At 48.2% G+C, this 69,217-nt stretch overlaps 3 protein-coding genes and 1 long non-coding RNA gene across 8 annotated transcripts; all 4 read right to left on the bottom strand.

Moving 5' to 3' along the window:
- Positions 1–24,572: 24,572 nt before the first annotated feature.
- Positions 24,573–28,661, bottom strand: Zc3h10 (zinc finger CCCH-type containing 10). 2 transcript variants are annotated; one of them, XM_057757833.1, is made up of 3 exons: positions 28,578–28,661; positions 27,740–27,803; positions 24,573–26,487 (listed from the first exon to the last, which is right to left on the bottom strand). In XM_057757833.1, exon 3 carries the CDS (start codon positions 26,433–26,435, stop codon positions 25,128–25,130), a length of 1,308 nt encoding a protein of 435 aa, XP_057613816.1. In that variant the 5' UTR covers positions 26,436–26,487; positions 27,740–27,803; positions 28,578–28,661; the 3' UTR covers positions 24,573–25,127. The 2 variants fall into 2 exon arrangements, with proteins under 2 accessions (XP_057613816.1, XP_057613817.1); XM_057757834.1 differs by lacking the exon at positions 28,578–28,661 and adding an exon at positions 28,090–28,520.
- Positions 28,662–29,012: 351 nt separating this feature from the next.
- On the bottom strand, positions 29,013–30,068 carry LOC130866538 (uncharacterized). 3 transcript variants are annotated; one of them, XR_009056351.1, is made up of 4 exons: positions 29,918–30,068; positions 29,786–29,810; positions 29,508–29,530; positions 29,013–29,346 (listed from the first exon to the last, which is right to left on the bottom strand). It is a non-coding gene; the product is annotated as an uncharacterized LOC130866538 (long non-coding RNA). The 3 variants fall into 3 exon arrangements; XR_009056352.1 differs by having other exon boundaries at positions 29,786–29,845; positions 29,918–30,042; XR_009056350.1 differs by having other exon boundaries at positions 29,786–29,925.
- A 3,652-nt stretch (positions 30,069–33,720) lies between these two features.
- Pa2g4 (proliferation-associated 2G4) lies at positions 33,721–41,858 on the bottom strand. 2 transcript variants are annotated; one of them, XM_057758112.1, is made up of 14 exons: positions 41,621–41,858; positions 39,476–39,604; positions 39,143–39,248; positions 38,986–39,055; positions 38,690–38,782; positions 37,109–37,172; positions 36,852–36,930; positions 36,333–36,411; positions 36,118–36,251; positions 35,490–35,584; positions 35,261–35,388; positions 35,113–35,166; positions 34,930–34,996; positions 33,721–34,079 (listed from the first exon to the last, which is right to left on the bottom strand). In XM_057758112.1, exons 1-13 carry the CDS (start codon positions 41,706–41,708, stop codon positions 34,931–34,933), a joined length of 1,185 nt encoding a protein of 394 aa, XP_057614095.1. In that variant the 5' UTR covers positions 41,709–41,858; the 3' UTR covers positions 33,721–34,079; position 34,930. The 2 variants fall into 2 exon arrangements, with proteins under 2 accessions (XP_057614095.1, XP_057614094.1); XM_057758111.1 differs by having other exon boundaries at positions 33,721–34,996.
- Positions 41,859–43,261: 1,403 nt separating this feature from the next.
- Positions 43,262–64,833, bottom strand: Erbb3 (erb-b2 receptor tyrosine kinase 3). The gene is made up of 28 exons (XM_057757913.1): positions 64,613–64,833; positions 61,279–61,430; positions 60,427–60,613; positions 59,647–59,772; positions 58,958–59,023; positions 58,688–58,806; positions 58,172–58,313; positions 56,581–56,694; positions 56,386–56,506; positions 54,563–54,636; positions 54,331–54,421; positions 53,780–53,985; positions 53,457–53,589; positions 52,688–52,778; positions 52,361–52,515; positions 51,714–51,767; positions 49,709–49,844; positions 49,131–49,250; positions 48,515–48,613; positions 48,146–48,331; positions 47,837–47,992; positions 47,512–47,587; positions 47,175–47,321; positions 46,971–47,068; positions 46,708–46,896; positions 46,508–46,579; positions 46,018–46,318; positions 43,262–45,855 (listed from the first exon to the last, which is right to left on the bottom strand). The coding sequence occupies exons 1-28, from the start codon at positions 64,686–64,688 to the stop codon at positions 45,329–45,331; spliced, it is 4,014 nt and encodes a 1,337-aa protein (XP_057613896.1). The 5' UTR covers positions 64,689–64,833; the 3' UTR covers positions 43,262–45,328.
- Between the last annotated feature and the right edge of the window lie 4,384 nt (positions 64,834–69,217).

The following is a 69,217-nucleotide window of genomic DNA, read 5'->3' as shown; positions in this document are numbered from 1 at the left end:
AATTGTTTACATCGGCAGAGAGCCTCGTCTAAGAAATATCTTAGCAGTGGTCATATTATCTAATAACTTTTGTTTTGTTTTGTTTTTGTTTTTGTTTTTCGAGACAGGGTTTCTCTGTAGCTTTTTTGGTGCCTGTGCCGGAACTAGCTCTTCTAGACCAGGCTGGCCTCGAACTCCCAGAGATCGGCCTGCCTCTGCCTCCCGAGTGCTAGGATTAAAGGCGTGCGCCACCACCGCCCCACCATCTAATAACTTAACAACCCAATCTGTTTCAGGTATTACATTTTTATAGAATTTAACTATAAATTTTTAGAAAACAGGGCTGGAGAGATGGCTCAGAGGTTAAGAGCATTGCCTGCTCTTCCAAAGGTCCTGAGTTCAATTCCCAGCAACCACATGGTGGCTCACAACCATCTGTAATGAGGTCTGGTGCCCTCTTCTGGCCTGCAGGCATACACACAGACAGACTATTGTATACATAATAAATAAACAAATTAAAAAAAAAATTTAGAAAACAACTTAAAGACAGAGTCAAATTTTCCATAATGATAAACAGACAAGATAATACTCACTAATATAGTTTTAAATCATGAATTTTGTTCTTTTAGTTTATTTACTATGAAAATTAAACATTTATTTAAGTATTAATTAGATAATCAAGAGACCATCTCCAAAACAATGAATACCAATATCTCTGGAAATTTAGGCAGCAATTGACTTAATACTTTACGCCCTAACCTCAGTTGCTCTTACTAGAAGCTGGGGTTGTTTAAATCCTTCTTTCTGCCATGAAGGGAATCATTAATAATGAGTTATTCCCACTATTAGTGAAAAATAAAAACTATTTCCCACGAAGAGACCTTTACTTGCTGAGTTATTCCCACTCTGGGAGGGGGGGAAGCAACAAAATTTTAACCAAAGTGAAGCGAACACAACAAAATTCTAATTTCTGGGCTTGCAGAGCGCGCTCAGGCTGCAGCAGAGAGGCCGCCTGTCGGTATTCAGACGCAGCAGCCCTGGCTGGCCGCCCTCTGGAAGCCGACTGGCAGAGCGCAGCCAGGGAGAGCTCTGACTTTCAGCTATTCTCCATGTCTTAGATCAGAAAGAGCCTTCTTCTCCCTCTATATCTACTGGGAAGAGGCTTTTTCTTTCCTTTGTTTTTCTTTTACCGGGCTTTTTAATTTTTAGATCTTGAATCAATATTTTCTCCCTTTTACCACTAAAACCCTTATTTCTTGGTTAAACATTTTTCCCTTTTGTATCGGGAAATTTCCTTGTGTCTCCCTTCCTTCTCTCTTCTCTGCAGAGAAGGACCTTTCTCCTTTGGGATATTTCCTTTTATTTCCTTCCCTCTTCTCTACTGATAAAGGCCTTTCTCCTTTGGTAAATTTCCTTGTGTCTCCCTCCCTTCCCTCCTTCCCTCTTCTTTATCTGGAAATTTCCTTGTGTCTCCCTCCCTTCCCTCTGAGAAGGGCCTTTCTCCTTGATTTATTTTGCCTCAGGAGCCATTTTATTTCTTTCCTGAAAAATTGTGCAGTTCCACCTTTTCTTTTGACAAGCATTTTAGCGACTGTACATTTTGTTGTTCCTGAGATGGCGCATTTGAATTCCCCGTGACCATGAAGGTCCTGGAGTGCTCTTCCCCTGAGAGCACTTCTAGTTCTCAGAGTGGTCAGCTTCTAGAACTGCCCTTCTTCAGCTAATCCTTCGTCCTTCCTCAAGCGACATGTTGGGCACCAAAAAGTCACTGGTGACGTGGCACAGATGTGAGTTCACACGGGTCCATAAAATGAAGACTCAGAGACGCTTGACAATCAACTTGGCCTTTGCAGCCGCAGGGGTCTCCAGACTCAGTGGACTGAAGCACTTTCCCTTAGCCCAGGGCCTTTTTATTTCCCATATTTACATGTTAGCCAGTTGATTTCCATATGCTCAAAACAACCTGAATGAAGCTTCCAAAAATGCAATGCCAAGTGCAAATACCTGATTTAGGGGGTTTTCCGGGTTGCCCCCTAACCAAGGTTTCCATAGGCTTTGTATCCATGGGAAACTCTCAGACAAGATTCCTGTAGGGCAACAAAAGATACCTGGAACACAAAGGATGGGTTAGGGCTGGGTGCTGACTCCAGAGCTAGGCCAAAAGCACAAAACAAAAAAGACAACATAATTTCTAACTCTTTATATATCCACAATGTCCTCAAGGCCTTTCTTTTACCCTCTCAGATTGGCTTGTTTCATTGCAAGACACATCAGACTGAGCCCTCCATTCTCAGTAAAGGCAAATAGTAATGTCACCATGGCAGCCCATCAAGCTGTCCTTTCATCCCTAAGCAATCTACCCACTTCCCTCCAGGTCACCCTACTATATAACCCAGGTGACAGCATCCCTACCCATCTCCAACACAGGCCATCATTTGTTTACATCAACTTTTTCACTCTAATACTAAATGCCTTCTGTCCTTTCTCCACTCACCTGACTCTCGCCCCAGCAGATGAAATAAAAATACAATATATATAAAGTTTTATGTGCACTGGTGTCTTGCCTGTATGTTTGCCTAGGTGGGGGTATCAGCTCTTGGAGGGTATCAGTTGTGAATTGCCCTGTAGATGCTGGAAACTGAACCCAGGTTCTCTGGACAGTCAGTGACCTTAACCGCTGAGCCATCTCTCCAGCCCCCAGATAAGACTCTTTTACAAAGCCTAACCCACACCTACAATGTATGTCAGTGAACTAACCCCACCTCCCCACCTTCCCCACCCACCAATTATGAAAGTCTGAAGCCACAACGGTCTAAGAGAATGACAGTTATGAAGGTTGTGATGTTAAAGTTTGGTGGTGACAGCCTTGGGGACAGTGTGTACACGGGAGTTACAAAGGTCTGGGGTCTGAGGGTACAGGAGCTTAAGTAGGCTGTGAGGGTCTTAGAAAGTTATACAAGGTACAGGAAAAATTGTTACAGATGTCTTTCCTCATCTCTATGCTATTGTTTAGGTTCCCAAACTTTGACTACAACTCAAAGACATAAGTCTACTGCCCTTTCTGATGCTGTAGGGGCTAGCCACAATAAGCTAAATAGAAACAGACCACCCGAAGGAAGTTCTTCATTTCCAACCATCATCACCTGCCAGAGTAGGACTCAGCCATGATAAGTTTACTGAGGCCTGAGTCTTAGCTGTTTACCCTGAAGCAATACCTGGTTGCAGGAAGGACCACAAACTAAGATTACCTGAGCACCACCCAAGAAATCTGTGCCAACCGCTGTAGATAGGATCACCTGCCAGCATACTCACCAGGACACCCCTAGACAAATGTCAGCCAGTCAGGGGTGCTGAACCTCAGAAACCCCTCACCCCCACCTTTACAACTATAAAAACCCTACTCTAACTGAGCTCGGGGCTCTGCGTTTATTCCAATATGTTGGACATGTGGAGAGACCAAGTTTGCAAACTTGCATAAAATAAAGGCTCTTTGCTTTTACATACGGGACTCGGTCTCCTTGTTGGATTTTGGGGAACTTTGCGGATCTGGCCATAACATTTGGGGGATCGTCCCGGATCCCCCAAGCCCACTGGGACTACCACCCGTAGAGCCTTCAACTGGCCGGTAAGTTTTTTTGTGCTTTGTTTCAGGTCTCATGACTGACTGTGTCTCATGTCTTTCTGTAAGCGGCCCAGGAACTGTAAGAGCCTGTAGATGATCAAGGCAGACGGGGGAAAAGATCACAGGCGGGGTTCCCTGGAGGAGACGTCCCCAGGGCCCTTCTGCAGAGGGTAGTTCTCTATGGTGAGACATGTGGGTGGATAGCGGTCTCAGAGACACCCTCGTAATGGTCTCAGTTCTGTAGAGAGACACGCGGGATACGGTCTCGGTTCTGTATAGACACACGCGGGATGCGGTCTCGGTTCTGTATAGACACACGCGGGATGCGGTCTCGGTTCTGTATAGAGACACGCGGGATGCGGTCTCGGTTCTGTATAGAGACACGCGGGATGCGGTCTCGGTTCTGTATAGAGACACGCGGGATGCGGTCTCTGTTCTGTATAGAGACACGCGGGATGCGGTCTCGGTTCTGTATAGAGACACGCGGGATGCGGTCTCGGCTCTGTAGAGAGACACATGGGATGCGGTCTCAGCTCTGTAGACATGAGGGATGCTCCCAATGTCTCGGTTCTGTAGATAGACGGGCGGGTCGCACCTGCAAAACAACTTGAGGCTGTCGTCTTTGGTTTGGTTCGGTGTCAAGAGGATTTATCTGTTCATTGTCCTGTGTGTCTGTGTGTTGTTGTGTTTTTGTCTTTTCGTCCTGACTTAGTCTGTCGCTGACGATATGGGACAGACTCAAATCACGACTTCTTTGACTTTGATATTGGGATCACTTACAGGACTTTAGAGATAGGACCATATGTATAGGGGTATATTTTCCTTAAAGGGATAAGATAAATAACCTCGAGACCCGCCTAAAACATTTCATGAAAAGGAGTCAGGCTTGGCCTGTAGTGCAGGGGCAACACGGGCAGGTTTGTCATACAAGCAGGAGGCTGAGGGGCAGTACGCTTGTATGGATGGTGGCTGGGCTATACACCCTTGTTGTTACAATGTAGCAAGGCTGTCAGCCACAGCTGTAGGGGACGGATGTGCCCCAATAGGATTTCAAACACTGAACAGAGAATCTGGGGTTAATTGCTGTGACTGGAGAGGTTAGCAATCTTTCCCCCCATGCTGCATACCACCCTGCCCCCTCCCATGCTGGTGGTTGAGTTCCCTCCGCCTGCCCTGGGAGCTGCGTGCCTCAACTTCTGGTCAAACCTGACCAAGGTTTGGTTCTGCGGGTCAAGGACGCTCGCTGGCTACAGGTGTTGAGCTGCAATGGCCGTGTTGTGACACTGTAGCCAGACTTCCCTCCACCAGAGCTGCTTTGGTCATTCAGATCCAATGTGTTATAAACATCTGTCATCATTTATAGGGGTTGGTTACAAATTATTATTGGTTAATGTATGAAAAAAAACTACTGTTGGTCTCAAATGTTTCACGCTGGTGCAGGATTTTATATGATGTAAATTTAAAGTTATTTTTGTTATAGTATATGCATGTTTCTGTTCTTGTTTAAAATATTGTAGCCAGCCGGGCGGTGGTGGCGCACGCCTTTAATCCCAGCACTCGGGAGGCAGAGGCAGGCGGATCTCTGTGAGTTCGAGACCAGCCTGGTCTACAAGAGCTAGTTCCAGGACAGGCTCCAAAACCACAGAGAAACCCTGTCTCGAAAAACCAAAATAAATAAATAAATAAATAAATAAATAAATAAAATATTGTACCCATACAATATATTATACACCACTTAAAGAAATCACAAGAAAGACTTTGGTAAGAATTTTTATGTTGTCTGAGAAGCGAGAAAGACTTTGGTATGTTGTCTGGAAAGTAAGGGAGAGAGCAGGAGACTGAAAGAACGGAGAGAGGGAAAACAGATTGAAGGTTTATAAAAAGTTATAGACGGTCAGAAGGGGATCTGAACTATGTTTGCTGTGGTTTCTCATACCTGCAGATACTGAATGTGCTTGTTTTGTTGAAAAGGTTGTCTACCTAAGTTTTCTTGCAAGCATGGAGCTGAGACAGAAATGGTCTGGCTATTTTCGCTGTCTCTGCCGCTGGTCACTGCTGTGGCCACATTTATGGGCCTGACTTCAGAAATTTATCACTGAGCTCTGATTCCTGAATTTGGGTTAGCAGAAATTCAGATGATTTTTTGGTATAGATAATGTTAAAACTGTTATGTGCTGCTTTTTTTTATTATTATTGAAAAGCTGGCTCTAGAATTGGATTATGGCTCTTCCTTTGTTAGACCCATGTTTTATTTAAGTAAATAAAATTTAAATAAATAAATTTACTTAAATAAAACATGGGTAATTTAAAAAAAAACCATAAGGCATGATTCCATTTTAAATTTTGGATTGCCATTTTGCTAGAGTTAAAAAAAAAATGCCACATGAATACATGATTTCACCGCCATCTTGACTAAAGGTGACCATGTGGAGTGGACCTAACAAACCTCCAAGATAGTTTGGATTGGGATAGATTTGTGCATGATGACTCATGTCCCTTTCTAAAAACAAGGTTTAAAAAATATAGAGAGAAAGAATTTTTTTTTTTTTTCGAGACAGGGTTTCTCTGTGGTTTTGGAGCCTGTCCTGGAACTAGCTCTTGTAGACCAGGCTGGTCTCGAACTCACAGAGATCCGCCTGCCTCTGCCTCCCTAGTGCTGGGATTAAAGGCGTGCGCCACCACCGCCCGGCTAGAGAAAGAATTTAAACTATTAAAGCTGCACCTCAATGTTTATAAACTTAAAAATGTACCTAGCTCTGCCAGCTAGACTTGGTTAATTTAAGAGTCACCCAGGTGATAATGGTTATAAAGACACAAAGGGATCACAGGAAACAGCTGAGGTTTACAAATGTATGGCAGGACTAGAGTCCCAAAGAATGTGCAGTTGCAACAATGGACCTTAACGGTTTTAGGAATGCCAGTGCCTGGTGATCGTCAAAGAAGCACCAGCTACAGGGAAACGGAGCAGGCTGAGATCTAAAGAACAGGCCATGTATATGCTGTCGAGGCTGGGACCAAAGAAGTATGTTATTTTTGATATTGCAGGAAAACATTTAAGAGACTTTGTTTTTTTAAAAATTTAAATAGATGTATAAGGCTGTTGGACATCTTATAAAATGTTTTATGTTGGTAATATTTGAACTTAAAATAAAAGGTTAAAAATTAGGGTCAGAGCCATAAGCACCGAAAGTTAACCAGAAATGGAAATGTTCATTCCTTGTGATGCAGAAGACAGTGATCTAAGCAATTTGATAGAGGGCTTGGAACAGCATTCAATCCTGTGGATCTCAATCTTTTGGGGGTTGTACAGGGGTAGTCTGGGACCACCTGCATGTCAGATGTTTGGATTGAGATTCACGATATAGGCAAAACTGCAGTTGTAAAAAAACAACGGGAAAAAATTTGTAATGGGGGGATCACTATAACATGGAATACTATATTAAAAGGTCAAAGCATTAAAAATAATTAACTAACGGTTTAAAAATTTATTTCCTTGTTCAAGGTCTATTCAGACTTAACAATGTATGTTTAGCCTCCTTGTCTTGCTAATTTTGTTAGGATTTAAGCTATTTGGATAGACTGAGTCATAAATTTTTGTATTGATACTAAGAGCCTCTCATAAATTTCTGTATTGATCCTAAGGACCTCCTCTTCTGGAGAAAGAATGTTATTTCTATGTCAACCACTCCGGGGTCATTAGAGATCCGATGGCCTTGTTGGTGATAGAGAACAGAACGCTCACAGGGAAGCTGGAAGAAAACCTGTTCGACTGGTCTCCTCGGTTAACAACCTTGCTTCCAGCTCTAATGGGCCCCAATGGTCTTGCTTCTTATCAACAGACTGATGGCTTTTGTTTAAGAACGGGTCAATACTGTTTGATTGATGGTATTGAGGTTCCAGTATCAACCCCTTGAGCCCCTGGGCAGACAGGATCCATGATTGAGTCCTGTCATCTGTACTTGTGAAGGGGGAAAAATGTAGGGCCCAGGGCAGCTTTCCCAGGGCAACTTGGTATACACCTGCCAAGATGGGTTCTCTAGATCAGCAGGAAGGTAGACGTGAGTCTCAGTTTGCCCTAGAGCAATGCTAACCCTTAGATTCCCTGCTGTTTCCAGTTCACCCTGGGACCTGGTCCTTGTCTTTGTAGGAGACAGAAGTAACAGCTAGATATAAACTTGTTCTGTGTTCACCCTCGGAATGACTAATTCAGTTTCTTTATTAGTTTCAACTCAAAATCATTACAGAGTGTGGATTTCTAGTCTTGTGAAAGCTGCTAACTTATCATAGACCGTCAGGAAGTACAAGTTAGTCAGTCATCTTTAAGGTACAGATATAATTAATTAAGGAATAAGCTTTATTTAGGTCCCTGTATATCTGTATATGTTTTCTTTTCTTTCTTTCTTTTTTTTTTTTTTTTTTTGGTTTTTCAAGACAGGGTTTCTCTGTGGTTTTTGGAGCCTGTCCTGGAACTCGCTCTTGTAGACCAGGCTGGTCTCGGACTCACAGAGATCCGCCTGCCTCTGCCTCCCGAGTGCTAGGATAAAAGGCGTGCGCCACCACTGCCTGGCCCTGTATATGTTTTCAAAATCAAACTTAAAACAAGAAATGAGAAACAAAGTTTGTCTAATCAGACATACCTAGGCAGCTCTCATACTTCAGAGATCTGTAGAAAATGACATTTAAAATAATGATTAAAAAGCTTATTGTATTAGACAGAGACTCCGATATCCTAGCAGTAACCCAAGTCTCCAAAGAAAATTATGGACACCAGATGTCTCCTCCTGGATTGCGATGACGCTAACCACTGGGCGAGATGCCCCAGTGCAACACCAGCTGCCAGGACCAGGTCCAGACTGTGGACAAACAGCAGGACCTTGGAAAATTGATTGTACCAATTTTGTCTAGACAAAGTAAGGTCAGTCTTTTCCATGTCTCTCTTCCACAGGAAAAATATTCACTTTATGGGCCTGGCTTAGACAGTAAGACTGCTGTTCTAGATATTTCTGCCTCCAATGCTATGGAGACCTGGGTATGACTGTATACCCATAACTGTATATGGACTCTGGTCCCTGTCAGTTTTAATAGATTCGGAAACCACTTGGTCTGTACTCAGATATACTTTATTTATCCTTTCAGGATCTCTGATAGTATTGATGGCTAGGGCAGTTGTAATGTCAGTTTAATAGCAAAAGGTATCCAGATCCTTCCACAAAGCTATAACCAGCTTGTTAGCTCATTCTAAAGCTACTTGGTCTCTTAAAAAATGTTTTAAGGTCTGAGGATATAAAAGTTCATAAGCTTTGAGGGTCTGAAAAAAATGAGATGTAAATACAGGTTAAGAGATGGAAAATGTTTCTGATTTCTTCCCCCTCTGTTGGGGTTCTAATAAGCTGATAGAGCAATGACTACTTACTGTTTGGGTCACAAGCTCAAGATTTTAGATTTATTCTAGTTGCCATTTAAATATGAACTAAACGGTGTTTCTCATTGGACCAAAGGCATCTTTGTCCAAACCATACGTGGTTCTCTCGATAGCAAAACAAATAAATAAATAAACATGCTTCTAACTAAAATCTATAGTTTTTGCTAGGACTCAAAGGTCTGAGTCTATTCCTTCTGTTTACAGATACCTGTTATCTGCTCTTTATCTAGAACATGATTTTTCTTTTTTTTTTTTTTGGTTTTTCGAGACAGGGTTTCTCTGTAGTTTTGGAGCCTGTCCTGGAACTCCCTTTGTAGATCAGACTGGCCTCGAACTCACAGAGATCCGCCTGCCTCTGCCTCCCGAGTGCTGGGATTAAAGGCGTGCGCCACCACCGCCCGGCTCTATGATTTTTCTTTAAGTATATAAAATTTAACTTCTGTTCCCAGTTTAAACTTATCCCAATCGGCTTCCACTTGGCTGGCAGACGCATCTAAGCATTAGCTGCTGACTGCAACCTGCTCTGAATGGCGGTGAGCCCCGGACTTCCTGAGAGCTGATGTGGACCAGTCCAGCTGATATGAACACACCCTGTTCTTCAACGAAGTCTGATGAGTGCCCCATTGCCTAATTTCCCTCCCTGTCTTTGGCTAGCCTTTCAGCCTGCTTGGGCCCCGATAGCCATACCCCATTGTTAGCTTGAAGTAGTTGTGGAAAGCAACAACAAGCAGTCCCATGTCCCCTGCATAGGATAGGTTGAAAGGCTGAGACAAGGGGGAACTCCTGGCATGCGGGACAAGATAAATACCTATACTGTCTGTTAATATACTAAAAAAATAGGCCCAAATTTGTCAGTGAATGGATTTACTAACTTAAGTCATTCTTTGGTCCCAATAATACCTCCTTAAAACCATGGGCAGGCAGGACCCAAGACTTTGTCCTGTCATTGGTGTTTGTGAAGGGGGAAATGTAGGAGCCAACCATGATAAGCTAAATAGAAACAGACCACCCGAGGAAGTTCTTTATGTCCAACCATTATCACCTGCCAGAGTAGGACTCAGCCATGATAAGTTTACCCTGAAGCAATACCTGGTTGCAGGAAGAACCACAAACTGAGATTACCCAAGAACCACCCAACCGCTGTAGATAGGATCACCTGTCAGCACACTCACCAGGACACCCCTAGACAAATGTCAGTCCATCAGGGGTCCTAAATCTTAGAAACCCCTCACCCCTACCTTTACTACTATAAAAATTCAACTCTAACTGAGCTCGGGGCTCTCCATTTATTCCAATACGTTGGACATGCGGGGAGATCGAGTTTGCAAACTTGCATAAAATAAAGGCTCTTTGCTTTTACATATGGGACTCGGTCTCCTTGTTGGTTTTTGGGGGACTTCGCGGATCTGGGCATAAGAGTGCCAATATGGATTTCAGTATAGATTACAAACAATGGTAATACGAACATACCTAAAACTTTTATCTCTTTTACAAACTTAAATCATGTAAGCTTCAGGAACTCACAGGTCAAATGGTCAAAAAATACTTCCATCAACCAACAGCCTAACTTTCCCCATCTGCATACTATCTGTTCCTGAAGGTGGAATCTCTCCTCCTTTCCCTGGTCTTGGAACTCTCCACCCCCAACTACCAAGACCATGGGCCTAAAAGTATCTTTTCTTTCTTTATTTTTTCTTTTTTTTCAAGACAGGGTTTCTCTGTACCTTTGGAGCCTGTGCTAGAACTAGCTCTTGTAGACCAGGCTGGCCTCAAACTCCCACAGATCCGCCTGTCTCTGCCTCATGAGTTCTGGGATTAAAGGCGTGCGCTACCACTGCCCACCTTAACCTAAAAGTTTCAAATGTATATCCAAGATAAAGTGTTCCCCCTATTCTGTCCCTTGTCTACCTGTCCCAGGAGATTTCAGACCAACCCGTGATTGCTCCAGCAGCTCAGCAGCCCCAGGTGTTCCCTTGGAATCTGAATCCTAGATCGCTCCCAAGCGACTATTCCCAGATGGTCCGGCCTCACAAGCTGTTCCAGTGCTGCCTACTCTCTCCTGCCTCCAGGTAGTCCTGCAGAGCCTGGGCAGCGCCTGGCACAGCTCACTCTTCCCAACCTTGACTGACCGACATTCTGGTTTCCTTGGGTCCCTAACAAAGATGCCCATACCCCAGTATCAGATGGGGGGGGCCTTATGCATAAAATTAAATTTTCGTTTGTTTTTTGAGACAGGGTTTCTCTGTGTAGCCCTGGCTATCTTGGAACTTGCTCTGCAGAGTAGGCTGACCTTGAACTTACTGAGATCCATTTACTTCTGCTTCTCAAGTGCTGGGAATAAAGGAGTGAGCGCCCACAGTGTGTGCTGGGATGAAAGCCAGGGGACAACTCGCAAGGCTTGATTCTCTTTCCACCATGTGGGTTCCTCGGGTTGTCAAGCTTGACACTAAACCATCTCATGGGCCCTGACTTTTTATTTTTGGCCTTTTAGGTTTAGTTTTTTGTTTGTTTGTTTGTTTGTTTGTTTTAATTTCTGCATTTCCCCGTGACTGGGTCTGCAAGGTGGCATCATTGAGGAATTGCTCTGAGACTGAGAAATGTGGGCTGGTGCTAATGGGCACTGCTGATCTGTCCTGGAATCAGACCCATAAGGGCTTGAGCTACATCTTAAGATTTAGAGCTTAAAATGGCTCAGTGGTTAAGAGCACTGGCTGCTCTTCCAGGGGTGATGGAGGTGGGTCTTGTATTAATCTGTTGCTTTCATTGGTTAATTAATAAAGAAACTGCCTAGGCCCATTTGCTAGGCCAACCCTTAGGTGGGTGGAGTAAACAGAACAGAATGCCGGGAGAAAGAAGCCGAGTCAGTGAGTCGCCATGATTCTCTCACTCCAGACAGACGCAGGTTAAGATCTTTCCTGGTAAGCCAGCTCGTGGTGCAACACAGAATATTAGAAATGGGTTAGATCAATATGTAAGAGTTAGCCAGTAAGAGGCTGGAGTTAATGGGCCAAGCAGTGTTTAAAAGAATACGGTTTCCGTGTAATTATTTCGGGGCATAAGCTAGCCATGCGGGTGGCTGGGTGCCGGGGACGCAGCCCTGCCGCTCATATTACAACAGAGTGGCACCCAACGTGCTAATGAACTCCACGTAAAACCTGAGAGGGCTTGAAAAGGAAAGAGAGAGAGAATTTAAGACAGCTTTTTGCTGTTTGTGGGTTGCGTGCCGCAAAGAAATTGTCCTGACTCAGCAGCAGGAAAAAACTGGCTGTTTTAAAATGCCGGCTTTCTGGGCTGTGCCGCCATCACGATCTCTGTCTGGCTCCTGCGGGAGACAGAGCTTTTGAATGGAGCATTTGGAGTAAAGTGCTATGGCTTGCTTGATGGCAATGTGGGCTGCTATGTGTCTAGAACTGCGTGTGGCTCAGGGGCACCAAATGGCTCAGCTCCGCCATGCTGAACTGTGCTGGTCTCAGGCAGGAACTACCATAATTACCATAATAACAGCGCAGTTAAGGTTTGGACTGAGCAGGACACAGGCGGTACCTTATTATCTGTACGTGGTGCAACTTAAGTTTTTAAGAAGTGCTTAACATTTTAAGAAATGCTCCTGGATAGTAAAAAAATTACAGATTCACAATAGAACTGATTCAGACACTGTTGGATGAATGTACGTAGGCTTGAGAGAGAGAAAAAAAAATATATAAAGTATAAAGTTAATGTCTTAAAAAAGGGTAAAGTCTTTAAAGAGACAGAGTACAGATAGTTATAGATTAAAAGAAATAAAGAAAAATAAGCCACGTAAAAATGGAAAATTTACAGAGAGTCTGGATTATGTACATTGTGTTTTCTTTAAAATTTTTGACTATAAAGGAGCTAAGTACAGAGAGACATTTCATTATGTGGTCTGCCAAACTACATGTATGTTCTAAAGGTATCATGACTTCAGAATTTGCGTCTAAGGATATGATGCTTTGGAGAGGGTCTTCTTTTGTTTTCACAGAAGATGAGACTCTGTGGATTGCATCTATCCCAATATGGTATGATAGACCACGCCCTCCTGAAAGGTTACTGTGAACACCCTCAAAAAATTACTTCACTCAACTGCCAACTGAGATGACCCTGGCACACAGGTTATACCATGAAAGACCTAATTAACGACGCCCCCATTCAGCAGGAAGCAGTTTGGAGAGAATAAACTGCGTCCATGTTCCCAAATATTGTTTATAAATGTTCTTTTACATTTAAAGGGGGATATGATATAGATATGAATAATTTACATTGGTATGGATTTTAAGGTCAATTTTGTTATATGTATATGCATATTTCTAATCTTGATTAAGGTATTGTGATTGTATAGTTCATTTAAAAATGTAATGTATATAGGTTGTTAATGGATAATCATCGATAATTGTCAAGCTTTTAGTCATGTTAGTTAGATTTTCTAGATGTGCATAGATATATTTCAGCTAGATAGGCATTCTTCATATCTTTCAAAGACTGCAGAATATGGCATTTAATGTTTTAATAACTTAGGGCTTTTCATGACAATGAGACACGTCTGCTCCTGGCAGCACCAATCTACTTCAAGAGGATGATGGGCATCGAAGAGGCTCCTTATGGAGTTTGATAGCCATTTGGGCATGAAACTGCTCATGCCTGGACTGTTGCATAAACTGGACACAAAGAACCCGCAGAAAAAGAACTGCTGAACTTGCCTAAAGGTGAGATGGTCTTTCGGGGTTCCTGATTCATGAAAGAGTCTACGAGACATTCTGTAGGACACAGCAGAAAGTGACTAAACTGTCTTTGGAATTTTCCTGCTTCATGGAAATGTCTGCTGAAAACTATGGGCCTGTAGGCTGAAGATGGATGCCCCAACGGTACAGAGGAACTTTGGGTGACTGTCCAGGCAGCAAGATGTCTCTGTCATTTCTAGAGTTTTCTTATTTGTTGTTTACTAAGGTAATATTATATCCTTCTGGAGTCTTTGATGGAGTTGAAGAATAAATAGATAGTTATAATTTTCCTTAGTTATGATAAGAGATAAAATAGATAGAAATATTATAACTGTAATTCTTGCTTGATAACTGTTTTGCTATATATAATCTTACTATGTTAAAATGAAAGCCTTTCTTTTTTTTTAAACAGAAAAAGGGGAAATGATGGAGGTGGGTCTTGTATTAATCTGTTGCTTTCATTGGTTAATTAATAAAGAAACTGCCTAGGCCCATTTGCTAGGCCAACCCTTAGGTGGGTGGAGTAAACAGAACAGAATGCTGGGAGAAAGAAGCCGAGTCAGTGAGTCGCCATGATTCTCTCACTCCAGACAGACGCAGGTTAAGATCTTTCCTGGTAAGCCAGCTCGTGGTGCTACACAGAATATTAGAAATGGGTTAGATCAATATGTAAGAGCTAGTCAATAAGAGGCTGGAGCTAATGGGCCAGGCAGTGATTAAAAGAATACAGTTTCCGGCCAGGCGGTGGTGGCGCACGCCTTTAATCCCAGCACTTGGGAGGCAGAGGCAGGCGGATCTCTGTGAGTTCGAGACCAGCCTGGTCTACAAGAGCTAGTTCCAGGACAGGTTCCAAAACCACAGAGAAACCCTGTCTCGAAAAACCAAAAAAAAAAAAAAAAATACAGTTTCCGTGTAATTATTTTGGGGCATAAGCTAGCCATGCGGGCGGCTGGGTGCCGGGGACGCAGCCCTGCCGCTCATATTACAACAGAGTGGAGTTTGATAGCCATTTGGGCAAGAAACTGCTCTTGCCTGGACTGTTGCATAAACTGGACACAGAGAACCCACAGAAAGAGGACTGCTGAACTTGCCTAAAGGTGAGGTGGTTTTTCGGGGTTCCTGACTCATGAAAGAGTCTGTGAGACATTCTGCAGGACACAGCAAAAAGTGACTGAACTGTCTTTGGAATTTCCTGCTTGATGAAAATGTCTGCTGGATACTATGGGCCTGAAGGCTGAAGATGGATGCCCCAACAGTACAAAAGAACTTTGGGTGACTGTCTAGGCAGTGAGATGTCTCTGTCATTTCTAGAGTTTTGGATCTCTTGTTTGCTTAGGTAATATTATATCCTTCTGGAGTCTTTGATGGAGTTGAATAATGGTTAGTTAAGTTATAGTTTTCCTTAGTTATGATAAAAGATAAAATAGATATAAATATTGTAACTGTAATTCTTGCTTGATAACTGTTTTATGTAATTTTACTATGTTAAAATGAAAGCCTTCCTTTTTTGTTTAAACAGAAAAAGGGGAAATGATGGAGGTGGGTCATCTTTCTATCTGTTGCTTTCATTGGTTAATTAATAAACTGCTTGGCTTCTGATAGGGTAGAATTAAGATAGGCGGAGTAAACAGAACAGAAGGCTGAGAGAAAGAAGCTGAGTCAGGGAGTCGCCATGATTCTCCCACTCCAGACAGACACAGGTTAAGATCTTTCCTGGTAAGCCAGCTCATGGTGCTACACAGAATATTAGAAATGGGTTAGATCAATATGTAAGAGCTAGTCAATAAGAGGCTGGAACGAATGGGCTAGGCAGTGTTCAAAAGAATACAGTTTCCGTGTAATTATTTCGGGGCATAAGCTAGCCATGCGGGCAGCCGGGTGCCGGGGACGCAAGCCCCGCCGCTCCTAATACTACACAGGGGTCCTGGGTTCAATTCCTAGCACCCACATGGCGGCTCACAACCATCTCTAATGCGACCTGATACCCTCTCCTGGAGTGTGGCACACAGGCAAGTAGGGCACTCATACATATAAAATACATAATAAATAAATCTCCTTAGAAAAAGCCTTAAGGTTAACGTGGGCGGGGAGTGGTGATCACATGGCGAGACGCAGGCACCCTTTGCTTGGAGTTTAACGAGTGTGCTGGTGGCAATGGCGGCGCCCTCTGAGCTAATACCGTCTTCCACCTGTGAGCTAGCGCTGGGACCTGGCAGTGGTAGCGGGATTTATGGGGTGCGTGAGGAGTAAACCTCCTGGTTGTTGATTTTGTCACCTGAGAGCAGTGGAAGGCCCTCCAAGGTAGCTATTTCATGGAATGACTGTCTTTGCTGGTCTTGAAGAGCATTGGCCCCCAACTAAACAGGTCAGGATGAGAACCCCAGCTGGAGGTTGGTAGAATGTTATTTTGTAACATCATTGTTTTACTTACCTTTCCCTTGGGTGTTTAAGACCATGTAAGTGACCAAAAAACAAACACATGTTTTATTCTGGTGAAAATCAGTTGAGGTCCTCAGGGGTTACTTTTAGGAACCGGAAGAAGCAAGTTAGCTACTTTAGTTTTGTTTTTTGTTTTTTTTAAACCAGTAGTGGGATCTGCTGGAATAGGTCAGGGACTTGCTGAACATGTGGCTTCCCTTGCAGGCAGCGAAGACATTCCCTTTGTGGTGACCCTCCCTTCTGCCGAACATACGCTGGTTGGAGTCCAACCTCTGGTGGGCTCATGGCTCCTCTGATCAAGTTGACAGGTAAGGGTTGAGATACAGCTCAGTTGGCTGGGTGCTTGCCTAGTGTACTGGCCGGTTTTATGTCAACTTGACACAAGCTAGAGTCATCAGAGAGGAAGGAGTCTCAGTTGAGAAAATGCCTCTATGAGATCTGGCTATAAGAAGAGGCGGCAGTGGCACATATCTTTAATTCCAGCACTTGGGAGGCAGAGGCAGGCAGATCTCTGAGTTGGAGGCCAGCCTGGTCTACAGAGTGAGTTAGTTCCAGGACAGCCAGGGCTACACAGAGAAAAACTGCCTCAAAAACAAAACAAGACAAAAAAAGATCTGGCTACGTGGTATTTTCTTAATCAGTGATTGATGTTGGACGGCCAACCCACTGTGGGTGCTTCCTTCCCTGGCTGATGGTTCTGGGTTCTATAAGAAAGCAGGTTGAGCGAGCCATGATAAGTAGGCCAGCAAGCAGCACCCGTCCATGGCCTCTGCATCAGCTCCTGCCTCCAGGTTCCTGCCCTGACTTCTCAGTGATGGAATAAGATATGGAAGTGTAAGCCAAATGAACCCTTTCCTCCCCAACTTGCTTTTTGGTAGTGGTGTTTCATCACAGCAATAGAAACCCAAACAAGGCCAGGCGATGGTGGCGCACGCCTTTAATCCCAGCACTCGGGAGGCAGAGGCAGGCGAATCTCTGTGAGTTCGAGACCAGCCTGGTCTACAGAGCTAGTTCCAGGACAGGCTCCAAAGCCACAGAGAAACCCTGTCTCGAAAAACCAAAAAAAAAAAGAAAAAGAAAAAAAAGAAAAGAAAAAAGAAACCCAAACAAACTAAGACACCTAGCTTACATGAAGCCCCTGGGTTCCATCTCCGGCACCATATAAAACCACATATGGTGGCACGCACCTGTAATCTCGGCACTCAAGAGGTGGAGGCAGGGGGATTATAACATCAAAGTCATCCTCAGCTACAAAGTAAATTCAAGGACAACCTAGGCTGCCTGAGACCCTCTCTCAAAAAAGATGACAGGTGCCTTTGAGGTGCATGGCCTTTCTAGAGTTACTCAGCATGCCCTGGTCCTCTAGGACCTAGGAGACCTGGGGCCAGCACCCAGAGGACTGGCTGGACTGAGTGAGTGGATGGGCTGGAAGGGGTTTAAAGCAGCAGCACTAATGAAACACAGCCCCCAAGCACAGCCAGATTAAAATTACCAGCTTGTGGCGGTTTGAGCAAGAATGGCCGTTGAGGGTCACCAGGGAGTAGCGCTTTTTGAAAGGGATTAACAGGTGTGGCTTTGCTGGAGGAAGTGTGCCACTGGAGAGGGTGGACTTGAAGGTTTCAAAAGCCCGTGCCAAGCCTATGCATCACGTAGCTACCTCTCTAGCACCAGGTTTGCCTGCCTCCATGCTCCCCATCATGATGACGATGGACTAGACTTCTAAAACTGGAAGCCAGCCCCCAAGTAAACACTTGCTTTGTGTTTTGTTTTGGTTTCTTGTCTTTTTGGGTTTTGAGACAGGGTTTCTGTGTAGCCCTGGCTGTCCTGGAACTCACTCTGTAGACCAGGCTGCCGTTAAACTCACAGAGATTCCCCCTGCCTCTGCCTCCCGGGTGCTGGTATTAAAGCCATGCACCACCACACGGGACAAAAGCTCTCTTTTGAAAGAGCTGCCTTGGTCATGATGTCTCTTCACGGCGACAGGACAGTGATTGAGACCACATAGCTGCAGCCCTAATCTCTCCCTCGTAACCAGCGCTGCCACCCCTGTAGGCAGAAAACACTGAACCATCTATATACTGCATCAGGAAGTAATCTTAACTTTTACTTCCCTTTCTCTAGACTGCTCCATCTGATTGCAGAACTTTCTGAGGCACCATTCTCTATCCTTACCCAGGCTCTCCACATTCCCAAATGTGAGCAAGGAAAGAAGACAGAGGATGCAAGAGACATGGGTGATCTGCTTGCCTGAACTATGGCTGCAGAGTGAAACCATCCTTAGCTGGAGTGCTCTCTACCCACCAAAACTAGAGCAAAGGAGAAGGCTCCTGCTGAACAGACAGGCTGAGCTCTGGAGGTGCATTTCTGGCTTCTCTTCCTTATCATTCACATCTTGAGACCTCTGAAGATACCATCCGGCACACAAAACATCTTCCAGGAAGGTTTTATCACAGCTGTGGCCTCAGAGCCACAGGTTTAACTGCCTTGCCTTATCAGCACAAACAGGGTGGGGCGCCATCTGTTTTCCATCTCGCGCCTCCAGCGCCACCTAGTGGTGGCATACTGTAAGAGGCGTTGTCTCAATGGACAAGACTGGAGTCGAGTACCTACTCCCTGGACTTGCAGGTGCACAGGTAAACTTTATTATTGCCTCCAGCGGGAAGCACAGGGTCAGATGTAGTATTCGATCTCAGCACTCTTTGGAAGACAGAAGGAAAGACAGGATTTGAGGAAGCTTTCTTCTTTACTTGTCTTCAAAATCTACTGTCAGTCGTCAGTCGGATAATGCTCCCATCCTTGGTTGCTATCAGACCTCATTATGGTCTGGAGTCAGGACTGTCTAACTGAATGCTGACCCCATTCCTTTTTTTTTTTTTTTTTTTTTTTTTTGGTTTTTTGAGACAGGGTTTCTCTGTGGCTTTGGAGCCTGTCCTGGAACTAGCTCTTGTAGACCAGGCTGGTCTCGAACTCACAGAGATCCGCCTGCCTCTGCCTCCCGAGTGCTGGGATTAAAGGCGTGCGCCACCACCGCCCGGCCTGACCCCATTCCTTAGTAACCACAGAAGCCTAGCAGAATATACACATATAGAATATACACGTATGTTTGGCTTCCAATTTCTTAAAATTTTTATTATATCTAATAAAATTTTATATTCTTACAATTATAATATATTTATAACTATATATATTTCCATGATATTTATTGAACTCTACATTTTTCTCTGCTCCCCTCCCTGCCTCTCCCCTCCCCCTTCAATCCTCCCCCAAGGTCCCCATGCTCCCAAATTACTCAGGAGATCTTGTCCTTTTCTACTTTCTACTTCCCACGTAGATTAGATGTATGTAAGTCTCTCTTAGTGTCTGTATTGTTGTCTAAGTTCTCTGGGATTGCGGTTTATAGGCTGGCTTTCTTTGCTTTATGTTTAAAAACCACATGTGATAATTGTCTTCCTGTGTCTGGGTTACCTCACTCAAAATAATGTTTTCTATTGGGAGGCAGAGGCAGGCGGATCTCTGTGAGTTCGAGACCAGCCTGGTCTACAAGAGCTAGTTCCAGGACAGGCTCCTAAACCACAGAGAAACACTGTCTCAAAAAAACAAAATAATAATAATAATGTTTTCTAGTTCCATCCATTTTCCTGCAAAATTCAAGCTGTCGTTTTTTTTCTGCTGTGTAGTACTCCATCATATAAATGTGCGGCATTTTTCTTATCCATTCTTCGATCGAGAGGCGTTTAGGTTGTTTCCATGTTCTGGCTACGACAAAGCTGCTATGAACATAGTTGAGCACATGTCCTTGTGGCACAATTGAGCATCCTTTGGATATATACCCAAAAGTGGTATTATTGGGTCTTGAGGAAGGTTGTTTCCTAATTTTCTGAGAAATCGCCACACTGACATCCAAAGGGGCTGTACCAGCTTACATTCCAACCAGCAATGCAGAAGTGTTCCCTTTCCCCCACAACCTCTCCAGCATAAGTTATCATCAGTGTTTTTGATCTTGGCCATTCTTACAGGTGTAAGATAGAATCTCAGAGTTGTTTTGATTTGCATTTCTCTGATGACTAAGGATGTTGAACATTTCCTTTTAACTGTCTTTCAGCCATTTTAGATTCCTCTGTTGAGAGTTCTCTGTTTAGGTCTGTACTCCATTTTTTTTGTTGGACTGTGTGATCTTTTAGTGTCCAATTTCTTGAGTTCTTTGTATATTTTGGAGATCAGGCCTCTATCTGATGTGGGGTTAGTGAAGATCTTTTCCCATTCCGTAGGCTGTCGTTTTGTCTTGTTGATCATGTTCTTTGCTTTACAGAAGCTTTTCAGTTTCAGGAGGTCCCATTTATTGTTTCTCTCAGTGTCTGTGCTGCTGGGGTTCTATTTAGGAAATGGTTCCCTGTGCAATGCATTCAAGTGTACGTCCCACTTTCTCTTTTATAAGGTTTAGTGTGACTGGCTTTATGTTGAGGTCTTTGATCCATTTGAACTTGAGTTTTGTGCATGGTAATAGATATGGATCTATTTTCATTTTTCTACATGTTGATATCCATTTATGCCAAATTTTCTATTTTTATAATTTATATGTATGTGTGTATGTGTGTGTGTGCGCGCTTTGCCTGCATGTATGTCATGAGTGCCTGGTACCTGAGGAGGTCAGGAGAGAGTGTCATTCCCCTGGAACTGTAGTTACAGATGGTTGTGAGTAGTGATGTGGATGCTGGGAATTGAACCCAGGTCAACCCAGGTCCTGTGGAAGAGCAGCCAGTGCTCTTAACTCTGACTCATCTCTCCCTAGATGCAGTTTCCTTTTCTTTTTTTCTTTTGTTTCAATTTAGGAAAAATTTTACTTTTCTCCATGCCTATTTTTGTCTATATTGTACCTTTTTTTTTTTTTTTTTTTTTGTTTTTTTTTTTTTTTGTTTTTGAGACAGGGTTTCTCCACAGTTTTTTGGTTCCTGTCCTGGAACTAGCTCTTGTAGACCAGGCTGGCCTCGAACTCACAGAGATCCGCCTGCCTCTGCCTCCCGAGTGCTGGGATTAAAGGCGTGCGCCACCACCGCCCGGCATATATATTGTACCTTTTATTGAATATATGTCTATATGAATAATATTTAAATTTTCCACAATGAACAGTTGATTTTCCTGCAGTAATCTTTGAAATTTCCAGGAAGAATATGGGGCCCCACAACAATGACTCCACCTGGTTGAGAGGACATCATGATGCTGATAGCCCTACTATAAGACCAGTTTTGGGGTACCAGCTGCTGAAACGGTATAACTTATTATAACATTCTGGCCAGAACTCCAAATAAGAACTTCAGCCGGGCGGTGGTGGCGCACGCCTTTAATCCCAGCACTCGGGAGGCAGAGGCAGGCAGATCTCTGTGAGTTCGAGACCAGCCTGGTCTACAAGAGCTAGTTCCAGGACAGGAACCAAAAGACCACAGAGAAACCCTGTCTTGAAAAACCAAAAAAAAAAAAAAAAAAAAAAAAAGAACTTCAGAAAAACCCTACTGACTACTCAGAGAGCATTTTCAAGACAGCAATCTTGAAACTTAATCATCACTTCACTTTTACAGGATCCCATAGAAACAACATCGCCCCCATGACAGCTGGAAGCAATTCTAGAAGACAACGTCCCCTCTTCCAACAATGTTTATCCTCAGGGTTAAGGACACCATTTAGGGGTTGATTATTACTTGTACAGGTTGAGGGTTAGGATGGAAATTATGTAGGCCCAGAGATCGCCTTAAAAAAAAAAAAAGAGGAGCCGGGCAGTGGTGGCGTACGCCTTTAATCCCAGCACTCGGGAGGCAGAGGCAGGCGGATCTCTGTGAGTTCGAGACCAGCCTGGTCTACAGAACTAGTTCCAGGACAGGAACCAAAAGACCACAGAGAAACCCTGTCTCAAAAAACCAAAAAAAAAAAAAAAAAAAGTTATTTTGTCAGATTGTATGCATGCATGTTCCTATCTCTGTTTAAGACATTTTGTATATTGATACATATTTTAGGATATAGTTATCATATTGCATTATATATTTCTACCTCTGATCAAGATATTTATACATTGTTTACATTTTGAGGTCATTTTCCTCATTTACTGCACAATTGTTTAAAGATTATTTAATATTTTTGATATGAAGTCTTAGTCTTTAAGTTATACAGGTATTAAGTATTATAGGTCAATAGTCAATCATGTTTCTTATCCTTATAGTCAGACTAATTAGGTTCTTTAGATATATAGAAATTGTATTTTGCATAGATGGGTAATCTTCAACCACTTCACAGATTTGTAGAACATGGCATTTAAATAACTTAGGGTTCTGTTGATGTGAGACATGATTGCTCCTGGCAACACCAATCTATTCCCGTGAATCAGCACACATGCATGTGCATATACACAGACAAAGAGATCTCATGTGTGTGCGTGTGCACATTTGTGTGATTGTGTGCATATGTGTGTGTGCATGTGTGTGCACATGTGTGTGTGTGTGGTGTCATGCGCATGTACCAGGCAGTTGTGAACTGTGATTTGGGTCCTGGGAATCACACTCAGGTCCTCTGTAAGAGCAGTGTTGCTAAAACTCTTCTGAGAGAGACACACAATATATCCCTCGTTATGAAGTTCCAATGACAACCAAAGTTCCCGGGGGAGGGGGGATGACCCAGTTAGTTATTAGGCTTATTTACAGAGCAGCGAGTGATAAGTCATGAGCGGGAGCACAGGTGACCTTAGAGCAGCACACTGGACAGTCTGTCCCCAGGAGGGACGATGGCTTCCTCACGGCCGTGTAGAGTTCGAGACCAGCCTGGTCTACAAGAGCTAGTTCCAGAACAGGCTCCAAAACCACAGAGAAACCCTGTCTCGAAAAAACCAAAAAAAAAAAAAAAAAAAAAAAAAAAAAAAATTGTATATGCTATGCTGGACAGTGGTGGTGCACACCTTTAATCCCAGCATTTAGGAGGCAGAGGCAGGTGGATCTCTGTGATTTCAAGGCCAGCCTGATCTACAGAGCAAGTTCCAGGACAGGCTCCAAAGCTACAATAAATAAATAGATCGTATGTGCCAGACATGGGCACACACCTACACACCTTTATTTAATCTTAGCACTCAGGAGGCAGAGGCAGTTGGATCTCTGAGTTTAAGGCCAGCCTGGTCTACAGAGGGAGACCCAGCAGAGCCAGAACCACACACACAAAAAAATCTGTCTCAAGAAAAAGGGGTGATGAGAGTAATGCTCACTGCTTAAGAGTACCAGCTGCTCTTCCAGAGGTCCCCAGTTCAGTTCCCAGCAAAGACATGATAGCTCACAACTGTCTGTACTTCTTCTGGCCTGCAGGCAAAACACTGGATACATAATAAATCTTTTTTTTTTTTTGTGACAGTTTCTCTGTGTAGCTTTGGAGCCTGTCCTGGGACTCACTCTGCAGATCAGACTGGCCATGAACTCAGAGATCCACCTTCCTCTGCCTCCTGAGTACTGGGATTAAAGGCTTGGGTCATCAACGCCCTGCCATAATAAAATCTTTTTTTTTTTTTTTTTTTTTTTGGTTTTTCGAGACCGGGTTTCTCTGTGGTTTTTGGAGCCTGTCCTGGAACTAGCTCTTGTAGACCAGGCTGGTCTCGAACTCACAGAGATCCGCCTGCCTCTGCCTCCCGAGTGCTGGGATTAAAGGTGTGCGCCACCACCGCCCAGCTTCTTAATGACTCTCGAGTGGCTTAAAACTTTCTGTTCTTGTGTAGAGACAGAGAAGAAAGGATCAACTCCTTTTCCTATATCATTTTTTTTGAGAGACCTTGAACTCCGGATCCTCTGGTCCCCTCCTCCCAAGTGCTAGGATTAGAGGTGTGCAAATACACACCTGCCTTTTTCCAGCATGACAGAAGCCTGGAAAGCTGAAAGCTCTGGCCACGAAGTGTTGGAGCAGGACACAAACTGCCATCAACAGCTCGGAGAGCAACACCACCTGTCCAACTGTGTGAACAAGGGAAGTATCTGTCAACATAACACCCATAGCCCCATTTCTCAGTACATACACCCTCCTCATTACCTGCCCCCCTAAATGACCCTAAGAGCCCTGGTTACTAAGGCAACCTGGGAACAGCACATGAAGACAGAGACTAGAAACAGATGGGGCTATTTTTAAACTAGACTAGGTGGCTCCATTTCTTTTATCCCACAAAGTGCCTTCCCAGACCAAAGTCCCATTTGAACATTTCACATCCCTGCCCTTCGTCGCTGGCATCCACCTAACTTACACAAGCCACATGAGGGCAGGTCTTTACCTTAGTTTTGGCATTAAATCTACTTTATGCTCCCATCTTCCCCAACAGTCATCTAAGCAATTTTCTCTTTCTTTGTTAAAAAATAATGTTCTTTTATTTCTTTGGAAAGTAATGGGCACTGCCCTACAGATTTCCAGGCCAAGCTTGGTAAATGAATGTTCCCCTAGTCTTTGGGTTGGAGTATTATGGTCCCAGCCTTCCCAGGGACCCAGGAGCATTTCTGGGCCCCGAATCATCTGAAGGCTTGTGTGAGGCCTTCTCTCCTGAACACTCACTCTCCCGATCTTTCCTGGCTTTCCCTCTGAGTGGGGGAATTTTCCTCTCCCACACCAGTGCTGGAACCTGTGATGTTCACGAGTGAGGACAAGACCAGGGACATCTCCAACCTCCTATGAGTGAACACAGTCCCTCAGTCCCTTCTTTCTGCTGGCTTCAGTCTCGCCCCCTATGCAAGCCTCTGTCTAGGAGGCCTGCAGGACAAGAGACCCTCAAGCACAGCCCTGCCTCAGGAGCTGCTCCTGCAGAGCTTCCCTTGTGGTCTCTGGTCCTCATTTTTGAGTGCCCTGCAGACAAAAGGCTGGGCAAGTGGGGAGGGGCCATGACCCTAGCCCCAGACGCTGTGACAGGGAGCAGTCTCCATTAGTCCTGTCAGTGCGGCATGGCTGTGATGCGCATGCTCTGGGAAGCAATGGGGTAAGTCACCATCGGAGTAGTGGTGTGGCTCATGGTGATTCCTGCCAAGGGCTGTGCCATGGACACAGCCACAGGAGCCACAGGCGCCACAGACACAGCTACAGGGGCCATGGAAACAGGCGGCGGTGCCATCCCCTGGGCGATGGTTTGAGCCAAAGCGGCTGACAGTGGCGTGATCTCTGGGTTCAAGTGTGGAGGTGGGGGTGGTGGAGCAGCAGGAGGTGCAGCATTAGTTGGGGGAGCAGCTGGGGCTCCAGCAGGGGCCACAAGTTCTTGCTGGGACACAGGGCGAGGCTGCAAAGCCTGGCTGCTCAGCGTAGTGTGAGTCTGGGCGATGCCGTGGTTAAAAGTGGCCACGGTGCCCACAGTGGGGGCCAGGGTCTGCTCAGTCGCCGGTGCAGTGGAGCTCAGGGTCATGACCTTGGCCTGATTTCGGAACTGGGCATTTTGTTCCAGAAGTACCTCATTGGTGGCCAGCAGGTTGCTGACCTGTTTCTTCAGCTCCTCCACTCGTTTCCTGAGCATGGCATTCTCCTCCTCAAGCAGTCTGCATTCTACCCCACGGGACGGAGCCAAATTATATTCATAGGACTCAAAATGGGGGCCATCAGGAGGGCAGCATCCACCTCTCCGGCGCTTAGGGCCTGGCTCGTGGTCCTCAAAGCCCCTTTCAGGAAGGTCGTAGATATCATAGAGATCATGGCGTCGTCCCGAGGAAATGGAGCCTGTTGAGCCTCCACCTCCAGTACCCCCTCCACCTCGAGCATCAAATTCAAAATCCCTTTGCAGGTGACGGAACTTGCACTTGGTGCCTCTCTGACAGTCACCTTTGAGGAAGTCACGGCAGATAGGGACCTCCTCCTTCCCATTGGGCAGGTCAGCAGGGGAGAGACCCAGCCCAGCCGCCACTTTCTGCCTCAGCCGAGGAGGTAGCTCTCCCGTCTTCTTGTAGCCGTCCTCATCCTCCTTGGAGCCGTGGATGAAGCGGCAATTTGGGCGGCTGCACTCCTTGTTTTGAAAGTCATGGCAGAAAATAAATTCATTCTTGCTCACCCCCAAGTTGGACACCTCGCTCATGTCTGGGTGGCGGTACCGACAGCGCTTGCCCCGCTTGCAAACATTCCTCAGGAAGTCTCTACAGATGGCATCTGAGGTGGCCCCCCCACTGCCTGTCCCTGCCCCGCTGGCCTCCTCATTGCCACCACCTCCAGGGACTCCACCGCTGTTCCCAGTGCCGTTGGCATAGTTGTCCCGGTCAGGCATCCTGGTCCCCCCCAACTCAGGGTTTTCTTCCTTTTCTTGCCACTCTTGGGGACTGTTAAGAAAGAGAACCGTGTCAAACAGGGGCCCTCCAACGAGCTGCCACTCTCCCTGACTCTACAGTGGGCAGTCCTCTGGGGCAGTGGCTCTGCAGAGGTGAATCTAAGGGAGAACTCTAGCTGGCCTGGCTGCCTTGCCAGAAGCCCCGCCCAGTCCCTTGTGCACCTGGTCTTGGTTGGAGTGATTCACACTTGCCTGGCTAACGGAGGAGGGAAAAGAGCTGAGTGAAACCACTCTTACAAATGATGATGAGCCAAGGAGGGGGCAGGGAGAGACTAGTGTTATATTTTACCTTCCCTTCTTACTGTGGGAGAGAAATGAAAACAGGCGTTGGTGTGTGAACAGACAGACTGGAGACAGCGCTCTAAGACGGGCTATTTCGCTTTAAGAATTTGTGGGTGAAGGGGCACCAGTAACAACACATCCCTGATCTCCTCTTCCATGGGACGTCAGCTGGATGTCTCTATGTGTTTTAGACATCTGGGGTGACCCTTCAGGTGACTGATGTCACCGGCTGGAGGGCAGGCCTTGAAGCTTCTTAATCTCCAGCCTGCTCACACACAGACCCCTCCACTTCAGGGAAAGAAGATCTCAGTTCAGATCTCTACCTCGAGGACCCCAGGACAAAACTGGAGCACGGTCAAGGTGGGAAGGGGTTAATTTCATAGGAATGGTGACCTTTCCCCAATCTCCACCCCGCCTCCATGAAAAGATCCCACTATCAAACCACAGCACTCCCTACCCCATAAAAATCCTCTTTATTTATAGACTCTATAAAAGCTTTTTAAGTCTCCTGTTTCCCAGGAGAGCTCTGGAATGTCAGTCCACTGCCCTAATTCTAGCCCCCCCTTCTCTCTATCCCCCCAGAAGACTGGAGTCCCTGCAACCACGTGTCTGATCTCCTAAAGGTTTCCTAAGCAGTATTCAGGCTCCCCCTGCTGACCAAATAGGAGTCCATACATTTTGCGTTGAGCATAAGGATACGTTTCTCGATTTCCCCATTCACACAGCCTTTAGATTTCCCTAAAATGACTAACCAGACCAGGGGCCAGAAATACCCAAGAATCTGCACAGTGGAAGAGAGTTACCCCAGAAGAAAACAAATAAGTTCTAAAGAGAGAGAAACCCTAAACGACCAGGTGAGGAATAAATGTCCTCAAAGCCTGACCTGCGTTTCAGGTCGCACCAGAAGCAGGTAACAGAAAAGGACGATACTTTTCCTCGCCCAATTATCCCAGAATCAATACCTGAGGTAGCTCAGGTGAAGTCCGGGGCTCCTGCGAGTCTCCACTCCCACATCACTGCTGGGTTCTGAACAAGAAAATAAACAAAAACAAAAGCAAAAAAAAAGAGAGATTTGAGTGGAAGAGGGGAAAAGCGTGAAGAGCTATGGGGTGGTTTTCATAAACTGGAATGAATTTTGACAAAACGTTAAGAGCTTTGCGGCTTTTCAGGATTCTCTTACAAGTTCAAACTGAACGTCACCTCTGAAGGGAAAAGGATAAAGGTTAGGAGCCTACCAATAAAGTCTGGGAGGCTCGGCTGAAAAATAAAACAAAGCAAAACAGTTCTCGGTGAAGGATGAAGGGAGCTTTACCTCACGATGAGAAGGATATGGGGTCAGAGTCCGGTCTAGGGTTGGAGTTCGGGACGCCGAACCTGAAGGCTGGACAAGGGCAACAACTGACAGTACAGTGGGAAGGCGAGACTAGCCTCGGGGGCGGTGATTAAAACGGTCCCCAGCACCCTAGAGTTCCCGGGAAGTCTTCGGGCTCCGCAGGCCCCGTCAAGTGGCGCCAGCACTCAGCGTGGACCAGGTGACTAGGACACTGAGGAAGCGCACAGTGAGCGGGGAGGGGGTGACATCAGGCTGAGGGGATGGGCAGGGCTGTGACGTCACGGAGCTGGCGTTTGCTCGGGAAGCGGGGTCAGTCAGAAAAGGGGTTCTGCTCTGGGTAGCCAGGACGAGCCAGCTCGGTTCGGGGGGAGGGGGGCTCGTGTGGCCCGGCAGAGCCCGACCGCTGGGCCGGCCCCGACTCCTCCCCTCCGGGCGCGGCCTCCACCTAAGTCTCCCGCCTCCCTCACCTGCCGCCGCCGCCGTAGTTGCTGCTGCCGCCTGCCGGTCCTCTAGCTTCGACAAAGAGCCGCCCACCCTACGGTCCTTCCGCTTCCTGCGGAAGCAGCGACGCTCTAGCCACCAGACCCGGAACCACACTCTATGGTCTCCTTTGCGCGTTACGAGCCGTAGGAAGCTCCCAGCAAGCCTTGCGTGTCACCATGGCAACACAGCCCAGCCGGAAGACTAGCAGCCGTACCTGCCCGCAAAAGGCAGGACCCGAGCAGCGAACGCTCGGGCTCCCTTGCACGACCTCAGGCGCACACGCTAGAGCCAGCCTGCTTCCAGCCCGATCACAAACACCCGGGCTGTGGCGTGCGCAGGTTCTGGACACGCCACAGTACAGACCAAGCTACACTGAAAACTTCCCACCCAATGGAGCCGCAAAAAACACGTAACAGCAATTGCATTCTTCAGCTGACAGCGACAAAGATGGTTTATTGTACACGGGTTACAATTGGCCACAAGTGAGGACAGAACTAGTCCGGAACGCCACAGGTCCAGGGCAAAGGGCCAGCGGGGCTGCCGTCATGACGGCGGGCGCGGCGGTCTCTCGGTGGCCTCTGCGAGCGGGTGGCGAGGTCGCGGGTCCGGAGACTTCCTCCGACTGCAGCTCAGCCCAGCTTGTCCCAGCGTCCCGGCCTCCAGCGTCCCTTACTGCTGCTCCTGCGGCCTTCGTGGGCGGGCAGGCGAGTTTACTTGGACCTCTGCCTCATCTTTCTTCTCTTGCGCTTCAGTCTGTAATGCAAACAGCCAAACAGCCGTAAACCGGTCTGCGCTGCATAGGAAGGCTGACAGATCCCTCACGCCAACGCTGACACCTTCAGTTTAAACGCTTGTAGGTTTAACGAAATCCCGAAGCTTAGCCCACCGCCCTCCTCCGCGGTCAATCAACATACCTGCGCATTCTCTTCTTCCTCCACTAGAAACCCGGTCACGTGAGGGGGGAAAAAGGGACGTTAGCAATAGTACTCAGAAAAACAGAATTGGTAGCAATACCGGCTGCAGATCAATTTAAGACCCGAACCCCGCGGTTCCCAGCCCACTTCCCTCCGCCACGGGCTAAGGCGGCTCCAGTCGGCCTCTGCAACCGTCTCTTGAGCACCGGAGAGGGCCCATGGCGGACTCACTGCCTGGACCCGCCTGCCCCCAAGCCCAACACTTTAGAAACGCTCACCTTCGCTCTCATGGCGCAGGGGTGTCTACGGCAAAAGAGAGAAAAGTTACGGTTAATTTGCTGCGATGATGGTAAGTGCTGAAGTCAGATGTTAACGGATTGTACCCGAAGACCGGCTACAGCGAGACTCACCAAGGAAGATGGCGCTAAGGCCGAGAGAGCGGGGAAGTCGGTCTACTGCTTTTTAATGGCGTGCTCAGTGTCGTCACTTCCGGTGCCACGCCTTCCGATCCCCGAGGGGCGGTGCTGCTCAGGCGTGTAACAGTGACTTCCGGCTGCCTTACCGAGGGAAACAAATATTTTGACTGCGAGTTATCAAGCCCCACCTTCTCTAAGATTTATTTTAAGGACGTTGTCTTATTTCAGCACGTGCGTCTGTTTCGCGTATGGGACAGAAAAAAATTAGATGGAAAAAAATAATTTCCGTCTTCTCCCTCGTTGCTTCTTGGGAGTTGCAGTTTCTTGGTAAATACCTCCATTTTATTATGAATAGGTGTGGCTTGTAAAAAGAATTACTGGCTTTGAGCAGGGCGGTGGTGATGCACACCTTTAATCCCAGCTCTTGGGAGGCAGAGGCAGGCGGACTTCAGTGAGTTCGCGGCCAAACTGATCTACACAGTTTCAGGACAGCCAGAACTCTTACACAGAGAAACCCTGTCTCGAAAAACAAAGAATTACTGGTTTGGGCCTAGCTAGTTGGTACGCACCTTTATTACCAACTCTTGGGACCCTTGGGAGACAGAGGAAAGCATATTTCTGTGTGTTAAAGACAAGCCTGGTCTACATAATGAGGTCTTGCCTAAAGTAAATAAATGCACAAATAAATAATTTCTAGTTTCGTTTTGTTTTGACTCCCACAGATCCTCTCCCCTCCCCTAGAACTACTTTGGAAATAGTTGATCTCTAAGATTCTAAAGATTTAAGATTTTAGAAACAGCTGAGCAGAGGTAGCACAAACCTTTAATCCCAGCACTCTGGATGCTGAGAAAGGCGAATCTCTGAGTTCCTAAAGATTTAAGATTTTAGAATCAGCTGAGCAGAAGTAGCACAAACCTTTAATCCTAGCACTCTGGAGGCTGAGAAAGGCGGGTCTCTGAGTTCAAGGCCAGCCTGGTTCTGCAGAGTGAGTTCCAGGACGTCCAGAGCTGTCACACAGAGAAACCCTATATGGAAAACCAAAACAACTTAGACTTGGGAGAACAGAAACTGGCAAGCCGAGAAAGCTGCCACACTGCAGGCACAGCCGCGGCGCCGCACTTGTAAGCACTACACCTAAGAATTTTTCCAGTCTAATTACTGAAAGTAGCGTGTTTTTTTTTTTGTTTGTTTGTTTTTTTTTTTTTTTTGTGGGGGTTGTTTTGTTTTGTTGTTGTTTGGTTGGTTTTTTAAGACAAGGTTTCTCTGTGTAGCTTTGGAGCCTGTTCTGAAACTCACTCTGTAGACCTGGCTGGCCTTAAATTCACAGAGATCCTCCTACCTCTACCTGCTGAGTGCTGGGATTGAAGGCGTGGGCCACCACTGCCTGGCTAGTAGTCCCTATTTTATTTGACTACTAAGCACACAACTTAATTCCAGGAGACAAATAACAAGGATATGAGTTTGAAGCTAGTCTAAGCTAGCCTACTCTGCCCAATGAGTTCCAGGCTCACAGAAGGGTGCAGAGGCAGGCAGATCTCGTGAGTTCAAGGCCAGCCTGGTCTACAAAGAGTTTCAAGACAACCAGAACTACATTGAGAAATGCTGTCTGAAGGAACCAAAAAAAAAAAAAAAAAAAAAAAAAAAGGTGGCGCACGCCTTTAATCCCAGCACTTGGGAGGCAGAGGCAGGTAGATCTCTGTGAGTTCGAGACCAGCCTGGTCTACAAAATCTAGTTCCAGGACAGGCTCCAAAACCACAGAGAAGCCGGGCGGTGGTGGCGCACGCCTTTAATCCCAGCACTCGGGAGGCAGAGGCAGGCGGATCTCTGTGAGTTCGAGGCCAGCCTGGTCTACAAGAGCTAGTTCCAGGACAGGAACCAAAAAGCTACGGAGAAACCCTGTCTCGAAAAATCCAAAAAAAAAAACAAAACCACAGAGAAACCCTGTCTCGAAAAAAAACAAAACAACAACAACAAAAAAAAACTATGGAAGAGTGATTTAAAAAGAAGGGGAGAGGGGCTGGAGAGATGGCTCAGTGGTTAAGAGCTTTGCTTGTTCTTCCAAAGGTCCTGAGTTCAATTCCCAGCAACCACATGGTGGTTCACAACCATCTGTAATGAGATTTGATGCCCTTTTCTGGCCTGCAGGGATACATGCAGGCAGAACACCGTCTACATAATAAATTATTAAAAAAAAAAAAAAAAAAAAAAAGAAGGGGAGAAAAGGCTGGGATGTGTCTTGACTTCCAAAGGAAAAGCAGGCATAGTAGCACACATCTGTCTGTAATCTTAGCACTTAGAGGGCTGAAGCAGGATCATAAACTTGGTAGCTTGTGATACATAAGGAGTTCAAGGCCCGTCTACATTAAAAACTCATAAACTTAGGCGAAGAAACTTCATCTTGGTAAAATAATTTAGATTTTTGTTTTGAGACAGGGTCTCACTATGTAGTCTTGGCCAGCCAGGATCCATAGATGACAATAGCTCAGAGAATGGGATTTAATCTCAAGAACTGGGATTAAATGGTGTGTAAAACATCTCTGGCTCAATATTTAAGAGACTTATTTGTATGTTGATTATAATCCTTCCCAAACACTTCCTCGTTGTAGCCACGTAAGGTGGTGTATGAACTGGCACTTGGTGGATCTCTGAGAGTTTGAGGCCACCTGGTCTCCATAGTGAGTTCCAGAATAGAAAGGACTTCATAGAGACCCAAACAAAACAAGTCAGGAGCAAACTGCTGGGGTTGAAGTATTAACTGAGCCATTCCCATTTTTAGCCCTACATTTTTCCTTTTTCAGACATCATTTGACAGATAGGCCAGGCCTTCACCATCCTGGAATCAAGAGATCCACCTGCCTTTACCTCCAGTGTGCTGGGTTAATGGTAGGCATCACAACCCAGTTTAACCCTTCAAATTTTGAGTTGGAATCTTGTTAAACAAATGCTACCAACTGAGCTACAACTGCAGCTTGAGCTAAAGCTCAAAAACCCAAATAAAAACCTAATAGAATGATTTTAGAGCCTGAGCTGGTGTCTCAAAATAAGAAAAAAGAGCATTTTACAAATCCGAATTACCAGTTTATATGAACTCAGAGGGAACCCGGCTAATGCTTGGTGGTTTTAGGTTTGCAGAAAAACTAAGGAAGACCTCTCCACATTATTCTCGGTTCCCATATGGTCTCTCAGTAAGCATGCCCATCAACAGCCAATAGGGTGAGAAAAACGTAACTCAGGAAAAGCAAAGATAGCCTACTCTGTATATAACAGCGTGTGTATCTCCATCCTGCAGCTTCTGCTCACCCAAGTATTCACAGTTCAGCAGTGAATATAGTAACCTTACTCAAGACCATCACAGCTTGGCACTGAAAACCTCAGCACTAAGGAACTAAGACAAACTTGCCATGTTGCCCTTGTTAGTACACAGTAAGTGCCCCAGTTCTAATATAACAATTCTTGCATATTTTAAACTACCAAAATTCCATATTAAGTAGTTGAGATTCCAAAACCAAGTATGGCTATACACACCTTTAAACCCGGCACTCCTAAGGCAGGTGGGTTAGCTTGGTCTACCTAAGTTCCAGGACTGGCTCCAGAGCTACTGAGAAACCCTGTCTCATACAAAAAGTAGCTCAGCTGGACAGTGGTGCTGCCCTCATTTAGTCCCACCAGGAAATAGAAGCAGGGAGATCTGAGTTCAAGCCAGCCTGGTCTGCAGTTTTCCAGGAACAGCCAGGGCTACACAGAGAAATTACCCCATCCCCACCACAAAGACAAAAAGAACAAATGCATATTATGAGCAAATCCAAATTTATTTTAAATGCCGTGTCATTTCAAAAACCTCTTAAGTTAGTGGGAGCCTTGGTTCCCTGGGACAGCATGCCAGAGGTACAAACTGTAACCTTTCTCTATAACCCCCAGCGAGTCATCCAAGTCCACAGCTTCTGAAAGTCAGTTCTCTTCAGTCTACTCCTCTGGTTCCTGGCTTTTCTTTCATGGGAGGGAACTCAAAATATTTCAGACGGGAAGCTGGGCGTGGTGGCGCACGCCTTTGGTTCCAGCACTCATGGAGCAGAGGCAGGCAGATCTCTTTGAGTTTGAGGCCAGCCTGGTCTACATAGTTGAGTTCCAGGACAACCAGAGCTACATGATGAGAATCTGTCTCAAACCAAAAAAAGACAAAAGAAAAAAAAAAGATCAAATAGGCAACAACAAAAAAACCCAGTGGGATTTTCAATGTAGGTTCAACGATGGAGCATGAGGAAAACCCCACTGGTCCCAGAGAGGGGGCAAAACCAGCAACAACAAAAGACATGGGTGGGGATGATTGCTGCTGCTCAATTGTGAAGATGGATGGATGCAGGACACTGCAGACAAAAATGTCTACAAAGTTTACAAACGAGAATCCATTTGATAGATGGTAAGAATCTTCTTAATGGAGACACCAGCATCTACCATCGGAAGGGCCTAACCAGATTCCCTACATCACGAGGAATCTGCCACAGGTGAATAAAAAATACAACTGGTCCTCCTCCTTGAAGGCAGATTAAATTCTCGGTGACAGTGGGAAACAGAAAAGCCCCCAAAAGAACAAGAAAATGACACTGGTGACGTAAAAATTTCGGCAGAGGTTCTAGTGGTGGTGGCAATTTAGCCTCCTTTGTTCTGTTGTAGGCTCTCAAACCTTGACCAAGCAGAGTAGAAAAAGGCCAGAAAGAGGGGCTTGAAGACGGTGCATTTTGACTCCTGATTTTATTATCAATTTCTTTTTCTACTGAAAGTAGTCTTCAGTGGCTGGGAAGCCTGGCCTCCCAAGACCAGAGTCAGTTGGAGCTGGTTTTTTGTTGGAAAGAGTGGGTGGGTGAATGGGCGGGGGTCTGGGATGAGGGCAGAAGACCCCGCTCTGCTGGCGGTCTTGGGTGGCGAAGACGAACAGCACTTCACAGAGCCTGGGGTGCGGTGGGAAGGGGGTGAGGCAGGAATGACAAGCTGGGGATATGGGACCCACCTCAGTCCCCAGCTTCATTCTCCTCTAATGTCTCTCCACTGGTTGCATTCTCTGCAGTCTTGGAGGCCTACATTCCAAAACAAAAAGACATCAATCTCTAACTCCTTTGGCACCAACTCTAAGCAGAGAAGGGTGAGCTCCACCCCACCATTATCAGAAGACTTCCCACCAGATCACACACACCTTCTTTTTCTTCTTTTTCTGTGTTTTTCGACTTGCAGAACTCTGGAGAAGAGCCTGGAAGACAGGAAGAAGACAACTCTGAGAAATGTAGGCTAAGCAACTTCACAAGTAAGTGCCCCATGGTCACCATTTTCCATCCCACACTGACCTTTAGCTCTGCATCCTGGACTTCCATCTCCGACTTGTAGAGGTCAGGCTCGAAGGGACCACTGGTTATCCGCATGGGACCATTGGGCATGAGTAGGACTGTAAATTTAAACTGGGCAACATATTCACCTGGGGGGAAACAGCAAGTTCCAGTCCCACTTAGCTTTCTGAAGTTAAGGGAGGGAAGCACATAACTGGGGCTCTAAAGTGAAGGCCTCCTTAGGACTCACCCTCCTTCTCATAGAGAACATTAAATGGCTGCAGTAATTCATGCTTGGCACATTCTACCACACCCATCCGAGCCTTCTTCTCATCTTCAAATGCTCTGGGAAGAGAGACAGCATTCAGGTCTCCTTAACCGACCAGGTCATTACCACTTATTTTCATTAGTGTGACTGCAGGCATGATGGGGGCTGGGGGCAGGGAATGGGTGTGCAGACCAGGACTTTCTGAGTTGGTTCACCCTCTCCTGTTACATGGGTTTCAGGGTTGAACTCAGGCTGGCAGTCTAGCAAGCTCCTGACCTGCAACTGTACAAGCAGCTGGCCCTATTTTTTACGACAGGTTCTTATTTAATGTAGGTCAGGCTAACTTAGAACTCTTCTTCCTGCCTCAGCCTTCAGAGTGTGGGCATCACAAACACTGAATCATTTCTATCCTTGTAAAGAAATTGTTTGGGGTTGCTCTTCTATATTATATTCAACCAGGAGATGGGCAGGACAGAGGACGTGCATTCAGGCAGGAGCTACAAGTCTGGGCAGGAGAGAGAGGAGGGAGGGGTCAAGGGAAGGGAGGATATTTCTGAGGTACAAACTGAGTCAGACTGGTTCCCAGCCCTGTTCTTGCTGCATGCAGTACCTTAAAGTAAATGGCATGGCATCAAAACGCCTTTCCACCTCGCTGAAAAAGGCACGTGAAGTCTTCATCTTCAAGCCGTACTGTTTAGAGGGGTCACGTTTGTAAATGGTGGTTCTCTGTCCAGCATCTTTGGCCTAAAAGAATTAAATCAGGTCAAATGTGCTTTGGTGAACACACCTTCAAGTTACCCCTTTTGTTAATTATGGAATTCCTACCTTGCCTTCTCCTGAGCTGACGAGGACATCCACAGCATAAACTTCATGTACCTCAAATTCAGCCTTTTCATGGTCCTTCCTAAAAGAGGGAACATAAGCCAGACATAAGGATGCAAGCCTGTGATCTCAGCATCAGGAGGCAGAGGGGAGCAGTGCAAGTTCTAGGCCAGTCAGGACTACACAGTGACAACTCCCCACAAGAAAGATGGCTCAGTAATTAAGAGGATGCATTGCTCCAAGCCAGGTGGTGGTGGTGTACGCCTTTAATTCCAGCCTTTGGGACATAGAGGCAGGCAGATCTTTGTGAGTTCGAGGCCAGCCTGGTCTATGAGAGCTAGTTCCAGGACAGGCTCCAAAGCTACAGAGAAGCCCTGTCTCGAGAAAACAAAAGAGCATGCATTGTTCCTTAAAGGAACCGAGTTCGGGTCTCAGCTCCAAGGGGACTGATGCCATGGCTTCTGTGGGTCTGCACTCACATGTTCAGACACTTGAAAGGCAAAGAATGGGGCTGGCACCTACTTCTGCTGGTCTGTAGGGTTCTGGATGATGGTTTTCTCCCCATCGATCACATGCTGCTTCAGCTGGTGTGACAACATACCTGTAGACAGGATAAAGCCTATGGTACCAGCATACTACCCCCAACAGCTTCCACATCCACGCATGTAAGTAGTTTGATGGTGCACAGACAGGCATCTATCCACTTAAGACAAGGCTAGATTCCAATTCTACCGCACCTCTCACTGTTAGACCTTTAACCCCATTATCTGAGGTCTCACCTTCTATTGGCGTGCAATTAAATGAGTGAGCAACTTTGTTCCAGGCTTCTGTCACTTGTGTGTTCTACAAGCACAAGAGCAAAGGAAAGGTGATATAGCTGATCTTTCCAATTTATTCTAACACCCCCTCACCAAATGCCAGTGATTCTTTCACAATCTTAATCCTATAAACTAAAACACAGATTTTAAAAATGCAGCCACACTATGGTTGGAGGCCAGCTTGGTGAGTTCTAGGTCAGCCAGAGCTATAAACTCTGTCTTCAAAAACAAAAACAATTGCTTTCATAAAGGTGACAAGAGTTCTTAAAGACCAGAGCAGATCAAGATGAGGAAACAGGCTCAAAATGGCTGATTTTTCTTCGGCTAAACCAGTACTCAGCAGAGAAGCCTCGCCTCCAATGTCAAGTCTAGGGTTTATCCTTAGCATTCTACCCGATAGAGAAGAGAAACAATAAAGCTTATTTTTAATTTTTCAAAAACTTCTATGCTAGCCAGGCAGTGGTGGCACAGGTAAGCCTTCAATCCCAGCCCTAGGGAGGCAGGAGGGTCTCTGTTGAGTTCAAGGTCAGCCTAGAACAGAGTGAGTTCTAGGACAGCCAAAGATACAGAGAAACCTTATCTCGAAAAACCAAAAATAAGCTAACAAAAGAAAACATACATTACTAAATAATGTAACATCTAGGATTCGGTTCTCACTTTCCATCAGGTAGGTCCTAGGATCAACATGTCGGCAGGTTTGGTTGCGAGGGTCCTTTCTGATCCTAACACTGATGTTTACCCAAAACACTAATTTAGTCCCTCTGACCCAAGAGCCCCAGGTCAATTCCACTTTTCCTATTTTACAGATGACAGAATTTGAGCTCAAGACTACTACTGGCCAGCTGTGGTGGAGGAAGATGGAGCCAGCGACACCGGGAGGGGAAGATGGCTTTTAGAAAGCTAAGTGCACAGATCGCATGATTCCACAGCTATAGACTAGCGACTGTGCAGACAAGCAAGTGACAACTGCTTTAAGAATTGCTGCAGGCAGGCACTGCTCAAAGGGCTTGGGAGCACTTGGAAGTCAGTGTGCCACAAAGGACAAAGGCAGGATTTTAAACAGAAAGTATGCAAGAAATCATGAGGACGACACACCAGCTGAGTGCAGCATGAGCAACGAGAGCGCGGAAACGGAAAACAAACTTCTGAGTGCTTCTCTGAAAGTTAAGCTTCAGAGGGAATGTCCAGAGAATCTAAGATGCTACTGTTCGCTTACAAGAACTACCTGCTCCAGGTTTCCTGATACTTTTTTTTCAAACAGAAGAATTTGATCTCTTAGACATGAATTTGCCTGCACTTTTTCTACCCTTTTTAAAGAGTTTTTAAAAACTTGTTCCATTGTTAGTTACCCACCTCAAATTATTTTGGGGTCAAAGTGCACATACAGAATCTAAAAATGGCCTTTATAGGTTCTGCAGTGGACAGTTAGACCCCCTTATCCCTTGCATGGACTGGGGTAGATACTCAGAGTTAAATGCTGTTTGTAGGTGCCTGATTCCTCTTTGCTTCTGCCAAGCTATGTAAGTGCAGGAAGCACCCTACCTGGTTTCCAGGTTTGACCAGTCGTAAGGCAGCTTCAGCACAGAGATGAGCTGCCTTAATGACGTCTGCTTTCCGCCCTGTGACCTGGGTCCCCTGTGGAGAAACAGAACCACGGTCATTCTGGAAAGCTCCACTAGTGTGCTTCATACACAAGGCCAGTCAATTACACAAGAGAGCCAGAAAGGCCTTCCTTTCATTTCTCTAGATGCTCCATGTGGTACTAGAGTGGAGATGAAAAACCCAAATGGCAGCATGCCCCTTCCCCAAGACAACCAAGCTGAAAAGCTGCTACCTACCTGAGCTACACCAATCACAAAAGTGTGAGCCACGTTAGCAATGAAGCCATCCACATGGACTCCAAGGTCACTGAAAGGCAGGGACAGAGCACTGCATTAGGAGCCAACACTGTCAACATGTAGGAACGACAAATTCTCCAGAATGGCTTAACCTTACATTTTTACCAAGTCACCTTCCTTGAGTATATAGTCCTGGTCACTCTTCAGAGGGGAGAAGTGACATACACAGTTATTTACCGAAATGCTGGTAGGAAAGGCAATACCTGTAAAAAGAACCATCAACCTTACTGCCTTGCTCTGTCTTGGGAGCACCTGTTGCCCTTTAGGAAACTGAAGGGGTTTTTATTCTAGGGACTCGTTTCCTCAGCTGGGAAGAAACTGTACCCATCCCACTGCTACTCCAGACTTCCAGAGATGGATAGAAGTTCCGATGGGAGACGGGGCTGGATGTGGTCAAATGGGGGAAGTTAAGAGGGTTTTTTCTCTTTACCTTTCTTCATTTCCTTCTCTTTCTTGAAGATTTTCCCTGTCTCTTCCATGATCATGGCATCTCCTTTCTCACACAGGCTCAGTACTGACACACCTGAGCTGGCAGCATCCACCAAAGACCGAAGTACCCCTGGGAACAGAATCCCACAGGTCAGTCCTGCATGCATTCGTAATCTAATTAAACCTAAAGTGGAATTCATTTTTCTAATACTCCCTAGTGCTGTTGTTGAAAAGAGGAAAGGAAACAAACTTTGTGTACAATCTATCCTCCTTTAATGCCTACCTTTTTTGTTTGTTTTGAGACACCCCTGGCTGTTCTAGAACTCACTATGTATACCAGGTTGGCCTGGAACTCAGAGATGAGCCTGCCTTTGTCTCCCCCAAAACAAGTGCTGATACAAAAAAAAAAAAAAGAAGAAAGCAGCACCACCACACCCAACCTTACTTTTCTACCTTTCCTTCCTAAAATAAAGGTTAGCGCTCATGTTCTTTCAATTGTCTGACACCAGGGCAGATGAAGGCCTCGCACCTTCCAAAGATGTTATGGTATTTAGAATCACGGACGTTAGGGAACTGTGCCCATATACCCCAGATGCAAAGGCAGAGCCCAAGAAATTTATAGGCGTCGGGGACATCGGGAAGGTACGCCCAGAACTGCTGAGTCAAAGCTGAAGCAGTGTTAAATGTTGCCTTCTTCCCTCCCCTAGACACTCTAATTAGGTGTTAGCAATCACAATTTATGTAGATGCATTTCCTCATATACAAGTATATAAACCCAGGGGAATTAATCTAAGGTCTCAAAGGTTCAGGGGACTCAAGGTTTACTTTCAGTAGATGAGTTTCAAAACTATTATATGAAGTCACAATGGTCTAAAGCTGTAAGATGTACGGACAGAAATTGTCCGATTTAAACCAATAATATCAACTACTAACACATCATCCCAAATAGGGCTATTATTTTGTATATGTCCTCTTTATGATCCATGGGAATTCTAGGTTTGATTTCTTCCATCTTATTTTGGTTATTCTTTGGAATCCAGAAAAAACTGGGTTTAAACCAAAGGCATCCTAAATACCTTCTATTTTGTAAAGACCATTTTAAAATCCTGAGTGACTTTTAAAAATGGAAAGAGGAACCGGGAGTGGTGGCACACGCCTTTAATCCCAGCACTTGGGAAGCAGAGATACCGGGATCTCTGAGGCTAGCCTGGTCTACAGGAGTACCAGGGCAGCCAAGGCTACACAGAAACCCGGGGGGGGGGGGGACGTCAGGCACTAACTGGAAAGAGCAAACAAAGTTATCTGCCCAAGTGGCAGACAACTGTTGAGAAAGAGCAAGCAAGGGTCCAGTAAGAACTGCTTATGATAGCCCTAAAATCAGCCCCTCTCCGCCCCGTTCCAGCATTACTGACAGGCTCGCCTAGGCGTTGTCTGAGCAGGACCTCCGAACACTGTCAAGCCTCTAAGAACAAATATTAAAGGCCATCCCACAGACGGGGGCAGCAGGCATTAGCCTTTTCCAGAAAACCAGGTATCTTTCAGAGTTGTGTGAGAAGCTCCAGACGAGCCCTCCAACGGTCCCTCGCGCTAGGCTAGGGGAGCAGGGGGCCCCCACCAGGAAGACCTGAAGTAAAGACTTAGCAAAGCACGTGGTGGGGAAGCAGGGTAGTAGAGGAAGTGGGGAGCCAGCGGTCCGCACAGGGACCTGGCAACACGTGCCGGCCTGGCTCCCACGGGTCAAGACCCGCGACTGCCAGAGGGGCGCTTCTGTCGCCAACAGCTGGGAGCTTCCTTTTCGAGGTGGCCTCACTGCTGCCAGTCAGAGCAAGCGGAGATCCGGACAGACCGAAGGGTGATGGGCAGAAGACGACGCGCCTTGCCTCCTTACCAACCGCCTAGGGTCGGAGCAGGTCTGGGCCCCTCTGCGCTCCTCGCGGTCGCCGGCCCGCACCTCCACTCTCCAGCCCAGGCATGGCTGCTCAGTCCCCGAGGCGACACCAGATCTCCCCACCACGTCGCCCCCGGCCGTCGGCACGCGCCCCTCGGTGGCTCACTCCGCAAGACCCAGCCGCTCCAGCCCCTCCGGAGACAGCCCCAAACCTCTCCCTCTCAGCCTCGATTCCAAGACCCCCGAGGCCGCACTCACGGTTGGCGATGTCGCCCCCCATCTTATACTTGGTCACGACCAGGTCCTCGGCGATAGTTTGCTCCTGCTGCTCATCTTCGCCCGACATCTTCCTACCACCACTACTGCAGCTTCACTTTCCCTGAGCTGCGGCCTCCGTCTCCCTCCCCAGCCACAAGCTGTAGCCAGAGTCTCTACGATCCGCGAGGAAAGCGCGAGCAAGCAAGGGAGCGGGAGGGCGGGCGGAGAGAGCGAGAAACTGCGAGCGCGCGGTCTGAGGCGCAGGGCACCCTGGGAGAATGAGTCCCGCCGGCGCCCAGCCTCCAGCCGCCCTCGTGGCCTCTGGAACTACAATTCCCAGCCTGCTCCTCGCGCTCCTTTGCCAAGCCCTGGGACCTTGCCCTCCCAAGTCTGCGCACGCCGGAATCGCCGGGCACGCTGGGAAGGGTCTGGCTCCGGCGGGAAGGCGGAGACGTTGGGGAGCTTGAGGGAAAGCGTGGTCTCTCCGGGAAAAACCTCATTCACCGGAGCTGGGAGCCAGAACTCGTAACAGAGGGGGGCGGGCTAGGCGAGACGGGGCGGAGCTATGCGGAGAAAAGGGTTCGGAGGCCGCTGGGCAGGGCGGAGCCGGGTGGAGCCGGGTGGAGCTAGGGTACCTGGGTCACTGTTTGTACACCTAAGGCGGTTATCGTGTGCGCGTAGCCTTGGAATCCCGGGTAGGCTAGCGTGACCGGCCTGGCCAGTCCAGTCCTCCTCCTCCTACTCTGCTGGCAGAACGGGAAGGGGCAGAGTCGAGGTAGAAGATTTAGGGTGAGCGAGCACCAACTGGACAGTTTGAGAGATTATTCATTTACCATGACTTGCTAACATAATAAGACCAGACTTCCTACTGTACTAAAGTGGCACTTTTGTCCCGACGGTAGGTTCTGATGGGGGCCTCTAAAGGAAATGTTTAGGAGGTATGTGGTCACTCTCAAGAGAATGCTTTCAATATTCCACCTGTGAAGGAAAATCCGCAAAAACAAACAAAAAAAAAAAAACTTATGGCTTTGGGCTTTTTCCATTTTCCCAAGCAAGCGCTTTGACTTTTTTGTTTACACTTGCTACTTTGTAGCAATTCCCAGTAAAACCGGTTGATAAAAAGGATTAGAAACAGGGTCTGGAGAAATGGCTCCGCGGTTATTATAACCTGATACTCCTGCCGAGGAAGGGAGCTCCCAGCACACAAGCCAAGTTCAAAAACCACCTGTAACCTGAACACTCTTTGGAGCTCCTGGGGCACTGCACTCTCCCCATTGCCAAATCTCACACTCCCTCACATACACGTAATTAAGAGTAAAATCTTAAAAGCATTTAAATAAAAGTTTAGATGAGACAGAATAAGAATGTCAAGAGAGAAAGCTACTAACCGTTGCTAAGAAGCAGATAAGAGCCCGATGGTGGTGGCACACGCCTTTAATCCCACCACTCAGGAGGCAGAGGCAGGCGGATCTCTGTGAGATGGAGACCAGCCTGGTCTACAAGAGCTAGTTCCAGGACAGGAACCAAAAGCTACAGAGAAACCCTGTCTTGAAAATAAAAAAAAAAAAAGAAAAAAGGAAGAAGCAGATAAGAATGGTCTCATGCACTTTTTAGTTGGCAAGAATCCAAAAAGAAAAAAAAAACTTTGGCAATTTTTTATTCAGACACGTATAAAAACAAAACAAAAAACTTTAATGGTACAGGAAGACATTTTTCCCCAGTTCCCATCCAGGAAGACTGAGGTCTGACAATGGATCCTCTTTCTATCCCACCAGAAATTTCTCACTACTGGTTAAATTTGAGTCTCAGAACCTTTGTGAATTGTCTTGTAAGGAGTGTATATTATCTACAACATATGTGGGCTATGGCTTGCACAAAAAATGTCCAGTTTGTTGTCCTGCGTTGTCTTCACTTCTTCCTGAGATGAGAAGCCTGGGTACTGGAGGAAAATGTAGCCGTTGGCATTTGCTTGATTCAGTGCATAAACAAGAAAAGGAGTCTGGTTCACACGTGTAGTCACAGCCTTTGGAAGGCTGAGACAGGATTGCTGAGAGCTGAGTTCAAAGCCATCCTGGGCTACGTAGTTCCGGGCCAGTCTACAGAGTGAGATCCTGTTTCTCTTTCTCTCTCTCTCTCTCTCTCTCTCTCTCTCTCTCTCTCTCTCACACACACACACACACACACACACACATCAAGCACGCACGTGCCCCTTACAAGGACTTGACATAGGTACTCCTTGACACCTTATAATAAAAGTACAGGTATTGGAATTGGGAAGAGTTTGAATCCTGGACTGGCTGCTTAATTTCTTCAAGGCTCAGTCCCCCATTATCTGAGGTTTTGCTGTCCATAGTTTTAGTAGCCTATGATCAACTACAATCTGAAAATGTCGGATGACAAATTCCTGAAATAAATAGTCCCTAAAGTTTAGATTGCACACAATTCTGAGTCATCTTTACCTAGCACATCCATACCAGTAACCTTAGTTATTGGCTAATAGTCCATAAGTCACCTCATAACCCACCTGCTGTCAGACTGACTGGCAGTGGTATCATAGTACTTGTGTTCAAATATCCTTATTTTACCTACAAACGGGTTCAGAATGCAAGAGTAGCGATGCTGGCATTCAGACATGCCAAAGGGAAGTGGTTTTTGTTTGAGAAAAGGTGAAAGCTCTTGACTTCATATGGGGGGAGAATCACATGGTATTATCTATAATAAAATCCATGAAATTATGGAAATAGACAAAGTAGTAGTACTAATTTCGCTGTGGCACCTCAAACTAAAAACATACGGCCATAATGCATGATGACGTCTTAGGTAAGATGGAAAAGGCGCTAAACTGTAGCATTCAGTTTTGTACAACAACTAAAACATGGTTTAAAAAAACTATAGGCCAGGTAGTGGTGGTGCACGCCTTTAACCTCAGCACTCAGGAGGCAGAGGCCAGCCTGGTCCGCAGATTGAGTTCCAGGACAACAAGGAGAACAGAGAAACTGTCTCCAAAAACCAAAAACCAAACCAAACCCAACTACAGGATTCAGTACTATTCACAGACTGAGGAACCTGCTGGCTATCTTGGAACACTCAGGGGACTCCTGTATTGGTAAAATGGGATCAACTCTACCTCACAAGATTGTAGAGATGTGGCTGAACTAATGCAGGCAGAGTTCACCTTGATGGTGCCTGGCTCACAGTAGTGAGTGCTCATTCATAGTCACTGCTATCTACTCCCAACTTTAGTCCATAAAGCTTTAAGTTTCTCAATCTTTCCATGGGATTTGCTCTCAGGAGCCAAAAATTTCCTTTCCTCTTCCAGCTCTGTGTCCTCTTCTCTTCCTTAGGACAGTCTTATGAGAAACAAGGCCGTCTAACCCTACCAAGTAAGAGCCGGAGAGAAAGGGGCTTAGAGAGTAACCCTTCATATCTCCAGGAGTCTCCCTGAGGAAGATGAGGAACGGGATTGGGAAAGTGGACAAACAGGAAAACCTTCTCTTCTCCTGGGGCTGGGGAAGAGGAGAAAGTGCACAACTGGCTACGTACCACAAAAATTGCGTAAGGATATGTGTACAAGTCTCCAAAGACTGGACGGCATTGTCTAGGGCTGGAGAAATGGGAGTGGGACCTGAGGGAGAGGGTGAGAGAGAGGTACCCTCAAGAGGCACTAGCTGCCATCAAATGCTCCCCAAGAGTCTCAAGGAGCAGAGGTTAAGTTCTTTGGGCATTAGCCTTGGGGAAAAGCCTGCTGTGCCAGTAGTCAGGGTTGTCAAAGGCAGAGTCAGTGGCTTCTAAGCTGCGCAGAGTTTTGAGGCGGGCATAACGAACATGGGGGGCATGATGTCCAGGCCCCTGGAAGGCTCGCATCTCTTCATACCCTTGTTCTGCTGCTGGGCAGGCCCCCATGGCGGCGTAATCGCCCCCGGCACCACCTACACCACGCCTGCGGTTCATATACTCATAGTCCTCATCTGGAGTTGTACCAGCGGATGGCACGATGGCCATAGGATGCAGTGGGCAACTCTGCGTACTGCCCAGAGAGGCACTGAGCTCTGAGCCCACATCCATGTACTCGTAACCCAGCTCCTCAAGGGAACCGGGCCTAGGGGGCCGCGGTGGACTGTTCCTTCTCTTCCGGTTCATGTACTCATACTCCTCATCTTCCTCTTCCTCTTCAGTACCCAGCACAGAACTGAGACCTACTGAAGAAAGTGTACCTTCCCGGGAGGAGGATGTACCTGTGGGTGAGAAAATTCTAAGTGTGTGTAGTACTTCTGAGAAATAACCAGAAGGAATAGGGGTGAGTGACTAGGAAATATCAGAGAAGATGAAAGAATTAAAGGGAGTTTGGAGAAAGAGATTAGAGATTTAAGGGAAAAGCTGGAGGAAGAACCAGGTACCTTTGAGGTGTGTATCTGGCATGACATAGCCATTGACATCCTCTTCCTCTAACCCTGGTGGGGACAGCGGGGTGACAGGGGTCAGCAGGCTGTGTCGCTGGGAATGGTAGGCACTGTCTCCACGTGGCCGAGGGCTCCGACTTCGGCTCCGGCTTCTACACATCAATACTTTCTCCTGGAGTTCAGCCTCAGAGCCTGTCACATGGCCCTCTGATGACTCTGATGCCAGACGTCCCCGTGGGATTGGGTGCAGAGAGATGGGACGAGGGCACTGTTCACTACCCCCCAAAACTGCAGAATCCTAAGGAGAAAATAACAGGAAACGATACAAGGAGAGGCAGATTCAGAAGGAGGCGTGGCCGTTTAGGGCCTTCTCAGTTTTAGGATGCTGATGAAATCTTCAAGATTTGAGGTGTTTCCCTCCATATTTCTATTAAGACTTCCAAGCCCATAAGACTCCGCCACCCCAGCTCCCGGCAACAGATCTTACCAGACAAGCCTCCCCGAGATTATTCTGGTTCATGGGCATGTATCCAGACGAGGGGCTTAAAAGACTCTGGCTCTAGGGTGAGAAGGGAAAGGAAAGGGTTAAAATGAAGGATGAACTCTTATTAGCACTGAAGCTAATGAGTGGGGATGGCTCATGGGGGTTCATGGGGCAGAATCTCATGCAGTTAGAAGGTCTCCTACCCCACGTGGCCGGGTAAGTGTTCCCACTGGTAAGCTGAGGGCAGAACCCAGTGTGGTGGCCAGGCTGTCCTCCTCTGCCTCCAGGTCTAGGTCGAGGTCCAGTTCAGGCTCCAGCTCTACTTCCTCCAGCTCTTTGTTTGTGAGAGCAGAGGGCTCTGCCCCAGGAGGTATTCCAGGCCCACTCTCTCTCTACAGAAGCAGACAATCGTTAGGGTGGATTCTAGTTCTCTGAATGAACTTGACGTCCACTGGCCCCCACTCACCTTTATCACCAGATATCGCGGTGGGTCACGGGCCATCCTGGTGAACTCATTGGCTAGCTCTTTAAAGGTGGGGCGAATATTCTCATCAATCATCCAACCTGGGGGTGGAGGGGGGGGTGAGATGCAGGGGGCGGGGTCAGCAGAGAAGAGAGGCGGAGGAGAAAGGAGGGAAGGCAGGGAAGACAGGGTCAGCAGACAACTCACACTTGACCATGACCATGTAGACGTCAATGGTGCAGATCTGAGGCTGTGCCAGCCGCTCGCCCTTCTCCAGCAGGTCTGGTATCTCAGCCAGTCTCAGCCCCGCATAGGGCTCTGCCCCAAAAGTCATCAACTCCCAGATGGTGACACCTGACACAGAGAGAAGTTAACTAGTAGGCATGAGAATAGACACAGGCTACTTAAAAGTGATAAAGGAAGGTGGACTTCGCTTAGAGACAAGGGTTGGAAGTTGGGCTGGAAGTTCCTAAGAAGAGAAGACGCAAAAGATAGGGGGCTTGGGCTGGTAATGACACGGGAGGGGGCCGCCAGGTATGCTCACCATAACTCCAGACATCACTCTGGTGTGTGTATTTCCCAAAGTGGATACACTCGAGGGCCATCCACTTAATAGGAGTCTGAGGATGAAAGATAAAGAAAATTGCTTAATTTTCACCAATTTTCTTATTGTCTTAAAATCCCAAGCTCTCAAACGAACAAAACACCCAAGTTCTCTACCATCCTGTTGTCTGAACTTAAGTTTTTAGCCATTCTCCGCTCCCTCTCCTCGAACTGACCGTGACTCCCCTGCTCGTCTCAGAAGGAGCCCCGGACCACTCTGTATCCCATGCACACCCCACCCGACCACCCCACCCTGGTCACCTCACCTTGGCCTCACTGTGTAGTAACTGCTTGTCTTCTGGCGGCAGCAGGTCAGCCACACCGAAGTCGGCCACCTGCACCTGACTAGGTGACTTGAGCAGCACGTTGCGGAGCGCCAGGTCCCTGTGCACCATGCTGTGTTCCTCAAGGTAATACATACCCTAGAGGAGAAGGCAGTCTCAGGGTGGGGGTGCCAGGCACTGAGCAGCAGGAGCTGCCCAAACACTGAAGACGGTCCCCAGACTTCAAACCCTGGGTCTCCTTGCCCCCGCCCTGGCTATCGTAGACTCCTCATGTTGGCAGGTGCCCCTCACCTTGGCAATTTGTACTCCCCAGTTGAGCAGCAGCTGTGGTCCCAGGGCTGCGCGGTGCTGTCTCACATAGTCAAGGAGGGAGCCCAGAGGCAAGTACTGAGTGACAAGCTGCAGAGATGATCCTGGGCACAGTCCCAGGAGCCGCACAATGTGGGCGTGGTCTAGGCTACCGATGGCCAGCATATGCTGTGAAACATAGGAAGGAACAGGTTCACATGTGCTCCACAAAAGCATACCGAGTCCAGAGTCCGCTAACACTCAAGTACAGCAAGCCTAACACAGAGCTAACATGCAAAGTCATATGCCAGCACGCCTGGATCCAACACTGCCTCGCCTCTGGTGCGGCAGAGACTGCCTCCCTTCACTTACGTCAGTCACGGACTGGAAACTTTGCCGCCCACTCTTGTCCTCAATGACTTTAATGCAGACTGGAATTTTGATGGATTCACCCTCAGGGATCCAAATCCCCTGGAAAGTTGGGGTGGACATGATGTCAAAAATCATTCTTTTCATTTTCTTTCTTTTTTTTTTTCTTTTTTTCTTTTTTTGGTTTTTCGAGACAGGGTTTCTCTGCAGCTTTGGAGCTTGTCCTGGAACTAGCTCTTGTAGACCAGGCTGGCCTTGAACTCACAGAGATCCGCCTGCCTCCGCCCCCCGAGTGCTGGAATTAAAGGCTTGTACCACCACCGCCTGGCCAAAAATCATTCTTCTATGTCACTCTTTTTTTTTATATTTATTATGTATACAGTATTCTGTCTGTGTGTATGTCTGCAGGCCAGAAGAGGACACCACACCTCGTTACAGATGGTTGTGAGTCACCATGTGGTTGCTGGCAATTGAACTCAGGACCTTTGGAAGAGCAGGCAATGCTCTTAACCACTGAGCCATCTCTCCAGCCCCCTTATGTCACTCTTTTGCCAAAATCCTTCTCCCATCTTCCCTCCATCTCTTCCCCAGCTCTGCAGACTTCCCATGAGCCACTCACCTTGTGTACGGTTCCAAAGACACCAGAACCCAGCACTTTAAGCTTCCTCAGCTCTGGCTCTTTGAAGATTCTGGCCAAGACTTTGTTTGCCTTCTCGCTGGGGTCCAGAGGCTCGATGCTCTGAGGAGCACACGGAAGAAGGTGTTCAGAAAAGCCTACTCCCACAATCCCATCCTACCTACTGCCCGTAGGAGTTGCCAAGGGCAGCAGGACCCAGAGCTGAGGGCGGGAAGAGAAGGACACCTCCCTTCAGGAACAACAGTTCACACTAGATTTTCTGTCCAAGGGAAAGCAGTTTCTTCAGAGTCATGGCAAATGGCAAAAGCAAGATGAGAATACATGTTCTCACTTCCGGTGTGGACTGGTGCGCACATATATGTAATGTGTACACATGTGTTTCTGGAATTGAACCAAGGTCCTTGCACATGTTAAGCAAGCAGTCTGAGCTATATCCATTGCTCTACATTGACTTCTAAAAGAGTGGGACTAAATTCTAGGGAAAGAGGAGTAGGGACCATCCTACCACTCACCCTAGGAGCAGATTATAAGCGTGCCCCCCCCAAGTTAAACGTACTCACCTCACCCCGTTCCAGGTAGCGCCTCATAGCCCTCTTATTCTGAATCCTGCGTCCACGCCAATAGAGAAAAGAGCCTCCCAGAATCAGAAGAGCCACAGGCAGTCCGACCATCCCAGCCATGGCCAAATGGGTTTTACTATGGGATAAAGAAAGGCCAGCATCCTAGGTTTACAGCAGCTTCACAGAGGTCATCTCTATGGTGTTGATTGGTATTCATCTCTACTAATATCCATGAGCACCGAAGGAGCTCTAAACATGAGATTTCCCTCTTCTAAGCTCGTGTAAGTTAATTTTAGGAAGGGAATGCCGGAAGCCACAATTCTTGAGCCCAGGGATGGCGGACTATTTATAGAAGAGGAAAGAATGACCCTAGTGGACGCTTCCACGCCCACATGCATACGGTGGCACTAAGAGGACTCGGGGTTATTAATAGCAATAATGAAAAGGAGGACAGGAAACCAGGAAGAGGACAGGCTAAGGGAACGAGGGAATCTGGAGGGAGATAGTGGTGGGTTGGTATGATAGAAACACATTACATAAATGTACTAAATTTCCAAAGAATAAGTAACATTATTTAAAAGGGTGAGGTGGGGCTGGAGAGATGGCTCAGTGATTAAAAGCACTGACTGATCTTGCAGAGGACCTAGGTTCGGTTCCCATCACCAATATCGTGGCTCACAACCATCAGTAACTCCAGTTCCAGGAGATCTGATGCCCTCTTTTGAGTGCATCTATACCCAATGCACATACCCACACCAATACACATAATTAAGAACTCTTACAGAGGACCCAGGTTTGGCTCCCAGAACCCACGACATGGCTCACAACATCCATAACTCCAGATCCAGGGGAATCCAGGGCCCTCCGCTAGCCTCCTCAAGAGCCAGGCACACATGTTGCACACACACATTCAGCTTTACTCATACATAGAAAAAATAATTTTTTAAAAGGGAGAAATAAACTGGGCGGTGGTGGTGCACGCCTTTAATCCCAGCACTCAGGAGGCAGAGGCAGGTAGACCTCTGTGAGTTCGAGGCCAGCCTGGTCTACAAGAGCTAGTTCCAGGACGGATTCCAAAGCTACAGAGAAACCCTGTCCAGGAAAACCAAAAAAAAAAAAAAACCAAAAAAAACTAAAAGTGGTGCACACCTTTAATTCCAGTACTTGGGATGCAGAGGCAGGCGGATCTCTGTGAGTTTGTTCAGTCTGGTCTACAGAACAAGTTTCATGTCAGCCAGGGCTATATAATGATACCCTGTCTGTCACAAAAACAAAACAAACAAAACTATATATATATATATATGTAAATTTATATATAAATAGGGGCGGGGACTGGAGAGATGGCTCAGAGGTTAAGAGCATTGCCTGCTCTTCCAAAGGTCCTGAGTTCCCAGCACCCACATGGTGGCTCACAGTCATCTGTAAGGAGATCTAGTGCCCCCTTCTGGCCTATAGGCATACATGCCAGCAGAACACTATATACATAATAAATATTTAAATGTATAGACAATAAATCTTAGAAGGGCAGAATGGGACACTGGAGTGTTGGAGCACTCGCTGCTGTTGTGGAGGTCCTGAGTTTGAGACCCAGCACCTACATAATGGCTCACAAGCATCCATAACTCTAGTTCCAAGATATCCCATACCCTCTTCTGGCCTCCAAGGAGACCAGGCAAGCAAGTCATGCAAAGATATACATGCAGACAAAACAACCATACACATAACATTTTTTAAAGGGAAGAATGAGGACAGGCAGTGGTGGCACACGCTTTTAATCCCAGCGCTCGGGAGGCAGAGGCAGGCAGATCTCTGTGAGTTCGAGGCCAGCCTGGTCTGCAAAGGGAGTTCCAGGACAGACTCCAAAACTACACGGAGAAACCCTGTCACAAAATAAAATAAAATAAAAAAACAACAAAAAAAGGCAGAATGAAAAGCATGGAATAGCATGGGTCTCCGTAACCTTTCTCCCAAACATTCCTGGGCTCCACAATTAATTCCATCTTACCTCATTAATACCTCTGTTTGGCCTAAACAGTCCTGTAGTTCTGGTCCCTTACACCTAGAAAAGAAAATGGCCTTCTTAGTTAAGTAGACAATAGAGGTGTGGGCCAACAAGAAGGCTCAGCAGTGAAGGATTTACTGCCAAGCCCGAGGACCAGAGTTTGATTCCTGGGAACCACCTACGGGAAGGAGAGAATTAACTTCCTCATGTTGTCATTTGATCTCCATACACACACCACAGCACACATGCACACACTGCCCCCATATCCACAACAAATAAATGCAATTATAAAGTAAATAGAGACTCAAGTCCGAGAGCCTGCACTTATAAAAGCTTGTTTCAGAACAAAGCTACTCCAGGCTCATCCTGGAGCTGGAAACCCAGCCCCTGAACAGAGAGGATCCACTCCCGTCTGCACGGTCTTATCCTCCATCTCCACCTACTGAGCCTTTTCTGAACGATACTGCTGAGCTTCTTCCAGCTGCCCCATCCGTGCGATACTTCCGTGTCGTGAGTTTCATGTCCTCCAGCCCTTCATAGCTGGAAGTGAGGCCTTAAGTAGCCAACCCTTTCTTCTTGCTTCTCCCCGCACCCTAATTCTGTGTTCCCACTCCGGCTGGGCCCCTCCTTCTTTCCATCCCGTCACTGACCCCTGGGTGCAGTTCTCGTGGCAGGGCCGACATTCATTCTGAGCGTCTGGATACTTGTAGATTGGACCCTTGGCACCCAGGATTCCGTTGGGGCAGCTGTTCACACAGTGGGGGCCGTCACGGAAATGGGTACATCGAGCACAGGCGTCAGAGCCCTGAGCAGAAGAGAAGGGGACGTCACCATTGAGATCTCAGTGCTAATTCCAGTCTTCCCCATAAGGCCCAGCCCAGGCTTCTCTGACCTCCCTGGGCGCACCTGGAAATCTGGCCACATCACTCCCTAGACATTCCCTGCCTCCCATACAGACACCAGGGCTGTTACTGTACCGAGCCATTGCATGTGCTGGTGCCCTCCATGGGTAGGCATTCGGGGTGGCAGGAGAAACATTCACCCTCCTGAGCAAACTCACGAGGTTCCCTGCCATGGGGAGCACAGAGAGAGGTCACTGCCAAGTTCCGACCTTCACGTTCTTATTCTATAATGAGGACCTCTGACTTCATGCCCACCAAAGCACAAGCAGAAAGCTGGCTACAAAGCCAGGTGTAGTGGCTCACATCTGTAATCCCAGCCCTCTGGAGGCTAAGGCAGGGAGTTTTCCACGAGTTCAAGGCCTGCCTGGATTACAGAGCGAACCACAGTCTAAAAACAAAAGCAAGCAGGAAAGCAAGAGAACAAGAAAGTAACAGAGGGGAGGGCCAGGGGCAGCAGTACACACCTTTAATCTCAGTGCTCAGGGAGCAGAAGCAGGAGGCTCTCTGAGTCCTGTCTGGTCTGCATAGCAAATTCTAGGCCAGGACTATGAGGTTCTGTCTGTCTGTCTGTCTGTCTGTCTGTCTGTCTGTCTCTCCCAGACCCCTCACTCGAACACTCATTCACACGCTCAAGCCAGACACGGTGGCTCATAGCTGTGATCCCAACATTTGGAAGGTTCAGGCAGAAGGATTGAAGGATAGACTGAGTGGGTTAGAGGAGGAGTGGGGGTGGGAGGAGAGGGAAAGAGAAAGAAACACAGCCTGAAGGTCATGGCACCTGTACTACTCCGACCCTCCCGGGCCTTACTCCCACCACCTTGGCTTGGCCTTCTCCCCACTGTACCCTTCCAGAAAGTGGCAGTGAGTCACACAGACGCCTTCTCGGCTGTAGTTTCGACAAGACAGGCACTGAGCAGGGCCTGGGCCCCAGCATCCCCCAGAGGAGCAGAGCGGGTCACACACTTTACCCTCTGCCACTGGAAAAGAACAGACACGTTAGGAAAAGACTCCGGACTCCCAGGAAGCCTTCAAAACCCTTCACGACTGCCTCCGCCCTCACACCCTCTTCCTCATCGGTCCCATCCCTCAGGGTCAAACTTTCCCTATTCCTCTCCCCTGCTCTCCCTGAGACCACCCGTCCTCACCCTCGTAGGCCCTCTCTCTCACCACAGTCTCTTCGAGGCCGGTTATACTTGATGTCAAGTCTGTCTTCTGGAGGGCCGCGAAGCAGTCTTGTCCAGTTCAGAGAGTGGTGGTAGCAGAGCTGCTGGTTGGCACTGATGTAGACACGCCCAGCACTGATTTCCTTCAGAGACCGGAGGCCCAGCGAGGTGACGTTCAAGTTCTTCATGATCAGCAAGGAGAAGCCCCGGCTGGAATAAGGAGGCAGAGTTAGAAGGCAGACGACAGAAGGAAATTAGACGTACAGGAGATTCATGTCCATTTAACCAATGATCCAGGTTAAATTAGAACCATGGAAAGAGGATGGATGCCCTCTTTGGCAGATGTTTTCTGAGGCAGATCTGGAACTCACTGTGTAGCTCAAACTGGTCTTGAATTTGCTGTGATCCTCCCGGGTCAGCCTCCCCATTGGTAAGACAACAACACTGCAGTTGGCTTTCCCCTCCCTTTCTGCCTTTCCCCTGTCATGTTAGCTCACGATTGCCCCGCTCGCTGTCTGGAGACACCACAGCCACCGCCTCCACAGCCTTACTCACTTGTAGAGGCTTCTGCCCCCGATGGTTGTCAGGTTGGAGAAAACACTGAAATTCTGCATGTGTGGGGGCCAGGACTGGATGTTCAGGTACCCTGGAGGGTTGGAGAGCAGCAGATAAGCAGGGAGTTCTCTGTCACCTGCCTCGCTCTGCTGTGATTGGAGAGTGACCTTAACTGTAATACACGCTGGAGAATCATCTGCTCCTCCCAGGAGGAGAAGCCTCTCCTCCTCACCTGTGATCTCCCGTACTGTCCGGAAAACATTGAGCTTCTCCGGGTCCAGAGCAGGGATCTTGTGCCAGGGGTCTCTGGGGGAACAGTAAAAACCTCTCAGTACAGCGGAGGTATATCTCAGTGGTAATAAACACACCACACCTCGGAACATGGTTTCTAGATGTCCCCCCCCCATTGCTGGGGATCAAACCCAGGGCTTTAAATATGATAAGCAAACTGTTCTCCTAGAACCCAGCCTCTTGGCTCCTACATCAGTCTTCAAACTAAGGAAACAGAGCTCCTTGGAGAAACATAAATACATGTGCCCGGTGCATCCCATGCCAGAAAGAAAGGAAATGCTCCAGGGCTGCCCACAGCAGGCTATAACTCCAGCTCCACAGCCTCAGATGCCCTCTTCTGGCCTCCTCAGGCACTGCACACACACAGTGCACAAACAAACATGGAGGCAAAACACCCATACACATAAAAAGATAAACAAACTACGGCAGAGGTGAAAGCACCCACCTATAATCTCAGCACTAATACTTGAGGGGCTAAACAAGGGTGGCAAGATCGAGGTCAAACTGGGCTACATGTGGAGACCTTATCTCATTGGAAAAAAAAACAAAAACCAAATAAAACTGAGGTCAAAGGTGTATGCACAAAAAGAGAGAAATGGTTTGTTTTGTTTTTTGGGGAACTAACTCTTGTAGACCAGGCTGGACTTGAACTCAACAGGTGTGCATTACCATCGCTCCACTGAGAAAAAAAAAAATTTTTTTTTAATTTATTACGTATAAAACATTCCTTCCATGTGTGTCTGCAGGCCAGAAGAGGGCACCAGATCTCATTATAGATGGCTGTGAGCCAGCCACCATGTGGTTGCTGGGAATTGAACTCTGGACCTCTGGAAGAGCAGCAAGTGCTCTTAACCGCTGAGCCATCTCTCCAGCCCCTGAGAAAAATTTTTTAAAAATGCTCAAAAAAAAAAAAAAAAGTATAGCTGGGCATAATGGCACTGGCCTTTAATACCAGCACTCAGGAGGCAGCGGCAGGAAGATCTCTGGGAGTTCGAGGCCAACCTGGTCTACAGATCAAGTTCTAGGACAACCAGAACTACATAGAAACCCTGTTTCAAACAAACAAACAAACAAACAAACAAGCAAACAACACTAGCTGTTCTTGCAGAGGGCCTGGGTTTGGTTCTTAGCAACCACATAATGGCTCACAGCCATTTGTAACTCCCATTCCAGGGGACCTGACTCAACCTCAACACCCTCTTCAGAGCTCTGAGGACACGCGTGGCTCAGAGACACAATAGGCAGGCAAAATACTCACACATATAACACATATAAAATAAAATAAATCAATGTAAAGTAATGAGAAATAGACAATCATTTTCATTATTTTTAGTCATGTGTGCGTGTGTGCGTGCATGTGTGTGTGCGTGTGTGTGTGTGTGCGTGTGCATGCGCCCACTGAGACCAGAGACATAGACAGCTGTGGACCTGTGGGAGAGCAGTATGCGATCTTAACCCGTGTTGTCTCTCCAGCTTCCTCTTATTAAGGAAGAGCTTCTGAAAACTTTAGCTGGTCCATACTGCCCATACTGCCCGTGTACCACATCGTTTCTCAGGGTAAATTGTGCTGCGTAGGGATGGCCTTGAGGGACACCGAGGGACAGCAAGCTCCAGGTGGAAGGAAGGCGGAGCGATGCATTCTCCCAGGTTCTTTGTAGCTCTTACGACTTTCTAGCCAGCTACACTAGAGGGATTTAAGTCTCTGAAACAGGTTGTGTGGTGGATGGGGCCGGGAGGCTAGGGTGGGAAGACAGAGTCTCTCACCCGTTGAGGCCAGTGATAAGGAAGTCCAGGTTGCCCAGGATCTTGGTGCAGTTCACAAACCCATCGATGTTGCTGGAGTCCACAGTCTGGTAGCGGCTTCCAGAGCCTGTCCCCTCACAGGCTGCCAACACAAAACAGTCTCAGTGCTGGGTTCTGACTCACCTCAGAGAGAAGGCTGGATATAAGGCTGCTCACCTTTTGGGCACAACCCTCCACAAGGCTCACACATCTTGAGTCCATTTTTATCTACTTCCATCTTGTCAGGAGGGCAGGCTCTGACACAAGATGTCTGATCAACCACAAAGTTATCTAGGAAGGAGATCGATCGTCATTAGATATGAAAAACGCTGCCAACTACTAAGACCCTTCTCTTCACCCCTGTTCCCCTTACACACTTGCAACCTAGAGTTCCTCAGGTTTGTCCTATAAATTAGACATCCCTTTGTTCTTAAGAGAGCCTCAAGGGGCTGGAAGGATGGCTCAGCAGGTTAACAGCACTGGCTGCTCTTCCAAGAGTCCTGAGTTCAATTCCCAGAACCCACAGGGTGGCTCACAACTGTCTTTATCTCAGTCCCATGAGATCCAATGCCCTCTTATGGTGTGAAAATATACATACAGACAAAACACCCATGTACATAAAGTACATGAATAAATAAATCCCTTCTTTAAAAGATGGCCTCAAGCCCTTTATGAGAAAAATATTTAATTATGTATTTTTTAAGTATTTATTTATTTATTTATTATGTATACAATATTCTGTCTGTATGTATGCCTGCAGGCCAGAAGAGGGCACCAGATCTCAATACAGATGGTTGTGAGCCACCATGTGGTTGCTGGGAATTGAACTCAGGACCTTTGGAAGAGCAGGCGGTGCTCTTAACCACTGAGCCATCTCTCCAGCCCCTTAATTATGTATTTTTAAGATTCATTTTTGTTATGTTTAATTATGTGTATGTGCATCCGTCTGTGCACGCACAGGTGCTCTTGAAGGCAGAGACATCAACTATCCCTGTGTGGGTGCTGGGAATCCAACTCAGGTCTTTTGGAAGAGCAGCAAGTCTTAACCATTGAGCCACCTCTCCAGCCTCCTATTTTATGTGTATACATAATGCCTGTATGTAGGTATGTGTACCACATTTGTGCCTGGCACCCGAGGAGTCTAGAAGAGGGTGTCAGGGTCCCTAGAGCTGGAATTGTAGGCTATTACGGGCTGCCTGATATGGGCACTAGGAACTGAGTCCGTTGGAAGGGCAGCAATTGGTCTCCTCAATTGCTGAGCCATGCTGGCATCAAACACTTCACGTAGCTAAGGAAGACCACAAGCCTCTGATCCTCCCGCCTCTACTTCCGAGTGCTGGGAGTACAGTACACTATTTTGCCCAGTTCATGGTACTGGAGTTTTTGAAGCCAGGGTTCTGTGCACACTAGGCAAGCACTCCATCAACATTCCCAACATCCTTTGCTCTTTGTTGTTCCAAGTGGCCATGGCCAGAAGCTATGTCACTCACTAGTTTAGGTCACATGATCACACATAGGTTCCAGATTTAACATCTACCTTAATCCCTCTTTTTTTTTTTTTTTTTTTTAAAGTCCTGGCTATTCTGGCACTCACTTTGTAGACCAGGCTGGCCTGAATTTAAACTGAGATCAGCCTGCATTTGCCTCCCAAGTGCTGGAATTAAAGGTGTGTGCCACCACTGCCCAGCAATTTAATTCCTTTTGCAATCCAAATTTTTTTCTCGGATCTTGGGTCCACTATTGTTGTCCCTTCCCCTCAGATACTTACGGGGACAGTTGGCAACGCAGACCCCTCCATACTGATACTTGGTGTGGGGGTTGGGCTCAAGCTGGAACGTTAGCTTGTTGTACACAAGAGGTTGTGGACAGCGAGGTACGCAGGCCCCACTGTCATTGAAGTGTCGGCAGGCCTGGGGATGAAGAAGATTCCTAGCATTTATATTTTCCATATACCCCTACTCCTCTCCAAAGCCTGTACCCCCATTTCAGAGCACAGACAAACAGTACCACTACGTACAAAGCAATCCGTGTCCTGGGGTCCAGAGCAGCCCCCTGCAAAGCCTGTACCCCCATTTCAGAGCACAGACAAACAGTACCACTACGTACAAAGCAATCCGTGTCCTGGGGTCCAGAGCAGCCCCCTGCAAAGCCTGTACCCCCATTTCAGAGCACAGACAAACAGTACCACTACGTACAAAGCAATCCGTGTCCTGGGGTCCAGAGCAGCCCCCTGTAAAGCCTGTACCCCCATTTCAGAGCACAGACAAACAGTACCACTACGTACAAAGCAATCCGTGTCCTGGGGTCCAGAGCAGCCCCCTGCACACTCGTCATGGCAGCACTGGTTGGGGTTGGGCCCAAAGCAATGACCGTTACACTGAGGGGCACAGATGGTCTTGGTCACTGTGGAAAGAAGAAGTATGGCGGTCAAGGCTAAATTCTGAGGCCGTTGCTCATTTTGACCATTAGGATCGACCCAGGCAGGGTGAGGATGGCATAGGGAGAGTAGGAGAGGGTATGAGCTTTAACGTTTTAGAAGGAAATTCAAACCCACATATCTGGCAATCTTCTGGTCCAGGCCCCCAGCATCGCCCCTTGCAGACCTCATGACAGGGTGGACCTGGATGGGAAACAAGACAGCAAGCACACTCAGGACCGTGGGGCTGAGAAAGACTTGCTTGAATCAACAGGGTATGATGTCAGCACAGAAACACCTCAGCCCTGGGAGCGAAAGCCCTGGGCTGTGTCCCTCCCTGCCCTTGGAGAGCAGGGCTGGGCGCAAGTGAACCTGTCAACAAGGGTGGAGCCACTCCCCCACACTACCCACTGGGCAGCTGAAGGGGAGGGACTGGGACAGATGCCAACTTCAGCCCCAGTGCCATCCCAGGAACTTGGTTCCTCCCAGACAAACAGAGTGTGTACTTGAGTGGATAGGAGCGGGGGACTACTAGGTCAGGGTGGCAGGGAGATGTCATACTGGCAAAGAGCAATCGGGGTTGGTCCAGATCTGATCTCCCCGCTCAGCATCTAGACAACTTTGGCCTCTTTTCTGGATACACTGGTTTAGGCTCCAGGAGACTGACCAGGTCCCTCCTGGCAGGCAGACTCTTGGGTCAAGGGCCTGAGGTAACTATTTGGGGAAGGTGAGTTCAGATAAGGGGTCGAGTAGGGATGGGAAAGGAGTCACTCTGGTTTGCTGGGACAAGGGGAACCATCTTGATGGCCGCCGCCGCCGCCTCTTACAGTTTTTCCCGTTGTTCTTCACCACGATGTCGGCCCCCCGGACCCTCACGATGTCGCTCCAATCAATTGTATCCATATGGCAAAGTTTGTCATTCTTCTCAATATAAACGCCCCCTGACAGAATCTCTGTGGTGGAGAGAAAAGCCACAGGCTGAAGTCCGCAGCATGACTGCTCTATTATACCTTCCTACCTACCCAAAGACTCAGGCTGGTGGGGGTCCACGGGCCTGGCCCACAGGTGGTCCAGCCAGACACAGGCTTCTGGAAAAGCCGGCCCTGGAAGAGGAGGAGTCAGAAGCGCCTGCCTCTTCAGACACCTGTCTAGATCCGGTTTAGCCAGTGGGGGAGGGGTGGGGGAAGCAGGACAGGACACCCTGATTCAATCCTCTAGGTTTACCTGAGTGTTTTTCAAGCAACTGGAACGGAGCAGAGGGTGCTCAGATTGTGTTTTAACCCACTGCAGTCTTCCCTGGTCGAGGCAAAGGTAAGATTCCAGGGAAGCGGGGAGATGGAGTGACTCTTGTACTTCAAAGTTGGAGGCATGGGCAACTGATCCAATTCCCAGTCCAGCCCCACGGTCACATAGGGTCTCTCCTTCCCAGAGCAGACACCCCCAGTTCCCTCCTGGGGCCCTCTACTGCTTAAAGAGCGGTGGACTTCTAAACCAGCAAGGTAGTGGGCAGCTAAGACGAGCTGAGAGTTAGTCATCTTGGGTCCTCACCAAGGCCCTGCTTGTCAGCAGGGAGGCTGGGAGGGAGACTAGGAGTCATGGATACTAACCAGTTAGCTGAGTGAAGCGGAGCTGGCGCAGGGCATGGCTGGAGTTGGTGTTGTAATTCAACATGACAAAGATGGCAAACTTCCCGTCGTACACCTGGGTTCCCCGGACCACTCGGAGGTTAGGCAAGGGTAGTGTAGAGAATTCGTTCATTGCCACAAGGACATAGCCTGTCACTTCTCGGATCCACTAAGATAGAACAGGTCATGTCAGTGAAAGGCACAAAGCAAAGTCTCAGGGATCCCTCTTTCCTTTAAGGCATGGAGGAAGGAACCCTTAACTCACTGAACCACAGCGCCCCCCTGACTCCCATGGCCCCTTGACTCCCGTCCTGAACTCTCTGGTCTTGAACTCCGGGCTCCAGCGAGCATTACCCCACCTCAGTTTCCCCGGTAGACAAGCTTACAGGCCCGTTCCTGGACCAGCCTCCCTGTGGACCGATTCCAGGACCTCATGCGTGTTCTACAAGCACCCCACCACCGAGCCAGCACCCCAGCTCTGAATTCTTTCCAGTTCCTCATTCGTAGGAAGTATTGTTATCACACTGCTGTGCAGCTTTTGTGAGCAAACACTCCCAGAAATAACCAAGGACCTACGTCTGCAACCCATTTCTTCTCGGAACACTCATAACAGTAAGGTTCCCTTGGTCCTTGGTCCCTCCATCATCTCCCCAGCTGTTTCTGGGTCCTTGTGTTGCTTACTTTCAGTTCTGCCTACCAGAACACCAGCTATTCTGTCCCTTCCTTGTGGCTTCTACACCTCCCTGGTCATAGAACCAGACTCCCCACCCTCTCCCCGGTAGGAAAGGGAAGAGGATCTACAAGGGGTGGGTTGGGGGGGCTGCGCACACTCACCTGCAGGAAGGAGAGGTCAGCGTTGTGCCCCGTGAGCACAATCTCCAGGTTGCCCATCACCACTTCACACCGGTCGTAGAGCTTGTACAACGTCTGGTACTGATTCTCCGCATCACCCGTCACACTCAGGCCATTCAGCGTCCCGGGACACACTGCGAAAGGGGAGGGAAGACAGACAGATAAGCTAGATGTCCCCTCCACGGAAACCCCTCGGGTGTCCTCGGTTGCATTCACTGACTCTAACTCTGCCTTCTAGCCCTCCAAGGCTGGGGTCGCCCCACTTCCTGTGCTCCCCTCATCATTACAAACAGAAAGGTGAAGTGTGTTGTGTGCTTTGCCACACCAGAGTGCCCACCGTGCCTCTTTCAGGCACTCATTTGGTCACTGAGGGGTTAACACAGAAGGAAGACATCAGGGGACTTTTCTCCTCCCTTGATAGGACACATTAGGCAGGGATCAAACTTTGATTACCCTCTTCTCAACTAAGGCACTTACTTCTCTGCCCCCATCCTGCCTCTCTCTAGACCCTGGAATAAACATCTCTTTGGGGCTAGCACACAGCCCCTATTGTGTCTACAGAGGGTGGGATGGGGGCAGAGGGTGGGGGCAGTGCCTGGGGCCACAGTTCAGCCCACAATGAGGCGATTCTATCCAGGAGGAGGGGGCTGCCCCACCCTATCCCAGACACCCCATCCTTAGCACCCCCCCCTTATCCTGGAGCTTTGGGCTCAGACAAGTGACCTCACTGGAGGGAGCAACCCTGGTAGTAGGGTGTGTGGGGGGGGGTCAATGGGAGCTTTGTCTCTAAAGCTGGATAAGGAACTGCGGCCTCCCCCTTCCTGAACTCTGGTTTCCCTTCTAGTCCCTTCCCCTGAGCCAACGTGTTCCAGCTTCCCCCAGCATCACAGGGCAGCCCTGGAGAGAAAGAGCACAGAGCCTCCACTCCCGAACCTTCTTCCAACTTCACCGTCAGCAGTAGTCAGTAAAAAGACCTGTATGTAACTGTGCCAGTGCTCCCAGGGGAGCCCAGAAGAATGGCCAGGGAGTCCAGTCTTGGCTTTCGCTTTCCTTCGTAAGAAGGGCTGGTAATGGGGTTTTAGAAGACTTGGCCCTGGAAGTGCTAAGGATCTTTCCTCTAACACAGCGCTTGTGGAGGGTGGGGGCAAGGGGGTGAACCACCTGTTCTAAACACCCTTCCCTGAGGCGGGGCAACAGTGGGAGAGAGAGACAGAGGCCCCAGCTTCTCCTGCTAGCTACACCTCTGGTCTGACCCCTTCTTTAAGATCCTTCATGAAGGAAGGAGTGGGCCAGTCCCAGCAAGGAGGTATAAACAGGTTAGAAGCTCCCAGAGGCATCCAGGAAGCCCAGGGTCCTTGGACTGAAGTAAAAGACTAGGCAGGTTAGTCATTTCTGAAACGGCCCCGCCCCTGTCCCCTTCCTGGCAGGACACCCCTCTTCCAAGTCAAGGCGCCAACCCCTTCTCCCCGATAAGGGAGGAGCTAGGATCTCTGGATAGGGAAGTGATGCGTGCATACGTGTGCATGAGCACTGTCACACCGTGCATGCACACACCATGGTGCTGGCACACAAACACGTACACAGTTCCCCTGGCTCACACATAGAGATTGGTTTGCCCCTGGGATCCGTACTGGGAAGTATTACAAGGGGCCAGTCCATCCCACTTGCCCACAGTACCTTGTACACTTTGTGTCTTTACGCTTTGCAAGGCCTTACAGGTCTCGGTTACCTGCCACCCTGAGGGTAAAGTCCATATTTCACAAACAGGGGCAAAGGGCCTGGGCAGGACAGGAGTATAAACAATTACCCAGGAAGAACCCGGCAACTTGGGGATCTCAGCAAGGAAGCAATGAGAACTGTCTGTGTGCAGAACCTACGCTCCCAGAGGAGCAATGGCAGAGCCCTTCTTATGTGGAGAGAGAGCACTGACTGCGGTTGGACACAACAAGAACATCCAGCCCCTAAGAAGCCTCCCCTCCGTTGCCCCAGCCACACACAAGGGGACAAAGGGGCTATACAAGGTTTGAGACAGGGCCGGATGCCCAGAGGCTGCAGGACAGAGATAAAGGGTAGAGAGAGAGACCCAACCACGGCTGCTCCCTGCCTCTTGGGGAGGGTGGTGGGAATCCTGGACTCTTGGGTTCCTGGTTAAGGGGGGGGGACGGACACGACACAGTCAGATGGAAGAGTGATAAGGTCACTCCCCTGGCCCCTCCCACTCCAGTCTCCAGACCACCCCCTCCACCAGCTGGGAGTGTTCACATCTCAAGATCCCAGGGGCTAAATTTAGGCCCAGCAACTGTGGGGGAAGCACAGGTGGTTTCTCCCACTCCCACCCTGGGGAGGGGGCCCTGGCTGTACCCCAAGCTGAGCTCTGGGGGTGAAGTGAGAATTACACCAACCCCAGAACTCTTCAGGTGTCCACAGTCCTGGAGACACCCATTCCATGGCGGAATGGGAGGTACAGAGAGGTACAGTCTGGGTTGTGTCTGAAGTTAGACAATAAACTGAATGGGGAGGGGGGGGTGTCTAGCAGCGAGATCACGGACCACAACGTTCAGAAGGTGGGAGAGGTGACCTCAGAAATAGGTCTAATTGTCCTTTCCCCCACACCTGCAGGCTCAGGCATAGACCCTGGAAACGCATACTATATAGTAGATGTGCAACATGTTAATTGAATTGACCTGGGTCTTGGTAGAGAGAAGGTGGTTAAATTGGGGACCAGCTTATCTTGTGGGAAGGCAGGCAGCCAGCCTCCGTGAGGCCTCCCCCTCTGATGTCACCTGGACTTGGCCCTCAGGTTAATCTCGGCCTTCTCAGGGCAGCCCCACTCACGGAAGAGGAGGTGCCACTCTTGTTTTTCCAACATCAGACAACAACAACTTCAAACCCTTGCATAGCTCCACCCTGTCGGCAAAACAACGAAACTGGGGGTTGCTGAAACCTGGGAGGAGGTGGGGGCCACGGAACCGCAGAGCAAACGGAGACCCTCAAGTCAAGCCTTCTCAGGTTTACAGAAGGGTCCCTACCCTCCCTCTCTGCAGGCTCTCAGAACTACTGTTTACATCAACCTGAGCAGAAAAAGAGCAATCAGAGGGTCCCCGACGCCCTGGGGAGAAGAGAAGGCATCCAGGAATGCGGTCCCTGCCCAGCCCGAGAACCGAGCCACACGGTCCCCTCTTTGCTTGTTCCAGTAGACTCGGGGTCGCACCCCCCAGTTCAGCGGGTCAGAACCCGAACCCCCTTTCCCAGGGTCTGCGCGCCCTCAGGTCGCGCTCTCCGCTTCCAGCCTGCTGGTGCTCCCCGCGCGGCTTACCTGCCTGAGAGTTGCCCATCTCGGAACCCCGGGCCAGGCTGAGAAGGAAGCCCAGCACCTGCAGAGTCGCCTTCATGGTGAAGGGAGGGTGAAGGGAGCCCAGTCGAGTCTGGCCCGGGGGCCCCTGGATTAGGACATCGAAGCGACAGCCACCTGAGCAGCCAGCGAATAGGTAGTGCAACGGCGGCAGCGGAGGTTGCGGACGGCAAGAGGAGCCGGAGTCCGAGTCCGGAGCGGGACTGCAGGGGAGGCTCTGTCTGGGAAGGAGGGAGGGAGGGAGGGAGTGAAGGGGGAAGGGGGTGTGAGTCACGGCCGCGCCCCCTCCTGTGCGAGGCTGGAGTCGCGATGGTTGCTGGCAGCCTGGGACAACCGCCCAGAGCGCGCCCCGCCAGCCCGCAGCTTGGCCAAGAGGGTCAAGGAGGGGTCTCACTCTAGCAATTTCCCCCGGAGATGGTTAAGAGGAGATCAAGAATTCAAAAGTCCCCAGGCCGGGGAAAGGTAGTGAATGCGGGTGGGGAGCGCGCCAAAGCCCAGCCCCCTGAAAGCTGGCCTCGCCCATTAACCAAATCACTCAACTCCCCTAGCCGGTTGGATCACTTAAGGGATTTTTTTTTTCTTTTGGAGTATGAATATTTCCATTTTTTGAGTGGGAGGTTGTTTTTTAGCCTAGCGTTCACGCCACCTCAGTTTCCCCGGGACGCAGAGCCTCATAACTCATGTATCCGGCCCGGGAACCCGAGCCCCGGAGGCCGCGTGAAATCGCTCTGTCTCCGGCCGCTTCCTCCCGGAGACCCGGCGCCGGCCCGGCCTCTCGGGGGGATTTGCTTGGGGGGTGGGCGGGGGTGGTTTCCAGCCTGGGAACAGACCCCGGAGCCTGCCTTCCCACTTCTGCCCTGGGAGGGGCTCCCGCACCTGTCGCGGTCCCCTCTGCTGCCCCCCACGGCCGCCGGAGAGAACAGCTGTCTCCAAGTCCTCGCAGGGACGAGTGACCGACCGCGCCGTCCGGGTGCCCGCGGTTCCCGCCTCTCTTCCGCGGACCCAGAGGAGCACACCGTCGCCACCGCGGCGCTCACCCCCGGAGGGGACAGTGGAGAGGGGCGCGGAGAGGCCACTACAGACGGCGCTCACGAACCACACGGCTCCCGGGACCTCCCGCCTTGCAAGGAGGTGGTGTGGCTACCGTGGGTTGCTAGGTCCGGGACGGGTCCGACTGGTGCCCCCTGGTGCCCAACACGCTGCATTTCACACCCCTTAAGTTGGCGTTCCAGATCTTGCCTAGAGAACTTATTGTCCCCTTCCCCTCGGGAAAGGCTACTAGCTAAAATCCTTTCTTTTCTGTTGGTTATTTTTGTTTGTTTTTGAGACAGGGTCTCACATAGCTCAGGCTGGCCTCGAATATATTATGAGGCTGAGACCGGTGTTGATCAGAGATCTTTCCTCTTCCACCTTACAAGTACAGATGAGCGCTGTGTCCAGCTCTCCCGCTACATTTAAAAAATATATATATTTTAGTTTATTATTATTACTGTGTGTGTGTTTGCGAGGCGCGTGCGTGCTACCGTGTGAGTGTGGAAGCCGGGAGACAACTTCATGGAGTCAGTTATCTCATTCTGCTTTACGTGGGTTGGGGATGGAACTCAGGTCAACAAGGCTTCTCTGCAAACCTGGGAAGGCCGGAAGAGAAGTCGTCGAATCCCCTGGAGCTGAAATTACTGCTGCCATGTGGGCCTAGGGATCGAACCCTGGCTCTTTGGAAGAGCAAGTGTTCTTATCCACTGGGCCGGCTCTCCAGTTGCCCCTATCCCTGTGCCCTCTTGCAACAATTCTTTAAACTTGCTGCTGTACAGATGTACAACCTAAGGGTTTATCTGCTCTCGGCCTTTCCCTGGACCAGCTACATAACGGTCGCATTAGGAAAAGCAAGAAGAACACAATCTTTAATGGAGGTCGGTTGAAGCAGGATGCCAGCAAATTTAAGGCCAGCCTGAGCAATTTAGGGAAACACTGTCTCAAAATTGAAGATGGGGGGCCGGGCGGTGGTGGCGCACGCCTTTAATCCCAGCACTTGGGAGGCAGAGGCAGGCGGATCTCTGTGAGTTCGAGACCAGCCTGGTCTACAAGAGCTAGTTCCAGGACAGGCTCCAAAACCACAGAGAAACCCTGTCTCGAAAAACCAAAAAAAAAAAAAAAAAAAAAAAAATTGAAGATGGGGGGACGGGAGGGGGGGACGGGAGGGGGGGACGGGTTGCTGGTGTTTGCCTCGTATTCTTTTTTTTTTTTTTTTTTTTTTTTGGTTTTTTTCGAGACAGAGTTTCTCTGTGGTTTTGGAGCCTGTCCTGGAACTAGCTCTTGTAGACCAGGTGGTCTCGAACTCACAGAGATTCGCCTGCCTCTGCCTCCCGAGTGCTGGGATTAAAGGCGTGCGCCACCACTGCCTGGCTGGCCCAGGATTTCTCATAATAGTATACCAAGACTTTATCTGGTCAGATTCAAACTCTTTTCAGCGCTAGATGTAGCTTAGTATTCAAACGTTGCTTAGCCACAGGCCTGGACTGTTTGATAACCCCTACAACAGGGGAGGAGTGCCTCCCATCAGGTGCCAAGGGTAAGGTTACTAAGAGCCTCCTCTTCCACCTATGTACCCCAACCAAAGAGCTTCCACATCATCACATATTCACCTCAATTTGATGAGTGTGCGGGATAGTTTTATGTCAATTTGACACAAGCTAAAGTCATCTGAGAGGAGTGAATCTCAATTAAGAAAATGCCAGCGCACTCCTTTAATCCCAGCACTCGGGGGGCAGAGGCAGGCGGATCTCTGTGAGTTCAAGACCAGCCTCGTCTATAGAATGAGTTACAGGACAGTCAAGGTTAGAGAAACTCTGTCTCAAAAGAAAAAAAAAAGAAAATGCCTCCATAATATTCAGCTGTAAGGCATTTTCTTAATTAGTGATTGATGGGGGAGGGCCCAAACCGTAGTGGGTGGTACCACCCTGGGCTGGTGGTCCTGGGTTCTATAGGAAAACAGGTTGGGCAAACCATGAGGAGCAAACCAGTAAGCAGCACCCCTCCATGGCCTCTGCATCAGCTCCTCCTCCAGCTTCCTACCCTGACTTCCTTCAAGGATGGACTGTGATGTGACCTTGTGACCTTGTGAACCTGTCGTCCCCAACTCGCCTTTGATCATAGGGTTTCATCCCAGCAACAGAAACCCTAAGACATTGTTCAAGACCCTGTTCTTGCAAAGAAGTTTCATTGTTCAAAAGCCGTTGTAAGGCTGGGGTATAGAGCAGAGGTAGCATGATTCCCTGGCGTGTGCACGGCTGGGGAGAAAGGGAGCACCGTTGACTGTTCATACAGTGGTTTGGACTTGAGAGGAAGAGCCAGGCGTGGGCATCATGGCTCACACTTGTAACCTCAGCACTGGAGAAGCCGGGGCAGGACGATTGCCAGGAATTTGCGGCCAGCCTGGGTTACACAGTGAATTCCTACACACAGGGAAATCGTATCTCAAAATAAGTAAATGAATAAATAATAAATAAGGAGGAGGCAGGCCGAGAGTCCTCAGTAACTGTGCTGTTCTCGACCTTTATGAAGCATTTAGTGAATGCTAGCTGATCTCCAACCCCACCGCTGCCAGCTAGATCAAGACACATGTGCTCTGGGCACTTCAGTTCCTTTTTTCCCCGCTAAGTGAGATAGCACCCTAAGCATCTGGGACATAAACAGTGCACAAAACCGCCATACTGCTGCCAGGCTCTGCCAGGGCTTCCATGAATAAATTAACGGGAAGAAGGGAGGCTTTGTGAGCGAGCACTTTCTGTTTTCCTGCATCCATTATCTTTCTCCATTCTTGCCTCTGACTTTGTGGTCTGCTGTGTGTGTGCACGTGTATGCACAAGTCCACATATATGTGTCAAGATCAGGAGATAACTTGGGTGGGTGGGTGGAAGTCAGTCCCCTCTCTCCACCAGTGGGTCCTGGGACCAATGGGTGGGGGTGGGAGAGTTAGTTCCCTCTGTCCACCAGTGGGTCCTGGGACCAAAGGGTGGGTGGGTGGGAGTCAGTGCCCTCTCTCCACCAGTGGGTCCTGGGGACCAAACTCAGGTTCTCAGGTTTGGTAGCAGGTGCCTTTATTTTCCCCCTTGGTTTCTTGAGACAGGGTTTCTCTGTGTAGTCTTGACTGTCCTGGAACTCACCCTGTAGTCCAGGCTGGCCTCACACTTGCAGAGATTCCCTGCCTCTGCTTTCCGAGCGCTGGGATTAAAGGCATGTACCACCACCACCGAGCTGTCATTAATTTTATTCCTTTTTTTTTTTTTTTTTTTTTGGTTTTCGAGACAGGGTTTCTCTGTGGCTTTGGAGCCTGTCCTGGAACTAGCTCTGTAGACCAGGCTGGTCTCAAACTCACAGAGATCCGCCTGCCTCTGCCTCCCGAGTCCTACTGTCTCAGTTCTGGGCTAGAGGTAGTGTCACCATTGTTGATGGTCAGTGTCTGACCGGGGTGCCTCCAGGTTCTTGGTGTCTTATTCAGAGGATTGGAAAGGAGGTACACACAAACTGGAAAATATCAACAGGAGCCCAGTTCCGGTGGACACATCTACA

This window comes from Chionomys nivalis, chromosome 25 (genome assembly GCF_950005125.1).
Source record: "Chionomys nivalis chromosome 25, mChiNiv1.1, whole genome shotgun sequence".
NCBI classification, from domain to species: Eukaryota; Metazoa; Chordata; class Mammalia; order Rodentia; family Cricetidae; genus Chionomys; species Chionomys nivalis.
Note: the sequence above shows the minus strand (reverse complement) of the source record. Positions and strands in the feature narration are given on the sequence as shown.

Bases quoted from the DNA above. Each gene is read 5' to 3' on its own strand.
- Zc3h10 (XM_057757833.1), bottom strand. From the start codon at position 26,435: ATGCCTGACCGGGACAACTATGCCAACGGCACTGGGAACAGCGGTGGA.
- Pa2g4 (XM_057758111.1), bottom strand. From the start codon at position 41,708: ATGTCGGGCGAAGATGAGCAGCAGGAGCAAACTATCGCCGAGGACCTG. The intron at 36,931-37,108 runs GTGAGACCTCAG...TCCTGTCTACAG, and splicing joins TAATTGCACGCCAATAGAAG to GTATGTTGTCACACCAGCTG. The intron at 35,167-35,260 runs GTCAGTGTGGGA...CCTGTCTTCCAG, and splicing joins TCCAGGATGCAGAGCTAAAG to GCTCTTCTCCAGAGTTCTGC.
- Erbb3 (XM_057757913.1), bottom strand. From the start codon at position 64,688: ATGAAGGCGACTCTGCAGGTGCTGGGCTTCCTTCTCAGCCTGGCCCGG. The intron at 58,807-58,957 runs GTGGGTTTGAAT...TTCTTTCCACAG, and splicing joins ACCAGAAGATTGCCAGATAT to TGACCAAGACCATCTGTGCC. The intron at 49,845-51,713 runs GTAAGATGGAAT...TTTATCCCATAG, and splicing joins CAAACAGAGGTATTAATGAG to TAAAACCCATTTGGCCATGG.